Source organism: Asparagus officinalis, chromosome 3 (genome assembly GCF_001876935.1).
Source record: "Asparagus officinalis chromosome 3, Aspof.V1, whole genome shotgun sequence".
Classification (NCBI taxonomy): domain Eukaryota; kingdom Viridiplantae; phylum Streptophyta; class Magnoliopsida; order Asparagales; family Asparagaceae; genus Asparagus; species Asparagus officinalis.
Genome location: NC_033796.1, coordinates 25984356 through 26044142, shown reverse-complemented (window position 1 = coordinate 26044142; position 59787 = coordinate 25984356). Strand labels below are relative to the sequence as shown.

At 35.5% G+C, this 59787-nt stretch overlaps 2 protein-coding genes and 1 long non-coding RNA gene across 3 annotated transcripts in view; 2 read left to right on the top strand and 1 right to left on the bottom strand.

The window, feature by feature from the left end:
* Window positions 1-13270, top strand: part of LOC109833503 (NEDD8-activating enzyme E1 regulatory subunit AXR1-like) — a 14105-nt gene extending 835 nt beyond the window's left edge. The window contains exons 2-14 of the mRNA XM_020401193.1: window positions 1684-1856; window positions 1946-2109; window positions 2317-2427; window positions 2534-2613; window positions 2740-2890; window positions 2965-3058; window positions 8812-8900; window positions 9599-9672; window positions 9778-9940; window positions 11099-11184; window positions 12203-12286; window positions 12369-12549; window positions 13004-13270. Coding sequence (XP_020256782.1) covers window positions 1684-1856; window positions 1946-2109; window positions 2317-2427; window positions 2534-2613; window positions 2740-2890; window positions 2965-3058; window positions 8812-8900; window positions 9599-9672; window positions 9778-9940; window positions 11099-11184; window positions 12203-12286; window positions 12369-12549; window positions 13004-13087 — 1534 coding nt within the window. The 3' untranslated portion in view covers window positions 13088-13270. The remainder of the gene's footprint in view (window positions 1-1683; window positions 1857-1945; window positions 2110-2316; window positions 2428-2533; window positions 2614-2739; window positions 2891-2964; window positions 3059-8811; window positions 8901-9598; window positions 9673-9777; window positions 9941-11098; window positions 11185-12202; window positions 12287-12368; window positions 12550-13003) is intronic.
* LOC109833504 lies at window positions 13582-15325 on the bottom strand. The gene is made up of 2 exons (XR_002245228.1): window positions 15286-15325; window positions 13582-13958 (listed from the first exon to the last, which is right to left on the bottom strand). It is a non-coding gene; the product is annotated as an uncharacterized LOC109833504 (long non-coding RNA).
* Window positions 19806-47404, top strand: LOC109832164 (gibberellin 20 oxidase 1-A-like). The gene is made up of 4 exons (XM_020399600.1): window positions 19806-19828; window positions 41218-41678; window positions 43065-43383; window positions 47045-47404. The coding sequence occupies exons 1-4, from the start codon at window positions 19814-19816 to the stop codon at window positions 47324-47326; spliced, it is 1077 nt and encodes a 358-aa protein (XP_020255189.1). The 5' UTR covers window positions 19806-19813; the 3' UTR covers window positions 47327-47404.

The window sequence follows — 59787 nt, the reverse complement described above, 5'->3', positions numbered from 1 at the left end:
TTGATGACAAAATGGTTGAAATTTATTGAAATGGTGTGGACAATGTTATTGAAGGCGCACGCCTCACTGCGCCTCATGTGCCCTGTGATGCCGGACGGTGGCGAAGCACCTACATCTGATGCAGCAACGCCTTTTGCACCTCACAAGTGATTTGCGCTTCGCACTTGGCGCATGCAAGGCATAACCTCACACATATTTTTTCTTTAATATTTCTAGCAGGTCTATACCTGGTAACTCGTATACCAAAAAGCAAAATAAACCTGTTTGGCCTTTTTAGTAGCCCGATTGAGGACCCTTAATTTTTCTTCGATATTAGTCTTGATTTAACTTTTGATTTGAAAAAATATGAACTTTACTACTATGTTGGATGTGTTAGCATTAAGAATTAAGACCTTATTTTGTGACTTTGTTAAAGATATTATTTATATTGACATATTTTTTATGTGAAAATACATAAATATGTTATTTCATGCTTGATTATCTATCTTGAAAAATTATGTGTGCAACGTGCACCTTGCTTCACTTGGGCGCGCATTGCATTGCACCTTGCGCATGTAAGCAGAGGGACTTTGCGCCCTGCATTACACCTTGTGCGTTGGTAACATGGGGTGTGGAAGCAGTACTTTTTTTCTATCAATAATTAAGGATGGAATCCACAAAGGAGAACTATCTAGATGATAGCTGATAATTGGAGGAGCATTTTTCATTTATATGCAGGGAAGACCTTACATAACTTGAACGGAATGCTGCTGTCAAATAACAGATTAATAAAAGGTTCAGGGAGTTTTATGAAAATAACTTCAAATAGTTTTTGATGGTTGTTAGGGCTACAATATAACATTTTGGATTTTGGGTTTTCTCATGATCACACAACAAGATAGCTGTCTACATGTCTACATGTTTTTCATGATTCCTTGGCTTATACTTGATTGTAAGTGATGAGTCCTTGACCAGTACCTGCAACAATGTTAGACCAATTGTCCACATTTGACCCACTTGAATGCTTACTGCAATTACTCCATATTAGTCTTAAAAAATAGTTCCTTAAACTGCATTGCTTTCTTCTTCTCTGTACAACCATCTAGAAAAGATCTCACCAACAGCTAGGAATATATGAAATTACTAAAAATTTTTGCTAACTAGCTGTGAATGTCCTTCAACATTTCATTATTAAAACGAGCACAATGTTTTAATCCGATATGACGATCATCTTAGTCACTGAAAAAATCATACAAAACCTGATTTTTGCTGGTCAAACTGGCCACCTAAAAGATCGCCATCATTACTATCGGGGTTGATCGATGGTGAAATGAATTGTTAGACCTGCAGCCGGTAAGATTCTTGCACATAACAACTTTATGGTACTCGGTTCTTCAATCATAGATGGTATCAACTGTCTGTTCACTATGTCACTTGCTCTATATCCTTGTTTGCAACATGTTTTATTTAACCAACAAGAATTCATACTTTTTATTATTAAAACTTGCGTATTGTATTTATTTCATTCTTGTAGTTGTATTTTGTTCTTGTGCTTCCTTCACGTATCTCATTTTTTAACAAGTTTCTTCTTTATTGATGGTAGATGGGGGTTACTATTTTTCACTCATGTTGATATTTGAAGAACTATTTGTCTAGTATTTCAGCATTATTACTTATCGTCATACCAATTATTGCAAATTTCAGGATCTGGGGAGAACAAGGTCAAACAGCACTTGAGAAAGCAAGTATATGCCTGCTTAATTGTGGTCCAACTGGATCAGAAGCATTGAAAAATCTCGTTCTTGGAGGCATCGGGAGCATAACTGTTATTGATGGGTCTAAAGTTGAAATGCACGATCTTGGAAATAATTTTATGTGTACGCTTCACCTTATTGTACAGTTTTCTGAAACATAATTTTCTTGATCCATTTTGTTGTGTTCACTGATGTTTCTTGGATATGATCAGTGGATGAAAAAAGTCTGGGACAATCAAAAGCAAAATGTGTATGTGCTTTTCTCCAAGAGCTAAATGATGCTGTTAAGGCTAAGTTCGTTGAAGAGTCACCAGAAACCTTAATAGAATCAACACCTTCTTTCTTTTCACAGTTTACTTTAGTAATTGCCACGCAGGTAAGCCACATCATATCTTATTGGCAGATGTCTATGTGAAAGTTGAAAAGCATGTTACTCTGTTCACTTCCTTACATATACTCATTTGTCATTTACTATTTGAACCAAACACCATATCTACTGAAATAAACTATAAACTTTTACTCATGGTTTGATTATCTACTTATCCTTTAATGCTAATTTGTCATTATACCCTTGGCATGGCAGTTATTGGAAAATTCATTATTAAAGCTGGATAAGATCTGTAGGCAAGCAAATGTTATGCTGGTAGTTGCACGCTCATATGGTCTTACTGGGTTGGTTCGAATAAGTTTAAAGGTATTTCTTTCAGTATCCACAACGCTAGTATGAAACTTATAAGGTAAAAGCCGTCCAGAAGAAAAAGGAACAGAATTCTATACATGCAATTGTTGTTAACTTACAGGAGCATACTGTTGTGGAGTCAAAACCTGACCATTTTCTAGATGACCTGCGCCTTCACTGTCCGTGGCCTGAGCTTAAAGAGTAAGTAACACATTCCTTTTATACTGGATCTATGGATAATGACAATGATGTATGTGTCATGGTGCAATGTGAAGTGTGCATAGTTATGTTACTGTGGCATTATATGAATTTTCAGATTTTCTACAGGTTTGCTAACAACATTGACCTGAATGTGAAAGACCCTGTTGTACACAAGCATACACCATACATAGTCATTCTTATTAGGCTTGCAGAAAAATGGGCCCAAGCACATGGTGGCTGCTTACCATCAACCAGGCAGGAGAAAAAGGAGTTCAAGGTATGGCAATTTGCATACTCAAATCAACATGTTTCACAATGCCTATTGTCTAATTCTGTGCATATATTTAACAGGATGAAATAAAAGCTCACATGCTTAACTTAGATGAAGAAAACTATAAAGAAGCCATTGAAGCCTCATTTAAAGTCTCAGCAGCTCGGGGAATCAGTAAGTTGTTAAAGTAAATTCCATTTCTAACATTAGCATTTTGTGGGGTGGGTTTTTTCTTTTTATTGGGTTTCAACGATAGAGTGATAAATTTTGTTGTTTTATCTCCAGACCTACTTTTTTGTCTTTGTCGATGACTAGTTAGCCATGATTTTTCCGATTAATATTAGTTTCTTTCAAACGAGATGGAAAATGGTCCAGTCAGGGATAGTCCTGTGTAGCTAACCATGTAGCCTTTCTGTATATACAGTTACATTATCCTTCTAAATTTCTTATTTGATTTTGTAGAGAATAGAGAAAACCCTAATAGTTTATTGAGAATAACAAGAGAGATATATATAGCCATACAAATAGGGTTAATGTTAACGGGTAACAGCCCATTAACCCAATACCCAATATTTAACTTAACACTCCCCCTCAAGCTGGAGCATAGATGTCTACCATGCCCAGCTTGTCACATATAGTAGAGAACACCTTTGAAGAAGCTGCCTTGGTAAGAATATCAGCAAGTTGTTGTGAGGACGGAGTGAATATGAGAGATACTATCTTCTTCTCCCAAGCATCTCTGACAAAATTGCAGTCAACTTTAATATGTTTTGTCCTCTCATGAAACACAGGATTCTGTGCAATATAAATGGCAGACTGGTTATCACAATGCATTGGCATGGGTCAAGGCTGAACAAAATCAAGCTCTGTCATAAACTTTCTTAGCCACACCATCTCACAAGTAGTGTGAGCCATTGCTCTATATTCGGCCTCTGCACTAGATCGTGATACTACATCTTGTTTCTTGCTTCTCCAAGTCACAAGATTACCTCCAACAAAAGTACAAAATCCTGAGGTTGACTTCCGGTCTCCCATGTCTCCTGCGTAGCCAGCATCAGAGAAAGCCAAAATATGAGTATGCCTATGCTTCTTATATAACAATCCTTTGCCAGGGCAACTCTTGACATATGCTAAAATCTTCAGAGTTGCTGTCCAATGAACCTCTCTAGGTTTGTCCATAAACCTGCTCAATACACCTACTGCAAAAGTAATATCAGGTCTGGTAACTGTCAAATATATTAGCTTCTCAATTAGTCTCCTATATCGTCCAACATCATCTAGGAGAGAGGTATCATCACGTCACAAATCAATATTTACTTTCATTGGAGTGCTTGCGGGTTTGCATTCCAAGAAACCTGCTTCTTCTAGTAAATTTAGCACATACTTCCTTTGGGACAACAACAGACCATGTTTTTGATATGCAACTTCAATCCCAAGAAAATACTTTGGCTTTCCCATGTCCTTAGTGATAAAATGACGGTTTAGATACTCCTTAGTCTCAGTTAAGACAATAGAGTCACTCCCAGTCAGCAGAATATCATCAACATATACGGCTAAAATAACCAAACCAGTTGTTGTGCGTCGAAGAAAGACAGAGTGATCAGATTGACAACGTTGGAAACCAACATTAGAAATAACCTTGTTGAACTTATCAAACCAAGCTCGAGGACTCTGCTTTAACCCATAAATGGCCTTTCTCAGCCTGCAGATAATATTCTCCCCCTGAGCAACATACCCAGGAGGTTGCTCCATATAAACCTCCTCGTCCAAATCACCATAAAGGAAAGCATTCTTCACATCTAGTTGGTGCATCGCCCAATCCATATTAACAGCCAGAGAGAAAATAATTCTGATGGAGTTGAGACGAGCAACGGGAGAAAAGGTTTCAAAATAGTCGACGCCATATGTCTGGGTATAGCCTTTCGCAATCAGGCGAGCTTTATAACGGTCAACAGACCCATTGGGGCGATATTTTAGGATATACACCCATCTGCAACCAATCACAGTCGCTCTAGTAGGAAGAGAAACCAAGTCTCAAGTCCCTCTAAAAAGTAGTGCATTCATTTCCTCATCCATGGCTTGCTTCCAAGCTGGTACTAACATAGCTTCCTCATATGACCTAGGTATAGATACAGTGGACAAGGACAAGGCAAACTGACGAAAAGATGGGTTGAGACGGTCATAAGAGACAAAAAGAGATATAGGATATTTCGGGCAAGACCGTTTACCTTTTCGAAGAGCAATAGGGATATCCAAGTCAGAAGAAATAGAGGTCAGCAGTAGCAGATTCAGGGGCATGTACTTTTGGACGGCGAGAGTATGTCAGTAGAGGCTTCGGTGCAGGAGCGACAGGAGCAGGTAATGGAATAGTAGTAGGAGCAGAAGAAGGTAGTGGTACCTGTGGACAGCCAATAGTAATGGAACCAGACGAAAAATATGGGACATACTAAAAAAAGGTAACATCAGCAGACACAAAATATTTCCTGGTAGACAGATGATAACATCTATATCCTTTTTGAGTACGAGTATCCAACAAAAACACATTTGATGGATCTAGATGACAACTTATCCAAACCAGTAGTTAAATCCTGAACAAAACACGTAGAACCAAAGACACGGGGAATCACAGAGAATTGTTTTTTATCAGGATAAAGACAATTGAATGGTATTAAACCATCAAGGACAGAGGAAGGCATGTGATTAATCAAATAATTTGCAGTGAGAACAGCATCAGACCACAAATACTTTGGAATATTCATATGTATCATCAGTGTTCTAGCAACATCTAGAATATGTCTATGCTTCCTTTCAGCAACTCTATTTTATTGTGAAGTGTGAGAGCAAGAAGTCTGATGAATAATGCCATTAAGAGCACAAAATTTTGAAACATCACTTTTCATATATTCCAAAGCATTATCAGTACGAAGAATACGAACAGAAGTAGAGAATTGAGTTTTTATTTCATTATAAAAGAGTTCAATAACGCGCGAGACCTCTGACCTCTCTTTTAACAGATAAAGCCACGTCATGCGAGAGAAATCATCAACAAAGATAATAAAATATCGAAAACCTTGCATAGAGGGAACACGATAAGGACCCCAGACATCAGAATGAACCAACTCAAAAGCAAAACTACTACGTTTATCAACTCGACTCTGAAAAGTAGCACGATGATGCTTACCCAGTTCATACGACTCACAACCTAAAGAGGAAATAGATGGCTGAACAGAAACTACCGATCTAAGTTTTTGTAGTGAAGGATGACCCAGACGTCAGTGCCACAATAAAGTAGAGTCAGACTGTGATGCAATAAGACCAGCTTCTGGCACACTGTCGTCCAAATAGTACATACCTCCTTTCTCATGCCCCGAACCAATCTTTATCCCAGTTGCTAGGTCCTGAAAAACACAATAAGATGGAAAGAAGGTGACTTTACAATTATTTTGTTTTGTAAACTTGCTAATGGATAATAGGCTAACAGGGAATTTGGGAACATATAACACATCAGTTAGTTTTAAAGAGGAAGTAGCATGAACTACTCCATCACCACGAACTGGAGAAAGAGTACCATCAGCAATGCGGATAGAAGGAAACTTATCAGAAAGATGTAAAGATACAAAGTGATCCTTTATACCTGTCATATGAGATGAGGCTCCAGAATCTAGTACCCAGGGTTTGTGAGAAGAAGCTATATAAGCATCCATACCTGAAGAGGATGCATGAGTAGCAGAATGAATATTCTGAGAGAGTTCTAGCTGGAGCCTGGCGCAACCTCTCATAATCTGCCTGAGAAATCTGAACAGTAGGAGCAGTAACAGCTGGTCCACCAGAAGTAGTAGCAGAAATAGATGAGTTAGTCGATTCTGTATCAGCTACCTGAGCCCACTGAGGACGACCAAACTTCTCCCAGCACTTCTCAGAAATATGATTGGTTCTCCCACAATAACCACAATGTCGTGAGCCCTTATGAGATTCATCTTGCCTCCCACCAAAGGAACCACGTTCTCCCCCTGAATCACGGCCACGACCACGACCACGACCGCGACCTTTGCCTCGATTAGAGAACATGGCAGACTGATCCATCGTAGGTGGAGATGGTGTAGTAGTATCAGAAGTAACATCAGTAGAGACCTGCATGACTCTGGAGAATGTAGCAGTCAGTGAGGGAATTGTATCTCCACCCAATATCTGTCCTCTCACCTGGGACTGTAAATTAGAGTTCAATCCAGAAAGAAATTTGGATACTGCCAGATCACGACGATACCCTAATAGCGTCGCTGCATCAGCTACTGCAGGCTGATGCATCTCTAGTTCGTCTATCAGTCCCTTTAATTCACCAAAGAATTTCAGAACTGACTTATCTCCCTGTTTGAGCGCAAACAATCGTTCATAAATTTCAAATACGCGAGAAACATTCTTCTCGTTTCCGTACATAATCTTTAGGCTGTCCCACATCTCCTTCGCAGTGTTTAAAAACATAACGCTGCTACTGATCTGTGCTTTCATACTGTTGAGAAGCCAAGTCATAACACAATAATCAGATGAGAGCTATGAATTGTAGGTGGGATCTGAGGTTGGTGGTGGAGATGCAAGAAGATGTGGTAGTTTGCTCTGAGCGCCAATGAAGATGCGGAAAGCTTGTGCCCAGAGCAGATAGTTTGCACCATTCAATTTAATAGTAGTCCCCAAGACTACCTTAGGCGCAGAGGTCTCACCAGCAACAATAGAAGGAGTAGTAGAGGAGGAGATGTCCGACATCGAAGTAGTAGTCATTTTTATTTTTGAGCAACAATAGGAGACAAATAGTAGTCAAATAGGCAGATTAGTAGTAGAGATCCGTTTTCGAAACATGAACTAAGAGCAAATCAGGAGCAGGATTAGAGGCAGAGTCGTAGATAGTCATGCCCTCACGCTGCGTAGGCGAGATCACGTGAGGGAGAGAGCCCTGGCTTTTGTTTGCACAAAGGCTCAATTTCTATATTCTTGTTTCTCGAAGGAAACAAGAATAAAAGTAAAATATCTCAACAACGTGAGATAGACACTCTTCCTCTCATCAGTTCTATGACTGAAATGTCGAGGCTTCCTCTCATCAGTTCTATGACTGAAATGTCGAGGGATACAATTGTCCTCTCATCAGTTCGAAGACCGAGATGGCGAGGGAATAGGCAACACGATGTAGGGGGCATTGTAGTACGGCACTGTAGCAGCGGCGTCACTGTAGCAGCAGGCAGCAGGTGATGGTACTGTAGCAGCAGGCGATGTTACTGTAGCAGCGGGCGGCGGCGTTTTCATGCTCTGATATCATGTAGAGAATAGAGAAAACCCTAATAGTTTATTGAGAATAACAAGAGAGATATATATAGCCATACAAATAGGATTAAGGTTAACGGGTAACAGCCCATTAACCCAATACCCAATATTTAACTTAACAGATTTCAACCTTCAATGCTTGAATCTCTGGCTAATTCTGAAATTTCTGTTATGATAGTAAGTATTTTCTAGCTGCCTCACAGTGATCATCAGGCATAGGTATATGCTTAAATGAGTAGATGTATATAACAGAAATCCTTTTGAATTAAATCATGATCATATAATCATCAAAGCCTTGTATGCTATGCTATTCTGTACTGTGTCAATCCGATGTCCACGCACTGGGTTTTGGTGCCAAATGCTATCCAAGGAAACAATGCACATAGAAGGACTTGCCACTGCCAGTTTCCATTAAATCTAATTTGCTAGTTTGTTGTTAGAGAACTTACATTTATGCTGCCCATACCTTCATCTTGCATTTTCTGCCCTCAGAATCCTTTTGAATTAAGATGCTCGTCTGAATTAGATAATACATTGATTTGCCATTTTAGTTAACATTTATATACTTAGTTCATTGTTTTTTGTGGGGTTACATTAGGGTCGTTCTTGTATATCAGGTTCTCAGCTTCGTCAAGTAATTAATGATAGTGCAGCTGAGGTTGAGTTGACATCATCAGATTTTTGGGTTATGGTTGCAGCTTTGAAGGTAAACAAACTGTTATATATGATTAAAAAAATAACAGTGCTTTCATGTAAACAAATTATATTGGCTCTTACTATAACTTATGATAACTACAACACCATTTATTTATTTCTTTCCTGAACTTTTGAGCAGCTGGATTTCCTGTAACCGGAGGTTTACTTCTTCGGCTGATGGTTATGCACTGCTTTAGACACTGTTCAGTAATTGTCCATTGGTCTCCTGGTGAAAAAAGCCTGGTCTCTATTTTTTCCAGATATTGTTAAATAACACATATTTTTTTTTGAAGTTTCTCCTCCCGTTTGTTAGTTTTTGAGATTTTTCAGTGACCTATTAAAAAAAATTGTTTATGCTGATATAGTTTTCATCTCTTAATTATGTTTATACTGGTTACGTTTGTTTAAATTATAATATGAACAGTTAAATTACACTGAGTGACCACCCCGTCATCCTTTCCTTGACCCAATGCTTTTCCTCTGTAAAAGGAAGAAAAGAATTGTGTACATTTTGCTTACAATTAAAGCTTCTGGTATCTTCTGGTATCCCGTGCTCATCATGAAGCCTACATATTTATTGATCCTGCACTCTGCATTTTTTATTTGTCATCGTTTGTTTTTCCTTTTTTTTGTGGCAAAAATAGGTCCATTAAGTTACATGGCAATGGCTTTACAATCACATACTTTCTTTTTCATTTTTCTTTATAGGAATTTGTTGAAAATGAAGGCGACGGAGAGCCACCTCTTGAGGGATCAATACCTGACATGACATCCTTAACTGAGTGAGTGACTAACTTTAAAGTTGAGGAGGCTCGAAAATTTTATTTACTTATTTCCACTTCTGCTGTATTTCTGATCAAGATGTCTACCGTTTCTTTCTGTTAAAGATATTATGTCAGTCTTCAGAAGATCTACCAAGCTAAGGCGGAGTCCGATTGTCTTGCAGTAGAGCAACGTGTAAGGACTATATTGAAGAGAGTTGGTAGAGATCATTGTGCTATTTCAAAGGCAACTATTAGGAACTTCTGTAAAAATGCTAGAAAGCTTACCGTAAGTCACTAATTTGCCTTTTCATGTTAGTTTGTTCATGAGTTACATCATAGAGGAACCAGTTTTAACAATTCCTGTATGACTTTCTTTATATGCCCTATGCAGGTTGTGGTTTCTTCTTGAGTTTATTGCTATTTAATTCCTCTGTAGTTTATTAAGTTTATGTTATTGTATATTGCAGTAGTTTATTGTAGAAGATTTTTGACAGACATTAGAGTGCAAGTATTTCTCATACAAAATGTGTATTTTCGCTTTGTAGTATTCTCATTTATGACTCTCTCTCCTAAACCTATACAAACTGAGGCTTGTGTTCCAATGGAAGTTTTACAGAGTTTCTTTCTGATCTTTCTTCCTAGTTTCTCTTCTTGACATTGGATTAAAGTCATACCTTTGAGAATCCATACCTGTTTTAGATAATCTGCTGATACAAGTTTTAATGATCTATCCGATGTTATAGCCGTAGTAGCTGGTGGAATTTAGATCCTTTCTGATATTTCGCTGTTAACCAACCTCTGTCATGCACCAGGGGGGGTGCCGTATACTGCTACTTTGTCTTCAGCTGACTAGAGCAGTGCCACTTGAAAGTTGTTGGCCTTTTCTCTTTCCATGATTCGGTAGGTCTTCCACGGTAATATATGTGTACAGATTATTGATTGCTATGCACGTTGGTATTAATCTATGAGCAGTATAAGAACTGCTGCATAATCCCAGTCTCCTGATTGCATCTCGAAACATTTTATTGAAACATGTTCTGAAATATGATGGTCCCATTTTCCCTGGTCAATACCATATGGTGTTATTGTATTGTGGTCTCCCCATCAACTCCTCAGTCCCAAAATATTCTGTGAGGATAAAGCTGATCCATTGTTGTATTCTATACTAGTCTTCTGTCCTTTAGATTGAAAGAGTGGCAAAGTCCTCTTCTTTTACATCACACTCGGGTTCAGTCACAATATTCAAGTAGCTATAAATAATTAGATAATGACGAGGGAGTTTTTTTGGCAGAAATGTTAGACATAACTATTATGTGGTTTACTTGTTTATATCCTTTGTTTTCTGCTACTTTGATTATGTGCATTGTACATAAATGTAAATCAAATTGTTAACTGTCAAATATGACACAAAACTCTTTTAACATTTTATGATATGACAATACAGGTGCGTAGGTACCGCTGCATTGAGGATGAGTTTAAGTCTCCAATTCTTCCAGAACTACAGAAGTATTTGGCTGATGAAGATTCCAGGTGAGTGTCTTGTGTCTGTAATATGCAATTTGTGGTCGTCTCAGCAAGGTTTATATTATACCATGCAAGATATTTATTTTCTTGTTACATTATTCATTCATCACACCCCTTTCTTATTCAGGATTTTACTATTTTATCAAATCACTCCTTGTATTTGACTATAATGCAAAACTCATAGTTATATATTTATTTTCATATCATCAATTTGTTTCCTAGAAGGCTTGCATTGAACTCCTTCTGTTAGTTTGATTAACTGATATGGAAAGACGATCTTTACCGATTATTTCCCAAATCAACATAACTTGCGCAATTTAAATTCCAAAACTATCCTGCACAATGAATGCATAAAAATTGTTGTTGTTTTCCGTCTTATTTTCCTCCTCTTTCCATTTTTTTCCATCCACTTAACGTCAATAATGAGGAGAAACAACCATCTCTAACTACCTCTCAGGCAAAACATCTGAACATATGAATAAGTTTTATTGGTTCATTAACCGATTTAATAAAAAGGGACAGAATTCTCATCAATTTCCATAGATTCAACTTCTATGTCCTTATGAGACAGTTTTTTCTGTAGATTGTACTTGATAGCCTATGAATTTCCTTTGAACACGTAAAAACTTGATCTTCATATGTATTCAAATAATATTTAGGGAATTTATAAGTTCCTCCTTGAATTTAGTTAGATCTCCTTACCTGAGCCTTGAGCACATAGAGATGATGATTCTTATCAAAGAATCTTGAAGAGTATGTATCTGAAAGCAAGGAGGAAATCTTTAGGACTTTGTAATGCCTCTTTCATTTTCCATCATTGCTTTTGCAGGAGCTCTCTGTGATTCCTTTATGGTGTCAGGAGATTCTAGATGAGGAGAAAAATAGGAATTACCACATATATAAAGTGATGACATGAGGAGTAGCTTATAAGCAAAATAATATAGGCACTAAAGGCATATAGTTTCTGTGACATCAACAGTTTTAGCAAGAATGATGCCAGAGGCTTGCTGTTTGTATTTTTCAGTGTTGCTGTTGGCTTCTATATTCTTCTTCGAGCTGTTGATCGGTTTGCTGCTAATTACAATAGATTTCCGGGAGCATTTGATGGGTATAGATGAAAAAAAAAAACCTTTCACTTCTCTTTTGTGCATCTACATGACAATCATGCTAAAACTTTGTATATGGAACAGTGAAATAGATGAAGATGTAACAAGACTGAAGACCATTGCAATTGGCATATTAAGCGACTCGGGTTTCCATGGGCCCACATTGTCAGAGGATTTAATCAATGAGATGTGTAGATTTGGAGCTGCAGAGGTCCATGCTGTTGCTGCCTTTGTAGGGGGTGTTGCTTCTCAGGAAGTAATTAAGGTATATTGTTTAATTAACTTCTGAAAGTGACAAAGCTTTGACATAAGGTTTGCATAATTAACACAAAATTTCCATAAGGTTTCAATTGTGACAGTTAGACCCTTCTCCATTACAATTTCTAGAAAATTAACTTGCATACAAAAACTATGATCATAGGTCAATTGTGACAGTTCGACCCTCTCCATTACAATTTCTACAAAATTAACTCGGACACAAAAGCTATGATCATAGGATACGAGAATTATATGTACGTCCGTATAATCGTACGTACATAGTTATTATCTCGAAGATTGGTAATTACATAAAATGGGATGATTATTTTAGCTAGAAAATGAAAATCATTAGGGTAAGGGTTTTGTCTCATTCCTGTAAACTCTGTATTGTATTTTTAAAAGTTAAATTTATATTTTTCTTCTGAAACTTCCTGTCTAGATTCTCATGTTGTTTGTTTCAGCTCACCACGAAACAGTTTGTGCCTTTAGCCGGGACGTTCATATTCAACGGGATAGATCACAAGTCGCAAGTGTTGGCGCTGTAGTTGCTGAAAACTTGAGCTATGGAGATCAAGCTGATAACTCACCATTGTAGTTCCCCTTTTTGATGGTAAATTAAGAGATTAAATTATAGAGCTGCAATGTTTTTGAAGGCTTTCAGGCATATGGCACTATTTGGAGGTATTCTCCATTAATGAATGATGGAGATTATACGGATGTGGGTTATATGATTTGATGTGTAATGAGTGTGATGAGTAGTGGCCACGTTACTATCAATTAGGGGTGGCAAACGGGTCGACCCGACCCGACCCGACCCATATAAAATTTAACCCGACCCATATAAGTGTGACCCGACCCGACCCGTTTAATAAATGGGTCAATGTGATCCGACCCGATTATTAAACGGGTTACCCGACCCGACCCATATAACCCGAATAACCCATTTATCTAATACAAGACATATACTAACACATATAACTAATAAAATTTTTTATACAAGCACAAAAAAACACTTCTTGCAAGCTCTTTAGACAAAAACTATCACTACTCACAATATGGAGTTATTTCAAAGACATATTCAGTATTTAAATGTATTTCAACAAATTGCAAATATCGACAAACAAAAATACATCATTTGTTCAAGGCCCTGGACGGTCCCAAATCATGTCGCAAGGAAAAATGTCTTCACAAGGACCTGGAAATATTGGTCGAGGGGGTTTCCTACCGCAATAAGCAATGAAGATCAGTAAAGGAAAACATATGTAGACATTATACAATAATATAGCATGTAGTTATCCTTCTTTTCCGCATTTATTTTAGTTCCCTCTCTTCTTTAACTCTTTGCAGTATATTCATGTACTCTTTGCAGTCTGGTGCCAGGAACCCATAAGTCTTCATGAGGCAATCAAATGTGGCCTGCACACAGAAAAAAGCAACAGGATTTTAATAGATTGGTATTAGTCTCAATATTAATACCATAATATCACTTGTGAAAGAACAATTACCATAATTTGAATAGACTCCTGCCAAAATGCCAATTTGATAATTTAGCCCAAAAAAATTTACAATGTATCATGTACAAAACATCCGTACTAGAGAAACCCACCTCTTGAATCCAAAAGGTTAAAACCTCACCTTAAAAAACCTCACCTTTAAAAAAAACCAACATGAATGGAAATCCAATAGTCATACACATCAGATCAAAGATACTGATATTAATCCACAAAAGCAACATTACGAACACCCAACCTCACCTATTATCCGAATAAATAATCAAAAAAAGTTGAATTCGAGACATTACCAAATTATTTCTGCAGCCATGACATAGTGACAAGCACACTCATTAAATGAGTCCAACAAGGTTGTAACTTACCTGTTAATACTCTTGACTATATACGAAAGTTCGCTCACCTCTATTCAAAATTTCAAATCATGAAGATATTCAAAATCTAGATGCAAGTATGGGTAACAAATTAAATAAAAAAATGTATCTAGTAAATTTGACCTGACCTGAAAATCTAAATTGAGGAGCCAATGAAAACCTGAAAATTCTTATAAGAGTAAAGATTATACAATAACATGTAAAGGAATAAGTTACCCAGTTTAGTATATTTGTATTTGTAGTTTACTTATTATCTCGTATTTCGTACTATATATAGCGGTACTGCGTGATCTTTCTCTCAATAGATTCCTTAAAATATACATACCTTTCCCCCCAATAACTTAAATAAACACAAGTTCCATGAAAATTAATCTCTATTCCTAGGCTACATAGTGGATGACCTGCTGAGATATATACTAAGGAAATAACAAGCCTCTCTATGCATTATTAACACAGTCCACAAACATAGGGATCCCTTTGATCTCTCTCACTTTTTTGCTGTTCTCCTCTTTAATGAAAGAGAGTTGATTGGTGACTAGAGAAGCAAAAGATAATGTTGCTAGCTTTATAATCCCTAAAAAGATTGCCTTCTCTTTGTTAAACTTTCAGCCCCACTCCACAGTAGCAATCTTGTGTATCGTTTGATGGCCATATTTGGAGAAGGCAAGGTGTTTGTTGATTATTGGAATTATTTCATGACAATGATGTAAGCATCAATCAGCAAATGTTGCATTTTCAGATGAATGTTTTCTGTATTTGTCACAAAACTAGCATGATATATAAAATAAAGAGCAAAACCTCTCTTGATGCCCAAGTTAAAACGACATGCATTACAAGTTAAAACAGCTAGTAGGTTCTTACCTTCAGCTACCGCATCATAGTATGAGAGATTCATACTAGGTAATTGCAGTGAATTTTCTAAGTGCTACTAGGTAAGTTAGAGAAACTAAGTTAAGTAGTAGAAAAGAAGCTGACAAGAAACTATAAACGACTGTTCTCTTTACAAAGTCATAAAGCATTACAAATTATACATCTCACTATCAACCTAAGGGTAGAAAATTCATCATATAGATAGTTAATGCCTAAACACGAGGAATAAATTACCACATTCATCATAATCAGTTTGTATGTCAAATGAGAGAAAAATAAAAGGCATGGAATAGATAATCATTTATAACTGTAAAATGTTTACAAAAGACATCTACAGTATAAATTTGAACTAGTTCTGATCACTAGTACTGAAGATTATGGTGCAGCTTGATATGCAAAAGAGATTTATCGATAAGATGGTTGAAGCCAGGGAGGATTAGAGATGAAGCCAAGGTTCTGTTATTTGTTTATTGGAGTTAAAACTTGAAGAACAGGGAGAAGGGAGTTAAACTTGGCGAGCAAACTTGGGATGTTATTTTACATGGAAATCCTCATTTTTATAAAATACAAGGATATGCTATAAAATACATCAGAATCATGAAACCAAGTAATTTTGGGCGCATCTGTGATATTGGTAAATCATTCTCTATGTTGTTCTTCTGAGACCCCACATCCAACCAAACTTGCACTTAAAGTCAAGAATTTGAAATTGGTCAATGATTCTTGGTGGACAAGTATTCTAAGTGAGGTAGCTAGCAAGTGTACCACTGAATTGTGGCCTTAAAATACACACTGTGGCGGCTATGCTTAGTTCGGGATCATTACATAAATGATTTTTCTTCAACTGTGTTTCAATCATTGACTTTAAATATTAGAGTGAAAGATTACAATCACGAACCCTTACCACAATTTAAAGGTATCAGTGCAGCGGAATGAACCTTGGACCTGCTAATAAAGCAATCCAAATTGAAGTCTCACAGACCGGTAAATTTTTAAATTGCTTTTAAGGGATAAAAAAAATTGCTCTGTAAGTTCAGATTGTAATCCCATGAAAGGACCCTCAGCTTACAAGGATGAAAAAAAACCCCAAAATTGATAAAACGCAAGATCAAAAAGCCCTAGCTAAGAGTGTACCTCAAAATCCAGTGATTAGCTCGATTGAAGATCCGATTCTTCTGTTCAAGAGGAACTGAGTTCGATTGGAGAGAGGGAGGAGGAATCGATGGAGTGAGGAGAACTCGAGCGCCGTTAGCCGATCACTGCCGCTCGCCGTTTGCCGCCGCTCGCCGTTCGCTGCCGCTTGCCGCCGATCGCCGTTAGCCGCTCACCGCTCGAGCTTTTTGTTTTTGGGGAGGAGGAATCGATGGAGTGATGGAGTGAGAAGAACTAGGGCTTTCTTTCTCTCTGCGTTCTTTTTTTTTTCTTTCTCTGGAGCGGCGGAATAGAATGGGTAAATTTGGGTCGGGAATTTTGCTATACGGGTCAATAGGTCAACCCGAATTGACCCATTTAATAAATGGGTAAATTTGGGTTGACCCGTTTATGACCCGACCCATATAATTTGACCCGTACCCATTATAAATGGGTCGGGTCGGGTCGGGTTAACGGGTCGGGTCATAAATTGCCACCCCTACTATCAATGACCAAATTAATACCGAGCGTACTCATATTCCTCTTATATTGAAGTTCCATCATCGTACGCGTATGCGATAAAATCACTTGTCTTCTCTATTCAGATCAGAGAATCTTTTTATTTTTGTCTTTCTGAAAAAACCGTTCCGATTTCAAAGAAACCCTTTATTTATGCTTCTATAACGTATTTAATACCAAAAAAGAAAGAAAAACTGTGATTAACTATGGAATGATACAGAAACGAAAGTTAACTTTATATGCTTGCTTTAGCTCCTAAGATGATCTTTTACGCGTGGAACATTAAGGACTTGATGAGAAAGCCACTATAAAATGCCCTGCTTATCAAGTGCTTAACTAATTGATATTTTCATGTCGCATAAATTACCAGGTTTGTATATTTAGTTGTCACCTTTTACCCATAAGGTATATCTACCTGTAATAGTAAAAATGAGTTACTAAAACCTATTTAAAGTTGACATTAAGATGGCTTTTAGGTTTCAATTTGAAACTTTAGGGCTATTTTTTTTATCCTGCCTAACTCTTTGTCACATCATTATTTTAACCGTTTAAACCGAATTACATGCGAACACTTGTGACTTTGGCGCGTAAATCTGATCGACGAGAGATTTTATCTAAAATTGAATAAGTATTAATACCTTATTTGTTGCCGATGTAACTAAATATCTATGTTATTGGTAAATGGTGGCAATTAAATGTACCAATCCTGTAATTTATCCTTTTTTTTTTGTCTGCAGGTAAGAATTAAGAAAGTTAAGTAAGAAAGTAAGTCTAAAACTTGGGGAAAAATTGCATTTGTTTTATCACTAAATTTAGACTTTCTAGTGTTAGTAATTGTAATCGTATGATACCATAGCTTCTTATGAGAAATACAGCAATCAGCATAGAGTAATTCTGGTTCATATTTGTGATTAATCTGAGAAGTATTAAGAAAGAAAGATCAAAATTGTGATTAATCCGAGAAGTATTAAGAAAGAAAGATCAAATTTGATGCTTATCCATAAAATTTAGCAGCTTATCTTATAACCCTGTAAGAAATTTACCAGTAAGAAAATAATGACAAATACAAATATTTTTCTGAGTAAAAATCATATAAACAAGCATCTATATCAGCTCAAGATAAAATCTGAATGTGTACATATTAGCCAAAATCGTCAAAATTTACTAAAATACTAAACAGATAATGCTTATGGTTGAAAGTTAAAATTGACAAAAAATTCAGTACAATTAACATAGAAATTATCTCCTAGAATCTCTCATTCTCAACGAACTCTTTTTACTTTGTTCCGATTTTCTTTCAACTCATCAACTAACACTCAAAATAATCAGTCTGTGCCTCTTCTCTCTTCCCCTGAACCAGTGAGTCCTTTTCGACGAAGTTCATGTCAGTATATCTGAAGATATGAGAAAAGCAAATAAAAGGTATTAATTCCATATATTATATTATATTTACTGGTTATTAAACATTTTTAATGGTCTCCTATAGTGCTTGAGGGATTTGGGCAAAGATGGGGATGGAGTTTGCGTGTTAAAACGGTAAGAAGTGTTGGCTTATACACAAATCTTCATCCTTTTTCATGCCTTCTACATTGCGCATCTACATTTTTTTGCTATATTAATATTTAATGATGTGTAATATTGATGCTTATTTAGATTTTAAAGCTGCTTTGAGTCTGTACTTAAGATGAAGGTTAGTGTGGATATGATTATGAATAGTGCTAAATTAAGCGATATCTAAATAGATAAGCACAGATTTAAATACAGGTATTTATTTAAGTAAATTAAACATCTTTAGTATTATGTTTAACGTAAAGGACATTTTTAAAAATATCCAGATTAAGGAAAAATATATCTTTTTTGTGATTAATTGGATCGTAGGTCACTATATTTATCTCTTATTGGATGTTCATATATGTATTTTAAATGCTTGAATGACCGCTCATGTGATTAAATACTAGTGAGATCGTTAGTCACTTTGTAATGCTTTTTGTCACTTTGAGTTGTATATTTTTATTTGTTTTTAACCAATACAACTTATTCAACAAGTGACAAGTTAAATATTTCTATATAAAAAAAAAATCAAATGCAATATAATTACCCAATACAAGTGCCCGATATAGCAATTAAGTTTTATTTTCATAAGTGATCAAGATATTACAAACAAGAAGAAATTCAATCTGTCAAATGATCAAGACATTTTTATGTTACATCAGAGAAATATGTTATGTCAATTGATAGAAAAAAAATTAGAAGTGATTATCGAGCCAATTAGTATTTAATTATAGGACCAGCCATATGCGCAATTAAAGTATAGGTTTGAACATTCAATGAGTATCAATCCAAGTAACTCTTTTTAAGTGAAGAGCTCAATCTCTTCTTCTTGAATGCAGATTCTATTAGAACACCCCTATAAAATAGGGTGATCAATATCATTTACGGATGGTTAGGGGTTAGTTTGAAAATTTTCTCTCTCATATCTATGGTACAAACTATCCCAATCCTATCGGAGTGGTTCTATAGGATACTTATTCTTCTTCTAATTAATGATAGAAATTAGGATTTAAACATAAGGGACATGCTTTTGAAATTAATTTTGAATTGGTGAAAGAAGGTGACATCCCTCAAACCTTGATTGGGTATAAAAAATGAAGGCATCAAGAAAATTGCATCTTTACCACTACTTTTTATAAGTGTATTTGATAGTCTCGTTTCTTGGCCTAAAAATACTTTAAATCTCCAATAAATACTATTTGATACAATTCCTACTTTTGTCTACTATTTGATACAATTCCTACTTTTTGTCTGACTTACTGTTTTTTATTTCTTATGTTTGTGTGCAAGGAAATAGTTAACAAGGGAGATAGAAGAAATGAAAAAAGAACAGGTTTGTTAAACCCTCTTTGTATCTGTACGCATTCTTCATTCTTCAAATTTGCTTTTCTCTAATATAATTAGATGATCATGTTTTTAAAAGGATAAATTGCACTAAATCCACAAGAACTTTTAGTGTTTTTCAGTAAACCCCCAATAACTTTTAAACTCGTACTAAAACCCTAATAACTCTTATACTTTGTAGAGTAGGCCCAATAAGCTTCTGCATTTTACTGATAACCCCTATAAATTAGAGGAAAAAGCATTTTGAAAGTTATTGAGGGTTCATTGTAATTTATCCAAAAGATGTCGGGGTTTGTTTTGCAAAATTTATTGGGGGATTTAGTGTGATTTTGAAAGTTATTGGGGGTTTGCCCCAAAATGCTGAAAGTTATTGAGGGTTTAGTGTAATCAACACTTTTTAAAATATTAGTTTGGGTTTAGTGTAATCTACCCTTTTTAAAATATTAGTTTCAAATACTTGTAAGATGATCAATGTTTCAAACCAAAACAATTAACCCCGAATATATCCAATTTGTTTAACCAAATTAATACCATTAATAAATAGTGAAATTTCATTACTTTTAGGATGACAATAAAATTAATTAAAGCATAACTTCCATGCTTCATATTCCGTGTATCTACTCTTCTGTAGTTAATGGAGAATCCAAAGGATTACTATAGCATAAATAATAAATTAAATCTGCCCATTTATACTTAAAGTTACTATTCGCACTACAATAACTTATTGTATCATAAACAGTAAAACAAATAAAATGTATTAAAACTTGCATCATTCTTTAACTATAGAGGAGTATATATGATTTCTAAATCAAATGTATTAAAATTTGGATTCTTTTTTAAGTATAGAGGAGTAGATATGATTCTAATTTTAAGCATACAATAATTAAATCAAATGTATTAAAACTTAGAGGAAGGCAAATTTAAAATACAGTGTTTAAAAATATAGGGGGCCGTGCTTTGCACGAGGTGCGCACTAGTATATATCTATATTAGAACCATTTCTAAAATATTTTTTTGTTTGGACTAAGGTAGATGGCCATCTGATCATTAAAGCGAAGATGAGAGAGATCCTTTAAAACTATGTACAATTGCCTTAGCAATATGCTTATATATGGATATTCCAAAAAACCCGTCTCCTCTTAATCATCCCTAACCTGAAACCCTCGAAAATTAATATTTTTGATCACCCAACCCAAAACTGACGGATACCTATTACCATTTTGTCAAGGTTGAAGGTTCTCCGTATTATCGAATCTGTTACCAGAAGAATAATTCAAATTATTACTTATTACTAATTATTATTTCAATGGTACTATTTTCTTCCAAAGTTATCATAGGTCATGGAGGACGATGCCTATGTGTACGTTTGAATTTTCATGGCCAACAGATGCTAGGAATATAGACATGGGGATACATATGTATAACCATTAATATTCACTTCAATACTTGTTAATTTTGTGATCAATTTCAAGTACAATGTATAATCATTTACACAACTAGTACTTCCATTAATTGAATACATCGATACTTTTGTGCAATGCCATACCCGAATACACTACGTATCATCTGTACAACTAAATCACCATGTATGAGTCTTTAGTCCTAGTACTATTTTCATATCTAATCAATCTAATGCTAGATATATAGAAGACACTACAGAGAAAATACTCGCTCATAACAGTGTTATAACCGTCCATTAAACAATAGTACACACATACGAAAAATACATATATAAGACGAGCTCATATCTTACACACTAGTATGTGTTTTTGAGAGCTAGTGAATCTAATGTTGAAATAAATGAATCTTAGAGGGTTTTTATTGAAAGATATCATTTAATGATTGGATTCCATAGATGAAAATTAAAATGTGTTTAATAAGTAGTATGTGAGTTTTAGTCTCACATTGGCTAATTGAATGCATTTTAGTTGGTTTAAATTAACACGCGTGTTATATATAGTATAACAAATGTGTTAGTATTATACACTTGTGTTGATGTATAAGTTGTTGGTTATAAATCAAATATTAAGCTCATAGCATATAAATTAACAAATAAATTCGAATGTAAAAAAGCATCAGAAAATCTGGCCTGATCGGGAGCAGTCGTGTAAACATTGCCCTAGAAGATAAAGGACCCGCCTATCGCCCTGGCACAGATGATCCCCTTTCCTCTAGCGGTAAAACCCCCGGAATCGACCGACCTCTGTATTCGGGCGAGAGAACAGAGTTTCAGCTCAGATGAAGAAGATTGCCCAATAAAGCAAAACTGAAAACCTTTTAGAGAGGGGAAAGACAAAAGTTTTTTTCTGTCAAAGAGATGAGAAGAGGTTTTTTTTCTGTGTCTATTCTGAGCTCACCCCACGGCTATATATAGTGTTCATAACCCATAACCGTTGAGTAAACTCCGCGTAACGTACGCAAAAAACACGCGTAAAGTTTGATCGTTACGCATAAATCTCACAGCAGTTACGCACACAAAAAACGTGCAAAAGAAGTTTGACAAAACAAAAATGCGTAAGCATGCGGTGCGGCGTTACGCGCGCGCTCGTGTGATACGCAAAGTTCAAACAATACAAAACCTAAAATACTATTCAAAGCCCAATAAGAGGAGATGCAATTTCAACCATAAGCTATTCATTTTATTTTCCAATGTAGGACCATTCACAATGGCAAAATTGTCTTTTCTCAATAACATAGCCAAATCCCCCCCCCTCCACCCCAAACTAATATTTGGCTGAAAACATAAAAATTAATAAATAAATCAATAAATCACAAAACAAATATAGGTTGGGCAACCTTTCGTATCGTGAATTCGGGAGAGGTAGCTTTCAGCCTTGAACCTTTCCTTAATGAGTTCATCGACACCTGAGGGACATAATGGACTAGGCTTTGAATTAGGCCTATTGTACCATGTATTGATGAAAACACACACAATACGTCTTTCTCTATTGAGCATAACGAGTTGAGCGTTAAATTTCATGCTCACAATAAACTGACTCATGAAAGTTTCTTGGGGTTAGCCCAACCACCCCCTAACCACGGCCATCACGATTTCTCTCATGTAGGTAAGTACTCTAAGGCTACTATAGCTAGATATCATACCCTCCGCAATACACGCGTTGGACTTATTAAGAGTAAAACTTAGCCTAACCACCTGTATCATAAGAGCATCGTCACCATACAGAAGGAAAAGTAGCAGATGCTACCATAATGATATATAAATATATGTAGGTCGATGCTCCACACGAGTGTCACTAGTCCAGCTTGTTACTACCATATTAAACCTACGTTAGGACTGCGTCTTCAAATAAAGATTGGATTACCGCTGTCAGTGACCTCATTTATGGGCTTAACCCCATCTCCCTCGATGAATCTAGAACCACACTCCTGGATAAACCCTTAGTCAAAGGGTCAGCAAGATTCTTCTCGGACTTTACAAAGTCTAAGATCACAACTTTGCCTACCAGACGTTGTATGAATTTATATTTTATTTGAATATATCTACTTAGTTTTTTTATTAACATGTACTTGCTTCAGAAGCTCTATGGTAGATCTAGAATCAGAGTGAATGAAAATTGGAGGAGAGGGTTTAAGGGACCAAAGAAAGTTCAAAGAGTAGATCTTTTAACCATTCTGCTTCAATACAAGTGGTATCAAGAGCAATCAATTTAGATTCCATGGTGTTCCTGATAATTACTGTTTGCTTACATGATTTCCAGGATACAACAACACCACTAAAAAGAAAAACATATCCATATGTAAACTTTACATCGTTAGAACCCGTGATCTAGTTAGCGTCACTATACCCTTCTATAGCATCAGGGTACCCAGTGTAAGTGAAGCAATAGTCAACTGTGCCTTTCAATTATTTGAATATTCTCTCTAAGGCAATCCGGTGATCTTAGCTAGGGTTACTGGTATACTGGCTCAGTCTCCCTACAACATAAGCTATATCGGGTCTGGTCTGGTTAGATATGTATAGAAGAGATCCAATCAGCTGAGTATACTCTAGCTGGGAGACATGTTCACCTTCATTCTTCTTCAAAGATATAAAATAATCATAAGGTGTGGGGAAGGGTTTAGAGTTACGAAAATTAAATTTGATTAGCATTTTCTCAATTCTATGAGAAAGATTTAAAGATATTCCTCTAGTATCTCTAGTGATTTTTATTCCAAGTATCATGTTGGCAAGATCTAAGTCTTTCATATCAAAGTTCTTGAAGAGATAATCCTTAACTTTTAAGATTAATTCAAGAGTTGCTCCAAGATAAGGATATCATCAACATAGAGACAGAGGATGACGTAGTCATTGTTTATCACTTTAGAATAAACACATTTATCATTTTCACTCACAGTGAAGCCATATTGTGCAATAACTCTGTCAAATTTTTGGTGCTATTGTTTAGGAGCTTGTTTAATACCATACAGAGATTTAATGAGTTTGTAGACTTTGTTTTCCTGACCTTTGATAATAAAGTCTTCAGGTTGATGCATATAGATTTTTTCATCTGAATCACCATTCAGGAAAATAGAATTGACATCCATCTGATGTATGATCAGCTTATGAATAGCAGCAAAGGCTAATAATACTCGGATAGTTAAGATTCGGGCTATAGGAGAATAGGTATCAAAGTAATTGATGCATTTTTGCTGAGTATAGCTTTTAGCTACTAATCTAGCTTTATATTTATCAATGGAACTATTAACTCTAAGTTTCTTCTTGACTATCCACTTATAGCCAACATGTTTATAACTTGGAGGTAAGTCGGTGAGTATCTAAGTATGGTTTTTCATGATATATTTTATCTCATTATCAATGGCTTCTTTCCAGAAAGAAGATTCAGGTGAATCCATTGCTTTCTTAAAAGAGCTTGGACCACCTTCAATAAGAAAGGTAAAGAAGTCTTCTCCAAAATCTTTTTGAATTCTATCTGTTTTACTTCTTCAAGGTTCAAAATCTAAAGGCTGAGAAGAACTAGAAGATGATAGATCAGAAGGAAGAGATGAACTAGGATTTTCTGAGACTTTGGATTTGAAAGGAAAGATGTTTTTTAAAGTAGACTGCATCTTGCTTCAATGATAGTGTTATCGGATATGTCACTAATTTTAGAGTTAATGAAAAAGAAATCTGTTAACATTACTATCTAGTGCATATACAATAAAAGCAGCGTCAACAGTCTTAGAACCAATTTTCATCTTCTTAGATTCGAGAATAGCTAGCTACCTTAGCCAAGCAACCCCAAACCTGAAAGAAGTTTAACCTAGGAGTTCTCCCCTTTTAATATTCATAAGGAGTTATATCAGAAGATTTGTGGGGAATTCTATTAAGAATGAAGCAGGTAGAAAGAAGAGCTTCACCCTAGAGATTTTCAGATGATCCTGAACTGAGTAACATAGAGTTTACCATGTCCATTAGGATTCTGTTCTTTCGTTCAGCTACCCTGTTAGACTGTGCTGTATAGGAAGCAGTTACCTCATGAATAATATCGTGTTCTTGGCAATATCCAGTCATATCATTTGAGGTATACTTCCCCCATGATCAAATCTTAGAATCTTGATCTTTCTGCCAAGTTGGTTCTTAGATTCAGTTTTATACCCCTTAAACCTATCTAAAACTGTATCTTTAGTTTTGAGAAGATATGTATAACAATATCTGGAGTGATCGTCTATAAATGTCACAAAATATCTCTTACCCCTCGGGTGAGAACTGGGTTCGAGTCACACACATCACCATGAATTAATTCAAGGGGTTCAGAGTTTTTAGTTATAGACTTAAAGGGTTTTCTAGTGTATTTCCTTTGAACACAAATCTCACACTTAGACGAGAGATCATGAGAAGATTTAGGAATAAGGTTCAATTTAATCATTCTCCGCAAGGTTTAGAAAATTGACAAGTCCAAGTCATCATTGCCAAACATCACAAGACTCAACAATTTGTGCAACAGAAGACTCATGAATTTTATTAGAACTGGAATTGATTACATTGAGCTTGAAAAGATCATTACAAGTAAAACCTTTTCCTATGAATACATTGTTCTTTGAAATCACAAATTTATTAGATTCTTTTACAATCCTATAGCCAGCTCTAAGAAGAAGAGATTCACTATTAAGGTTCCGATGGAGAGAAGGAACATGATGAACACTTGTAGATTTAGAGCTTTCCCAAAAGTTATAGTGAACTCTATATGTCCACTTCCCATTATTTGTTTAGTGGAGTCATTTGCTAAGCTTATGCTTCCTCCACATGATTCCTGGTAAGTTAAAAACTAAGGGCGATCATTTCAAACATGAATATTAGCTCTGGAATCCAAATACTAATTAGTGGAAGAAGTAAGAGGATTTACAAGATAGGAAGAAGAGGCTAACCTGAAGGAATTTGGATTTCCTTCTGTTGATGCTCGTGAATAAATAGTCGATGAGGGTTTCCCACTGTCAGATGCAGTTTTGATCCTGGCGACGGTGGAGAAGAAGGAGAGGATGAATGTTAGAGCTGACTCCTCCTCCGATTTTATGCTCGATCCTGAGTGCGCGAGGTGGACTGATAGCTTGCACATGCAAGAATCGTAGGAATACGAGGCTAGTTTCCCCCGTGGTACCTCCGACGATCAAGTCGGTTGGTAAACTTGGAGAGGATTTTTTGAGAGGCCCCTGGACCATTGAGATCCTTGTAGGGGGTTTTCTCTTGAGAGTTATAAAAATGCTTTTGATGTAAAAAGAAGATCCCAAAGGGGAGTAAAGCTCGAGTGTAAAAAGAAGCAGAGAGACCTCTCTCTCACTTACCCTTCCTACCTCCTTTATATAGTCCATATCCTCTGAGACTTTTGACTTTTTCTCTTGCACAAGAGGGCAGTTGCAGGGTAGGCAGATAGACTGCTGAGTTATCCTTCTCCTTCCAGATATCGGCTGATGATTGGAAGGGAAGTCATTCGAATACAAGAGACGATTGTCCTCTCAGTACCCTGGGTTTGTCAGAAGAGGCAGGGTGTAGGATAGGTCGGCTGCGTGGCCGTCCTTCTCTCTCCAGATGTCGGCTGGCGATTGGAGGAGAAATCATTCGTGCACAGAGAAGCATCATGGCAATCTTCTGGGAAATGACTTGTAAGCCGAATAAGTGGCTGGGGCACGAGGGTTGTTAGAATAGATATCTTGATGGGACTAATCAATACTGTTATGTCGATTGATATCTAAAATGATCCTGGTGGGCTCTTATCCCTTTAGCCGAGGCGGGTTGATCTGCGAGCCACCATTATGATTTGGTGACCTGATAGTCGAGTGGGCTTCGGATCGGGTATATAGTTGAGTTGTCTACTCGAGGAGTCGTCTTAATTACGATGGGGCGACTGATCCCGCACTTCGAGTCGGTCATGATGACCCGTTGATCAAAATATGGCTTGTCTGCTTGTCTGGTCGAGGGACTTAGCTCTGACTGGGCTTTTGAGCCTCTAAGTTGATTTGGACCATAGCTCTCTTGGGCTTATGCAGACATTCTCCCGATATTTCTATTTTAGTATGATGACCTACCATAACACCTTCAATCATGTTTACTTTGTTTGATCCATTTTCTTTAGGGTCAGGTTTGACCGGTTCCTTCTTCCGATAAGAACAGTTGGGAGCCAGGTGGTTGGTTCTACCACAAACATAGCAAAACTTTCCATCAGACTTATGGCTGGAAGGATTGGGATTATATTTGGTTTTGTTGAAGGATTGTTGGTTTTTCTTGAATTTTTTCCCTTTCAGTTTGAAATTCCTAGATTTAGGCTTATCCTCTACCAAGTTTAGTTTAGCTTTTATTTTAGATTTGGTTTTGGAATTTTGCCTATACTGGTCTTCAATTCAAATAGCCTTAAGGGCTTCAGTTAGTGTTAGATCTTCTTACTTGTGTCGGAGATCTCTAGCAAATCTAGACCAGGAAGGAGGGAGTTCGTCAATCAGACAGTAAACTTTATAGTCATTAGTAAAGTTTTTTCATTTTGATTGAAAATGACGAAGGAAATCTTGGAATTCATGAATTTATTCATTTATGGGTTTGTCATCAACCATCATAAACTTATTGAAGGAAGAGGAGGTGAAACGCAGAATTTCAGCATCATCATAGTCATATTATGCTTCAAGAGTATTCCATAGGTCTTTAGCACTTTTGAACTCATAATATATGTCATAAAGGTTGTCCGCAAGTGCACTAAGAATCCTATGACAACAATGATAGTTGATTTCTTCTGGTTTCATAGAGCTAGAAAAGGCGCTAGCACTAGAATCAGAAGTGGAAGAAGTAGGTTCAGGTTGAGGACCATACACAGGAGAGTTGGAGAGTTGAGATCCACTAGATGAAGACTCAGAAATGTCTATGGCAGATAGGAGACATAGGATGGTGAGCCAGTATCTCATCTGATTAGCCCACATTTATAATTAACATCGATGAACTTAGGTTTGATACTCTTGGAATGATCATGATTAGTCATAAGTTCGATTTAAGTTAACTAGTCTAGGTATTTTGGAATCTAAAGGAATAAAAGGGTTTTGTTAATACCACTGGACTAGTTACTTAGGAAATCATGACTTTAAAGAATAAGATGCAATATGAACAACACAATATAAACAAAATAATTTAATTGAAACAATCTAAGCAATAATTGCAAGAATCGAGTGTAAAAAGAAGCAGAGAGACCTCTCTCTCACTTACCCTTCCTACCTCCTTTATATAGTCCATATCCTCTGAGACTTTTGACTTTTTCTCTTGCACAAGAGGGCAGTTGCAGGGTAGGCAGATAGACTGCTGAGTTATCCTTCTCCTTCCAGATATCGGCTGATGATTGGAAGGGAAGTCATTCGAATACAAGAGACGATTGTCCTCTCAGTACCCTGGGTTTGTCAGAAGAGGCAGGGTGTAGGATAGGTCGGTTGCGTGGCCGTCCTTCTTGGCGATTGGAGGAGAAATCATTCGTGCACAGAGAAGCATCATGGCAATCTTCTGGGAAATGACTTGTAAGCCGAATAAGTGGCTGGGGCACGAGGGTTGTTAGAATAGATATCTTGATGGGACTAATCAATACTGTTATGTCGATTGATATCTAAAATGATCCTGGTGGGCTCTTATCCCTTTAGCCGAGGCGGGTTGATCTGCGAGCCACCATTATGATTTGGTGACCTGATAGTCGAGTGGGCTTCGGATCGGGTATATAGTTGAGTTGTCTACTCGAGGAGTCGTCTTAATTACGATGGGGCGACTGATCCCGCACTTCGAGTCGGTCATGATGACCCGTTGATCAAAATATGGCTTTTTTTTTTTTTTTGTTGAGGGACTTAGCTCTGACTGGGCTTTTGAGCCTCTAAGTTGATTTGGACCATAGCTCTCTTGGGCTTATGCAGACATTCTCCCGATATTTCTATTTTAGTATGATGACCTACCATAACACCTTCAATCATGTTTACTTTGTTTGATCCATTTTCTTTAGGGTCAGGTTTGACCGGTTCCTTCTTCCGATAAGAACAGTTGGGAGCCAGGTGGTTGGTTCTACCACAAACATAGCAAAACTTTCCATCAGACTTATGGCTGGAAGGATTGGGATTATATTTGGTTTTGTTGAAGGATTGTTGGTTTTTCTTGAATTTTTTCCCTTTCAGTTTGAAATTCCTAGATTTAGGCTTATCCTCTACCAAGTTTAGTTTAGCTTTTATTTTAGATTTGGTTTTGGAATTTTGCCTATACTGGTCTTCAATTCAAATAGCCTTAAGGGCTTCAGTTAGTGTTAGATCTTCTTACTTGTGTCGGAGATCTCTAGCAAATCTAGACCAGGAAGGAGGGAGTTCGTCAATCAGACAGTAAACTTTATAGTCATTAGTAAAGTTTTTTCATTTTGATTGAAAATGACGAAGGAAATCTTGGAATTCATGAATTTATTCATTTATGGGTTTGTCATCAACCATCATAAACTTATTGAAGGAAGAGGAGGTGAAACGCAGAATTTCAGCATCATCATAGTCATATTATGCTTCAAGAGTATTCCATAGGTCTTTAGCACTTTTGAACTCATAATATATGTCATAAAGGTTGTCCGCAAGTGCACTAAGAAACTCATAATATATGTCATAAAGGTTGTCCGCAAGTGCACTAAGAATCCTATGACAACAATGATAGTTGATTTCTTCCAAGTGCACTAAGAATCCTATGACAACAATGATAGTTGATTTCTTCTGGTTTCATAGAGCTAGAAAAGGCGCTAGCACTAGAATCAGAAGTGGAAGAAGTAGGTTCAGGTTGAGGACCATACACAGGAGAGTTGGAGAGTTGAGATCCACTAGATGAAGACTCAGAAATGTCTATGGCAGATAGGAGACATAGGATGGTGAGCCAGTATCTCATCTGATTAGCCCACATTTATAATTAACATCGATGAACTTAGGTTTGATACTCTTGGAATGATCATGATTAGTCATAAGTTCGATTTAAGTTAACTAGTCTAGGTATTTTGGAATCTAAAGGAATAAAAGGGTTTTGTTAATACCACTGGACTAGTTACTTAGGAAATCATGACTTTAAAGAATAAGATGCAATATGAACAACACAATATAAACAAAATAATTTAATTGAAACAATCTAAGCAATAATTGCAAGAATATATATATATATATATATATATATAATTTCCTAACAGAAAATCAAGTAATTTTATTTCAAAAAATATTTATAACAAGGTAACAATTAATTTCCTAACAGAAAATCAAGTAATTTTATTTCAAAAAATATTTATAACAAGGTAACAATTAATTATGAATAAGACAATTAACTGTAATTATTTAAGCAATAATTATCAACAATAATTAACAACTAATCACTACAATTATAAATTCGGATAAACAGTAAATTTTATTATTTTTATGAACAATAACTTTTTAGAATAAAATTTTGGATTTAAAAACAAAAGCTATAAACTGTTTTATCTTCTAGATTGTTGGTTATAAATCAAATATTAAGCTTATAACATGCAAATTAACAAATAAATCCGAATGTAAAAAGAATTAAAAAATTTGGTTTGATCGGGAGTAGTCATGTAAATACTACCCTAGAAGATAAAAGACCCGCCTATCGTCCTGGCGCAGATGATCCCCTTTTCTCTAGCGATAAAACCCCCTAGAATTAGATAGTCTCTATACTCGGGTGAGAGAATAGAGCTTCATCAGCTCAGATGAAGAAGATTGCCCAATAAAATAAAACTAAAAATATTTTAGAGAGGAGAATGACAAATGTTTTTTTCTTTCAAAGAGATGAGAAGAGGTTTTTGTTTTCTGTGTCTATTCTGAGCTCACCCCACGACTATATATAGTGTTCATAACCCATAACCGTTGAGTGAACTCCACGTAATGTACACAAAAAACACGCATAACGTTCGACCGTTACACATAAATCTTGAAGCCGTTACGCACACAAAAAATATGCAAAAGAAGTTTGACAAAACAAAAATGTGTGCGCGTAGGGTACGACGCGTTGCGGCGTAGCGAGGCGTGGCGCGTGTGCGTGATATGCAAAGCCCAAACAATACAAAACCCAAAACACTATTCCAAGCTCAATAAGAGGAGATGCAATTTAAACCACCAACTATTCATTTTATTTTCCAATGTGGGACTATTCACAAAGACAAAATTACCTTTTCTCAATAACATAGCCACATAAGCGAGCGGGACACACACGATTCATGCGAACGGGCTCGTGCGCGCGTGTCTGAGCATGTGCTCTTTTTTGCATGTGTTGTTTTTAAACGAGTTTAAACGTTTTGCATGTTCTTATTTAAAACCAGCAAAATGTTTCGTACATTACAGATGTTACAAGGATTGAATAGGTTTTATTACAGACGTTACAAACATTATAATAACTAGAATTCAAAATTTTGTCTCCCATGAAGCTTATAAAGGGCTTCTTCTGATCATTTGAAAAACACAGATAAAAAAATCTCCTGTCTTCTTTTTCTTTTAATAATTCTATAAGCTATTAAGTATTGGAGGTTCAGGCGAACTGAAAAAATAGTCGTGGTGTTCATAAAAAGAGAGCGCTTCTTTGGATTGCAGCCGTCTCATCCTTAGAAGTATTGTGCAGACCCAACGCTATCGTGGGTGGAGCATAGTTTCTTCAAGGAAAGTCCTCTGTTAAGAGGGTGATTCAGTACTTCTGTAAAGTATTTCAAACTTAAAGTATATTTAATATAATATTTCTAACTTTCTGCTATTTTCCTTCTTTCCTGTATGGTTTATTCTGCACTATTTTGGATCTATTTTTATGCTTATTTTTTACAACATCTAACACTCGATATAAAAAATACACATATACTCACTCAAATCAGATCATAACCGTCAACTAAATAATAAATCCTAGTTTTCTAGACACAACTACTCAGTCAAATCAGATCAAAACCATCTACTAAATAGTAAATCACACTTCACAAGACACAACTACTACGTATATACATCCATACAACAATACCTAAGACTTAAGAGGAGTTCACTTCCATATATTCAACCATACCATGCACTTAATTACTAGTAGAAAAACGAACAACCTAGACATAAATTTTTGTCTAGGTTGATCCAAAGTCCCATCTAGGTTGGTTCACCTAGACGGAATTCCATCTAGTTAGTTCCGTTTATTTTGAATCCGTCTACATTGGCTCAAACTAGACGTAATTTCATCTAGAGTGATCAACCTAGACGGTAGTCAACCTAGACGGAAGTATAAAATCCGTCTAGGTGGCCAACCTAGACGAAAATCCATCTAGGTGGCCAACCTAGACATATTTCCGTCTAGGTTGATATTTTTTTAGCAAAAAAATATATTTATAATTTGTATTTCCCTGTACAATTATAGTAATATATTAATACATCCAATAAATACTATACACATGAATACATCCAACCATCTAAATATAATCAAAATTCATTACAATTCCATTCAAAACCAAATATAATCAAATCCGACACAACGCACAAATCCAACCATCCAATCCAAAATATACATTAACCAATTCCGTCTAATATATACATCCAATAACATATATACTAACAATGTACATGAATAAGATAGGATACACGATATGAATAAATATAGTGTTATAACAAATAAAACTGTTTATTGTAAAACCTCATCTATCATCGTTGTCGACAATATATCTATCTCGATTATGAGAATGGATGCTACTCCCTCCAATATCTCTACTCTGAATGTTCAATTGAATAATCATTATGTGGTGTTTGATAACATATTAAATAAAAATGAATTTATAAATATAAGAAAAAATAAGGTACATGAGCGCTGCTATGTCTAGCGCCAGAATTATCGTCAATCGGACTTATGATCCGTATGATACCACCATACGCGCTATAAGAAATCGCACAGCCTAAATATTGTATAACATACCCCATAAGATCGTCCATCGAGTTCTCCGTCTGTGCAACTCTAGTCATCTCATTAGTCACCTAAATATGCAGCTCCGGGTCAATCTTGTCAATCAAATACGCAGAGATACGTGCGACAAATAGCATAGCCTAGAAACTGCTTGGGGCTACTCTCATTGATGTAGATGGCATGGAGGATGTTGTGGATGATCTCATGCTTATACCGGGTGAAGCTCCAACACCATACAGAGGATATCTTCCTCTCCTATTATTAGGGAGAAATAAATATTAAATTTTGCTCTCGAATTCAATAATGTTGGATATCTTCCTCTCCTATTATTAGGGAGAAATAAATATTAAATTTTGCTCTCGAATTCAATAATGTTAAACAAATATAAAAAATATTAAATTTTGCTCTCGAATTCAATAATGTTAAACAAATATAAATAGGAACGTAGTATTCAAATTGATTCGAATTTTTACCATCCATACCTATTATGACCCATCAGATTATGTGAGAGAGTAATGTTCTCCTCTATAGAAAGCGTGTGAGGTTCTGGCTCGGTTTGTTCCTCCTCCTGCGAAATGTACACAAATGCAGTCACCTTAGATGCAGCCTCAAATCCCTCCTAAAGCACAAATATATAGTTAATTCAAGGTAAAGAGCATATTATTTGTGTTCTCCTTTCCTCATAATATTAACAACAAAATAGAGTTAATAATACTACTCAAGGTATGTATATGTCTCATCACTAACTCGAGATTTGCCTTGATCTTATCCCGATTATTCTCATCACCCCTATATATCTATCACGGAAAGTACCATACGTCGTTTTCCCCCTCAAGTGCATCAGTATTAATGTTTTTCTCTGTCATATTATAAATTATGAGATTTCATAATCATACTAAACATTAAGATCATTTAAAGCTTTAAATGATATATACCGTATCCTGACAATAAACATCCTCCAGATTGGCATAGGAGTATGAGCCCAAGTGGTGGTCATGCAGCTTCTTTCTTCTATTTTCTTTCCCATTCGTAGATTTATTCTTAAAAAACCAGTAAATATGCAATGAAATAATATCTTAAAATTATAAAGTAATTTTCATGAAACTAATCTTAGCGGCATCACTGTCCAAATACATGAGGAGAGCCGTGAAATAAATCTCGTCAACTCGATCATCGAGGTTTAAAAACCTCTGTCAGTCCTCCTCATACCTGTCATAGGTTTTATGTTTAATCTCATGCCTCCATTGTTTGAGGACTGCTTCAACCTTGACAATAAACACATAATTCCAAGCCCCCTCAAAGTCCTCAAGGCAGAAGCGATCCTGTAGATTTACATACATATTTAGTAAGGATAATTTAATATTAATTATTAATTATTAATTATTAATTATTAATAAATGAAAAGCTAAAGTAATATGCAGTTACCATAAGCTCAGTTCATATAGCCTCGTATGCGGTCCATGGTAGTTCTCGGAAATAAAAATAAGGGTTGATAATGTTTGCTCTACTCACGGGAACCCCAATATATGCATTCAATCAGGTCGACCAAGAACCAACGGGCAAATTAGAACTATTCCACCAAATTATCGCCCTCATTCCTCTTGGCAGTTGTTTAGATTCAGGCTTACCTCTGCCACGTCTGTTTTCTATACGATCTGGCTTAGCACCTACAATAATAGCATGATAATATATCATATAATATATAAATATAAAAATTAAAAGTATTTATACAATTTACCATTTACTATCTCTCTTTCTTTTGCTGCGAGTGCAACGGCTTTCCTAGTCTCCAACATAGGAAGCATTTCCTCTAACTTTCTTGCAGCATGTGAGTGATATTTCCTTGAGTCAACCATGGACTTATGAGAGTCCGGAGGTAAGAGTAAGCTGAGATAGTCCTGTGTCTTCGGCCGCAAGTCAGTATGAAATGTATAGGATGGATATGTAGGGGTCCAAGAAGCACCTACATAAGAAAGGAGAATCATTAATATGAATTTTTAATTGATCATTATTAATTATTAAATATTGAATACTTGCATCGGGGGATGGTTCTGGTGTTGCATCAGAGGGGCCGAGTGATGAATAACCCACATCTGCAACAAATAAACACTACGAGCTAGATAACAAATAATTTATAAACTATTAATTAAATTTTATACATGCATCTGGAGATGATAGTGTATCATCAGCACTAGTACCTGGGGTGATGCTCCGTGATCGATCACCCTTCGGGCCAAAGAGCCTCCTTGCCCTCCTCATCTGCAAATTTAATTATTAACATAGTTAAGAAAAAAAATGTATACATGCTCATGAGATATATTATTATGAAATGCATTATTGTTTTTATTATGATAAGCTGAAAATCGGTAATGCAGTGTAATATATATAGTTCATACCTACATCAAGCACCACATTCTGTGTGTAAGAGAATTCTTGCCAAACATTATCAGATGATCCAATTGCTTCACTATAATTATCTTCACTTTCTTTAATAATATTTTTTTCATTGTTATTAGGAAGAACAACAGATCTTGGCTCCTTATACAAAATCACCCAATCAAACACGATGTTCGGATCTTTCACGAAGAAACACTGATCAACTTGTTCTGCGAAAATAAATTTTTCATCCATATATAATTTTCGCTGGAGATTGACTAGTGAAATCCATAATGATCCTTTTATTTTTTTGTAGGACACCACCGAACCTTGAACATCGTGTAACTATATTGTTTTGGTTTACCAAACCCATAAATTACCTCAATAATATCTTCTAATTGGCCATAATATAGTATGTCATCTAGAATTAGGTTCTGATCTCTTATACTTAAAAAACATTCTTGAGCAAACAAACCCATGATCCCACTGTTCTGAGTTACCCTCCGATCATCGGTCTCTAGCGTTTAAAATTTATATCCATTAACCAAATGCTCATTATAATATCCCACTTCATGATAAGGACGTTGTGCATAGATAATAATTTCATCTGGTAACATTGTACCATCAAGAAGTGATTTTTCAACCTAAGCCAAACAATTTGAGAATATTTAGGTGATGTTATATTATGAATGTTCAATAATTAGTTTTAAAATACTTACATTAATTCTTAACCAATCAGAAAATTCTTTCTTATGTCTTTTCTGAATATCATGCGCTGCATTCCTACCGGTTGTTTCATTCTTAAGCTTCTCCAGATGCCGCCTATATAAATAATATATAAGTTTGTATTGGTAAACTATATGTAAAATAAATATTTCTCATCTATATTACTGATTTTATTTGTTACCTTCGATAGTTTGCGAACATATTAAGGTTTTCCAACACATATGCATGAATTTGATCTAAGAGAGATCTCGAATATTTTTCACGCTTCCTCTCCTTATCAGGTACTTGAGATGTGGTTTTTTTTCTTGCACATGTAACATGATGCAAACACAAAGCATTTGTTAGCCACGTATCCTTCAGCTATCGAGCCCACAGGACGAGCTCGATTGCGAACATTGTGTTTTATGGAGCTCAAGTATCTTAGAATCATAAGAAGAATTAATTATTAGCACGATAATTTTAAAGAGCATATACAATTAATGAATGTAACAAAAATCGTAAATTACCTTTCAATTGGATACATCCAACGATAAGTAACAGGACCGATGATTCTAGCCTCTTTTACAAGATGTTGGGTAAGATGGACCATAATTGTAAAAATTAAAGGAGGGAACATTACTTCCATATTGCATAGAGTAACTCGGACCTCGGCTTAAAGTTTTTTAAATTCATCTACATCTATGACTTTAGAGCATAATTTTTTAAAGAATCCACAATACTTAATAATAATCTTTGACGCTTCTTTCTTCATATTATTACGGATTACAACATAGAGTAATTGATGGAGAAGAACGTGATAATCATGAGTCTTTAGACCTAAGAGTTTTCTCTCTTGCACCTGGACATTATTTGAAATGTTAGCAGAGTAATTGTCCAACAACTTTACTGATTTGAGAATTTCACAAAATCGTTGTATCAACTCATTTGATATTATAACACGAGACGGAGGCAACTTTAATTTTTTAAGGCCAACATCTTGAGCTTGCAAATCATTTCAGATATTCAAAGCAGTCAGAACTTGGCGCGCCCGTAGGTCATCCTTCGACTTGTTTACATCTTGTAGGAGAGTTGATACTATATTATCACATATACTTTTCTCAATATGCATGACATCTAAGTTATGTCAGATTTTAAGATTTTTCCAGTAAGGTAGCTGAAAGAAGATACTAAATTTAGTTCATCCTCTAGGTAATTTTTTAGCTTCGTCCTCAACTTGCATTTTTCGGACCTTTCACTTACGGTTCAATAGATTTTTTGATTTTAAGTAATCTCTTATTCCGAACAGGTTAAATTTAGAATAACAATTTTTTCCAAACACAAGTTTTGGAAACCCCTCAAGTAATTTTACGATCTCATTACCTGTCAGCTGACGCGACTTCATTCTCTTCTCAACTGTGCCATCAAATATAGCTGATAATTTGCTGTACTTATGACTTAAGGGTAACCACCTTCGATTAAACCAATAACAACTCTTTCGACTATGTGATAATTGAAGAGCTTTAAATTCCGGACCACATACAGGACAAGTAGACTTACCCTTCTTAGGGTACCTGGACAGATTAGCATAAGCTGAAAAATCATTAACCGACCATAATAGAATAGCACATAATCTAAACGACTCTTTTAAATGTTTATCATATGCTAAAATACCCTCAGACATAATTGTTTTAGCTTATCAATTAGAGGCTCTAAGTAGACATCAATATCAGTGCATGTTTACCGAGTATCAGTAATGAAAGTATCATAAACGGCTGTTTCATACAAAGCAATGGAGGTAAATTATATGGTATTAATAAAACTGGCCATGTAGACCAGCTAGAGTTCATTACCCTAAATGGATTGAATCCGTCACTTGATAGACCCAGTCTTACATTTCTACAATCTTCAACAAAACAAGGATAAATTTTATTAACATGCTTCCAAGCTAAAGCATTAGCAGGATGTCTTAATTTACCATCATCTACTTGATCTTCCTTATGCCACCTTATATTCTTTGTCGTTTCCTTGTTCATGTACAATCTCCGCAATCTAGGAGCCAATGGAAAATGTTGAAGCACCTTGGCTGGAATTTTCTTCTGTGTTATCCCTGTCTCCGTTGTAATCATTGTTGAAGAATTTATGCGTTGCTTCCACCTAGAAACTCCACATGTCGGACACTCTTGAAGGTATTTATTAGCTTTGTGGTACACAATATAATCATTCGGATATGCATCAATCTTATTATAATCAAGACCCAGAGTGGAGATAATCTTCTCAGCTTGATAAGTTGTTTGAGTATGCTATTCTCTCCTCCAGGAATTACAGTCTGAAGCAAATCAAGAAACATTTCAAAATAATTATCTGATATACCACTAAGTGTCTTAATTTGTAGGAGTTTTAGCATAAATGAAAATCTGGAGTACTCGGTACGTCCCTCATATAAGTTATTTTTACTATCTTCTAGTAGCTCCATTATTCGTTTTATTTCTGCGAAGGAATACATATTATCAATATTTTCAGTACTTTCGACATCTTCTACCTCTTCAGCTTCAACTTCGATATCATCTTCACTTTTATTTTCGATATCATCCTCGACATTATCATCAACATTATATTCTTTAGGTCGAGGAAAAATATCATTCAAAATTGTTTCTGTGTCATCTATTCGTTGGCCACCGGACGTACCAACACACATATTTGGATCCTCATCTTCAGTGATACCTTCCCCATGTCAGTTTCAATATTTATATTTTTCATCAAAACCTGATTTCATTAGGTAGATCCATATATCATTTCTATTCAGCAGCTTTATATTCCTACACCTACAACAAGAACAATACACATCACCACTTCTTAAATTTCTCGAATTTATTTCAGCATAACGCATGAAGGCGTCACATCCCTCCTTGTATCGTGTGTCACGAAATCTATGAAGCCATGTGATATCTATCTATGATTTGTCAGGAATTATCCTCATCTGTAAATTATATATAATTATTAACTATGATTAATCTCACAACTACTAGTACATCCATGAATCTTATACATTCAACACACATCAAACTTACGTTCATATATTATTTAACAATATGAATATTTATCTACATAATATATACTAATCTAGCGGATGTCATAGGAAGGCTTCCATCCATTAAGAATATAGTAGTGCTTACATCCAACTTTGTATACTTTATATATTTTCATTTCTTAAAAATTTTGACAGCACCTACCTGCTGTTCTCCTTGTACACTGTACGGATGTTATTATGCATATTAGCAATAGCTCAAAACGCAGAACAACGTATGCTTATTGTACACGGAGAATAATGAATACGTGTTGCCAAAACTTTCAAGAATGAAAATATACAAAATTAGATGTATGCACTACTATATTCCTAACCCGTCCGAGAAGGATAGATCCAATAATTATGAATTTTAATACTAATTCTTTATTCATATAATATAAAATAAATGCTCATTTCTAGGAGAAAACTTCATCTCATACCCAAATCTGAGTCGTATATCATATATTATAAGTCCAAAGAATTGGACGTAATTATTGGACAGAAGTCTAGGGATAACGTTATTTTTCCGTTCACCTAAATTGGATTATTACACATTATGAAAAATTATAATGTGTTATATATCACTCTATTTTTATTTTTTTTTATTTCACATATTTTCACATCATAAACTTAAATAATCACACCCACTTATAGCACGAATGAAACTTAATTGGGTTAGGATTTATAAGTGTTTAATTAAATTTATGATTACTAGTGTTGTTCAAATGAATTGACATGTAGTTGAGTTAGGGTTAATTCATAACTAATATTTTTTAATTAGGGTTTTAAGAATTGAACTCGTTTATTTTTATCATAAATTAGGGGTTTTAAACTAAATTCAATAATAAATAATAATAAAATTAAAAATTTTAAAGCTCAGTAGAAAAATCATACCTTTTAAGCATATTAAACAACGGACGCGCCGGTGGTCACGGTTGGACTGCTGGAAAGCTAGGATTTTTTTTAATTAAAGTGAAGGGGGCGGCTAGGGAACGGGGACGGATGAGGGGGTGAGGTTGTTTAGCGGCAGGTGAAGTGAGGGAAGGGGAAGGGAAGGTAAGGGGGTGGTCGAGGGGTTCCGCGGAGGGAAGAGGTTGACGGGCGGACGGGGGTGGGACAAATGAGCGGGAGAGGAGAGGCGGCCAAGGAGCGGGACGGGCAGGCTGGGGATGGGAGGGCGAGGCTGGGGTGCGGTGACGGGCTAACGGTGAGAGGGTGGGAGAAGGGGGTAAGGAGGGGCGGCTAGATGAGGGGGGAGGAGGGGAGGGTGTCTAAGGAGGGGGGAGGCATGAGGGAAGGGATAGGGGGAGCGCTAGGTGGGGGGCGAGGGGAGTGAGCTGGAAGGGGTGGGAGGTCAGAGGAGGGAGTGAGAGGAGAGGAGAGGGGAGCATTTGAGGACTGTGAGAGATTGACCGCGTGGTGGCGACGGTTCGGGCGAGGGGGTGGGTTTTAGGATGTTCCTTAGGGCCGTACGCTGTGAGAGCGGGAATTCGCGTCGTATATTTGATTTTAAGCACAACCTAGACGGAATTCCGTCTAGGTTGACATTTTCATCTAGTTTGTCAAACTAGACGGAACAACCTAGACGGAAAATTTCCGTTTAGTTTGATTCAACTTAGACAGAATTTTTTTCCGTCTAGGTTGTTCCGTCTAAATTAATGGTTTTTCTACTAGTGAAGCTTCCAAGATTCGCTCTCTCCCCTCTATATAACCCAAGATTCACTCTCCCACCTCTATTTAACCCTCATTCTTCTTCACATCTCTTCACACACACACAAAAAAAAGAAATCATTGCTCTCTCTCCCAGTCTCATTGTTTACTAATGGAAACTCAAACAATGCAGCCATTTGTGTTTGACGCGGCCATCCTCAGCCGCAAGCATGACATCCCCGCCGATCTCATCTGGTCCGAGGAGGACCGACCGACCACCGACTCCGTCGACGAGCTCGACCTCCCTGTAACCGATCTCGCCTGTTTTTTTTCCGGAAATGCCGAAACTGCCCTTGAGATCGCCAAGCAAGTTGGAGAAGCGTGCTCCAAGCACGGGTTCTTCCAGGTTACCAACCATGGGATTGATAAGGGTTTGTTGGAAGAGGCTCAGAGAAGGACGGAGGAGTTCTTTACGATGAGTTTGGAGGAGAAGGAGAGGGCTAAAAGAAATGTTGGAGAGATATTTGGGTATGCGAGTAGTCTTACTGGGAGGTTTACTTCTAATTTGCCGTGGAAGGAGACGTTGACGATCCCTACTAATGCCGCTGAGGAGTATATGGTCAAGACTTTGGGTGATGGCTTCCAACAGTATGGGTATGTATTCTATGTATTAAATACTTTTGGGTAATTTTGTTTTTAGTATAAATTTTATCAGAACATATACTTAGTATACGAAATATTACCACGACTCACATTAATTTTTTATTCATGGGGCAAGAAAAATGACCAGATTTATGTTTGTAGTAGGACATAAGTACTTTTTTCTAGTGAAATTGGAATCTCTCCATTACAAAAAAGTAGTGGAGAGGCCGTTACTTTATATACTAACCTTCGATTATTTTGTGAATTTTATTCTAAATTTAACACTCAACATAACGGATTTGGATCATCTCCACTACAAAAAAGTAGTGGAGAGACCACTACTTTTAATCTCAAACGTTGATTATTTAGTAGGCGGTTATGATACAATCTAAATCTAACATTTACCACACCCCCGTGTATTGCACTCATTCCTAATTTGCACTAAAAGAAAAAATCATAACCATCAACTAGTGTATTGCACTCATTCCTAATTTGCACTAAAAGAAAAAATCATAACCATCAACTAGATAATCAATGACTGTGATTATAATTTGCACTAAAAGAAAAAATCATAACCATCAACTAGATAATCAATGACTGTGATTATGTAGTGGTCCATCCACTATTTTTTTATAGTCGAGAGGATCCGAATCCCAACATAACCCAATGTACTGCACAGTCTGCACTCATACCTTATTTACTCTCAAAGACAAATCATAACCATCAATTAAGCAATTAATAATTCTAATAAAGTAGTGGTCTTTCCGCTACTTTTTTTTATAGTAGAAAGGATCCAAATCCAGTTTTGATAGAATAAACTTTCTAATTTGGTGTTTTTATTGCCGCTAAAATTCGGTGTCAATATCTTAATGCCGCATGAGAAATTAAAAAAACAAATTGAAAAGTGTGTGTCCTATTAAAATTACCAATTCGATAATTTAAACCATGCAAAAATGTTTCAAAAGGATTTGGAATTTTTTGTTTTTGATTCAGGGTTTCTCACAAATTAACTCGATACAAAACGCTTTAAATTTGGATCATTTTCACTATAAAAAATAATGGAGAGACTGCTACTTTTAGTCTCAATCGTTGATTATCTAACGGGTGATTATGATACACTCTAAATCTAACACCCACTATACCGTCATGTATTGCGTCTATTCCTAATTTGCATTAGAAATATCAATGGAAAATAGTGGTCTAACTCAAATTTTCCTAAAAGTAAGTCATTCGTGTCCATATGAACTATTGTTTTTTCCCCCTAACGAAACTACAATATTATAAGTTTATCTAATTTGATGAAATTATAGCAGACAACACAAACTGTCCTAAAATTTAAAATTCATGGTATTTATTTGAAACTAATATGATTCTAATTTCTCTAGGGTTCTCATGCAGGAATGTGTTGCAGAACTATTTGGACGCAATGAATAAGCTTGTTTTGGAGATATTGGAGGTATTGGGGTTGAGCCTTGGTGTTGGTCGCTGGTTCAGGGACTTTTATTCTGACAATGACTCCATCTTTAGGGTTAATTACTACCCATCTTGCCCAAAGCCAGACCTCACTCTTGGAACCGGGCCCCACTATGATCCGACCTCAATCACCATTTTGCACCAAGATGAGATCACTGGACTTCAAGTTCATGTTGATGGCAAGTGGTACACCGTCAGCCCTAAGCCTGACACCTTTGTCATCAACATAGGAGACACGTTCATGGTAAGCCTCATTCGTTTTATTTTTTTGCCCGTTACGTTCATATATGGTTAGATGTTTAGAGAGATTACATTCTAACAGTTGACGCGCGCCGCCGCATATTACCTAGCGACATCAGAGGATACTTTAATTTATACATTTGTTTATTTATTTTTCTTATATTTACTGCTTAGGGCACCACTACAAATAGGACAAGACACCTAGAAAATGGATAAATCTATAAACTTGCCAATATAGATTCAAGTACAATCATGATAAATTGTATAAGAACGGGACAATATCATTGCTCTGCCACTTCATTCTCATGTTATGTCCATCTGTAATTTAATGGGTAATCGTCTTGGATAAAAAATAGATGAGACTAATCAATAAACAAGATGTTATGTTAATTATATCATACTCCTTTTAAAAGTACGAGTTCGGAAAAATCTTTTCATGGTCAATATTACCCTTCACTATTTTGAATATTTCATATATATCTTAATATATCCTAATTATAATTTTCATGGTCAATATTACCCTTCACTATTTTGAATATTTCATATATATCTTAATATATCCTAATTATAATTATATCATATCCTAATTCTACGTGAACTATCTATAGCTCAACAATTTAAAAAATAATATTAAAAAAATATATAAAACATCTTTACGGTATTAGTTTGTTAAGATAAAGAAATTGTATGTAGCTAATATACTATAATATATGAAGTATTATAGAAAAATCTAAAAAGTTTTAAAATTGCACAAAGTACCCTGAAAAGTTTAAAACTATAAAAAACATCCTGACGTTTCAAAACTTAAAACAACAAATATTAATCAAGAAATTAATAGTAATCTATGAAGAAATTAAAATTTTTGGTTAACACTTGAATGTCTCAAAAATTATAGAAAAACATTCAAAATTTTAAATTACAAATAAGCACACTGAAATTCTAAATTTTAAAACTTTCAAACAACATAAATGAATTCAAGGGATTACCATGATACCCCTGAAAATTTTAACATTTCAAACTTAGAACAACAAACATAAAATTAAGAAATTAATAGCAGCCTCTGAAGAATTTAAAATTTTCAGTTAACACCTTCAATGTCTCAAAAATTATAGAAATACTCTCAAAAGTTTAAATTATAAAAAACCACCATAAAATTCTAAACTTTTAAAATTTGCAAACAACAAAAGATAAATTCAAGAGATTACCTTTATGCACCAAAAAATTTAAAATTTACTAAAATTAACCTTAAAATTACAAAAATTACAACAAAAGACTTGTTCAAAATTTAAAAATTGTAAAAAAATTCTAAAATTTATGACAAGTGCACATTAAATCTAGAAATTATTGGCAGACCGTTGATATTTGAGTTTTTAAAAATTAATGTACAATTTTAATAATTACAAAAAGAACCCTTAAATTTTTAGAGTTGTAAGAAATATTTTAACATTTAAAAATTATCACCGATACATGAAACATAGAAGTTATAACTGCCAAATTAAAAGTATTTTTTTTAATAATACTCCTAAAGTTTTAAAAATTACAAACCACCCTTAAAGTTTAAAACCACAAAAAGGCTTAAATTTTAAAACTTGTCAAATATATATATATAATTTGAAATTTAGGGTTTACTATCCATTTTTAGCATCTAAAAGTAGTTTAAATTAATGTTGGTAAAAAAAAGCAAGAGCTAATCAAAAATATTCGGTTAAGGAATAATAATTTAAAAATATATGATAGCTTTAAAATTATTTTTACTATATAAATCAAAGTAATTGTATGTAATTTTACTAATAAGTTGGAGCAGTAAAAATACATTAGTAATATTAATTGATAGATGTTTAAATCCATAAAAAAGATAAAAGACTATAATATAATAGCTTAGCATCGATTGATTATAATTTAGAAACATTAATCTCTGATATTAATAATATTTATAGGGTAATGCAAGGAATTATATATGTAGAAACTATCAGAATGTTGAGAGATATCATTTAAAAGAATCAAGCTATTTCTATTGCAGATGAGAAAGTTACAGAAATTAATAAAAAAAAACACCGATTGAGTTCCATTGAAGAATAATTTAATAACTTTATCTCAATCAAAGAAGAATTCTCCATAAAAGATATAAGAAAATTAGTAAGTATTCATAAATTTCATACTTTGTTATTCAAATACTATTAAAATTAAATATTAATATTATAATCTAAGGCAAATTGGTAATAAAAAATTAATGTATTTAGTTTAGATTTTTGTAAAAAATGACGAGATAGAGCAAAGGTAACATTATCGGTATAATAGAAACTCTTTTTGGATGCACATTAGAAGAATTCATTGTAGAGGAAAAAGAGGTAGTTCCTAATCTTATTATAGATGATGAAGATACTATTCTAAAATTGCCCAGGAAAAAGATAAAGGTGAATAAGGATTGATCTTAGCTCAAAAAAAAAAAAAAAAGAAGAAGGAATAAAAAACAATATTTTTTGTATGTTTTATAGAATAATTTAATTGTTTTGAGTTAAAGTAGAAATCTTTAGAATGGAGTTTGATGAACCCTTTTCAATACTTTTATATGCTTATGTGGATGCGTTTATCATATAAAAGTATACTAGAGTTAGCATTAATATTTAGTTTATAATTTTTATGAAGTCTATTAATGATTAAGAATAAATTTTATATTTTCTTTTGTATCGTTTTAACATACTTTTAATCAATCATATTGCCTTATTAGTTTTAGATATTCACCTTTCTTGTATAATATTATTCCAATATTTTTTCTTTTGCAACACTGTACTTTCTCAAGTAAAGCATGGTTTTATGTCAGTCCAAATAATATGAAAATTTAAATTAGCTTCAGATTATATCTATTTCTATCAATTCAAATATCAACATGAAAATTTAAATTAGCTATAACTCATTTAAACAAACATCAAAGAAAATTAATAATCGCAATGTTAAAGTTCAGAGACAAAAGTGAGCATAAACTATTAAAGTGGACCCGAGAAATAAATTTTAGCTAAGAAATAAGCCAAAAATAATTAATCATGATATCTAACCACGTGCATTGCACGTGTATAAATCCTAGTTTTAAAAAATCATAACCATTTAAATGTTATCTGCTATCGTGATTTGAGGAAGTAATTTCTCTAGTGGTAAAATAATAGCGGGTAAAAATTTAAATTAGACAACTTCCCTTCTGTTATCAGGTTTTTGATATCAAACTATCCTTATTCGAGAACGCTCATGTTTTGATATCAAATTATTCTTATCGAGTTGACGCTTTAGATTTATTGAATTTGAGAGAAATACGTGATATTAAATAATATAATAAATAATATTTTTAAAAACTAATGTAAAATAATATTGATAGTTTTTTGTTAAATCCAATGGAGCATTAGATAAAAAAAAATGGAGCATTAGTTTGTTTTATAATCTTTATTGTGCAACCAGATAAATGTGTTTTGTATTTATGCCCTTTTCATTGTCGCGAAACAATCTTCTTCAAAAGCAACTATTAATTATTTAATAAACTTTATGATTCATCTGTAGTGAAAAAAAATAGGAAATAAGATAAAATATAGATTTGGAATATATACTTTATTATGTGATCTTGAAGTTTTAAGTTGATGGCTAATGGATACTACGTATATAAACGATTCGTAAAACAGGCACTGACGAACAAGATGTACAAGAGCTGCTTGCACAGAGCCGTGGTGAACAACATGTCAGCAAGAAAGTCGCTGGTGTTCTTTCTGTGCCCGAAGAAGGATAAGATCGTGCGGCCACCAGAGTCACTCATTGACGCTGAGCACCCGAGAGCTTACCCTGACTTCACATGGGCGGCGATGGAGGAATTCACTCAGAAACATCACAGAGCTGATACCCAGACTGCTAATGTCTTTGCTCAGTGGCTTCAGAAGACCAAAGAGAAGGGGCTCACTATTGATTGAGATTGATTTATGATGATAAGTGTGTTTGAGAGATGGTCTCTTTTTATGTGAAATCCAAAGGAATAAATGATTTTTGAATGCGGGAAAAAACTTAATTTACTTGAAATGTTAATCCCCCCCCACCCCCCCTTCTTGTTAGGCAGGCTAAATCTAATTTCTTGTTTGCTGCAAGTGCAGGGACTACAGCTGCTTAGGTGTACACAATTGGGACATTTTGAGTAATTTATAATTAAAGAGTACAAATTGAGATTACAAATCACTCGAAGGAACAAACTAATCTCACCAACAAGCTCTTAATCTCTCCAAACAAAACCCTAAACAAATAGCTCAGAAAATACCTCTTTTCTGTGCTCCAAATATCCCCAATTTTTCTTCTCTACCAATTTTCTCTTCCAATTGTTCTATATATATAGAAATCCTAAAATCATAAACATACTAGGAATTCTAAACCAAAACCAAATCAAATTAGGAATCCTAATAACCTATTACCAAAATAGATTAGGAATTCCCTATCCAACAATTCTCCACCTCGGCGAAGTTTTCCCAAAACTAAGCCGACACCGACCAAACCAAATGCCTCACTTGTTGCGTCCAGTACGAAGTAAAACGATCCACAATAACGGACTCAATCCATAACAAGTCGAGACCCAAACGGGAGTGCGAACACTCACCCAAACGTCGGTATCTACTCACCAAATCGGCTGCATCAAAACTGACTGCCTACGTATCCTCTTGCCCAAGGAATCAAGCCTTCACGTAGTTCACCCAAATAGCCTCCAAAGGCCTCAATTCACTAGAAGAGTTCGCAACCCTTCTCCAATATCACGATCAAGTCTGCGGCTGATAGCACCTCCAATGGCTCCAAACTGAAATAATCCAAACATCTCCACCTGAGATGAACCAATGGCCATATCCAGACTATATCCATCAGCTGTACTCGAATCAATCAACCTATCATCTGCATCCAAATCAACACGATTCCCAATCTATATCACATCAGCTGGAATCCCAAATGATGCAGTATGATCTGGAGTTTTCTCCCAATGTGGAGTAGCATCACTCTCCACCCGCTACGATGTCCCAAAGATCTGATCATCACTCTCCACCTACCGAGAGTCAAACGTGACATACCTGCTCAGAACAAAGTCAGAAGCCAATACCTGATAATCAAACACGCCTCTGAATCTCAAATGTGCTATCGGATCAAATCTCACATCCACGATGTGACCGAGTGCTGGGTAGCCAAACATCCGACGTAACCCAAAATCTAAAGCAGCTCCACCAGATCCCATATCTATACATGCAGCAGTTGGCAACCTGTACATGAGACGGCCCAAACATGTCGTAGCCTGCACACCAATGCTAATGCTCGACATCAAACGCCGATCCTCCTCCAGAAAGGAACAGCTACCCAAATCTGCCATCTCGCCTTGTCGCCTCAAAGTTTCCACACCAATGAAGTATCTCAAACTGCCATGAGCTCGGCACAAATACAGTAGGTCCCTCTTGTACCTCCTTTTACAACCAGAATGAAGTACATTCACCTTACTCCCAATACACTTCTTCAACTGTTGTTGACTACTAGGACTTCAAAACCAACGGGATTTGGTTACAACCGATAAATGCCTAGTATAATCCCTAACATAGGAAACCAAAATACCAATTTACCTTCCAATGATGCCTCATTGGAAGGCCCCCGAATGCCTGAATGAACACCAAATAGAAGACCCCTGAATCATCAAATAGAAGTGTCAAACTCCACATCGGTCTCCTTGCTCATACCAATGTGCTCAAAATAACTTCAATATGCAGGTCAATGGCACTTCTCAATAATCCAATGCACCGTATCAACAAACAAATAACCTAGCCTCAAATCATTCTATCTCGGCCAACTATCTCAAAGCACCAACAAATGAAGAATAGATCCAAACTGATAAATGAGAGAATTTTACCTCTAAATGAAACCCTAACAAGAGTCTCCAAACGATCTCACCCCGCACGACGGCAACGGGATCCACAAATAGGAAAAATCTCACCTTTATCTCCAAACGAAGCCCTCGACGAGCCTCCAAAGCGATCTACTCCTCCAAATAGCCCAAGCGCCAACAAACCAATGCGGAACAAACAAAGAATAGATCCAAACTAAAAAAGATAGAGTCTTTACCAAAAAGATCTCACCTTTCTCACCAAACGAAGCCCTAGTCGAACTTCCAAATTGATCTACTCCTCCAAATAGCCCAAGCGTAGCCCGAGCTCTGATACCAATTGTTGTGCACGACGCGGAAGCGGTCGAATCACACAATCCAAACAAGAGAGATCACAATCAAATAAACAAGCACAATCACCAATTAACACAAGAGATTTACGTGGTTCGGTAATTGCCTACGTCCACGGGACAAGAAGGGGATGTGGTTTTCACTAATAGAGAAAGAGTACAAACTGAGATTACAAATCACTCGAAGGAACAAACTAATCTCACCAACAAGCTCTTAATCTCTCCAAACAAAACCCTAAACAAATAGCTCAGAAAATACCTCTTTTCTATGCTCCAAATATCCCCAATTTTTCTTCTCCACTAATTCTCTCTTCTAATTGTTCCATATATATAGAAATCCTAAAATCATAAACATACTAGGAATTCTAAACCAAAACTAAATCAAATTAGGAATCCTAATAACCTATTACCGAAATAGATTAGGAATTCCCTATCCAACAGTAACTAATAAATGGTTGCAACTATTTCAGCAATACGACATTCATATGCACATTTGTTTGCGTTCTTAGTTTATGAAAATTTGAAATAAGTCAAAATTGCAACTATTTTGAGCTTAAAATTATAGGCTGTCTAAAAATCACAATAGATAGCTGATTCCCCATTAAACACCGATGATGGAAGTTACAATCTGACGACTTCCAGAAAGCTACAATTTGAAGACTTTCACGTAGATCGATGAAGGTTACAATCTGACGACCTTTGCAATAATTGATGAAAGCTCTAATCAACAGCCTCCACAATCAACATCGGGAGTTACAATCTGACGACTCTCACCTCACGGTTCAATCAGAATCTGTGATTTGGTGGTCCACGAGTCAAAGCGCTCCCGGCACAGGCAAAGATCCCACGCAAGCAGCGATCCAAACAACGATCCTGCGTTTGTTTCTAAAAAGTTGTAATTTTTCTTTTGTTGTGTAAAAGAAGTCTTATAAAAAGGCTATTTCTTTTGAATTTGTTGTAATCGACCGAAGATATAATGAATTCCATAACAAAACCAACTTTTGACGCAAACAGAAATCCCAAACAGACCCAAACTGGAAACCACAGAAATCAGCCATCAGTCGACTCAGGGTCGACCGAACCCATCAATCGACTCGCGGTCGACCGAACAGGCTACATTTCTGCCTGTGCATGATTTGCAAATTTGCAAAACTCAACCTCAAAACCTGATGCATATATACATTCACATAAACTCAAAACACTAGTTATCATGCACAACCATGACATAAAGACATTTATCATAAATAAACATTATTTTTCACTAATAATCACATATATAAATTATCAAAATGTATCATAAATAAACATTATTTTTCACTAATAATCACATATATAAATTATCAAAATGTACAGGGTTTTACAAAAGTATCATAAGTTTTTCGCCGTTAGTCAAGATGGTACCTTCTGTAAGTCACACCTGGAAATATTCCAAAGGATAATCTCATGTGGTTCTCACATGACACATTTAAGTTACACTTAATCTCATTTATTTGTCTATTTGCTATTCCTACGTACCCCTCCTCTCTTTAAAAATTCTCCGATTAAAATTTCAATTCTGTAACCACCAAATTCACAATCCATCATTCTAATTTAATTACAGGACCATAAAATCGAGCCCTAGGATGTTAAGTACTGCTTCAACCTATGGTTTGGGTAAATAGAAGGAGACTAGAATTTGTTGTTACAAGGCGATTTTTAGCATGGAGATGACTTGGACAATGAAGAACTATGGGAAATATTTTCCATTGTCCAAACTATCACACGGTAGGAAAGTGCAAAAATTTTAGTGGCAAGATAAGTCGTTTTCCCCCGAGCTCAAGTGGTGATTAAAAAGTTGTTATGTGAATATGATGTATCTAATGAACGGATGATCAATGTTGGTAGAGAGAGATTGATAGATTTAGAAGAGAAATTGAGAGATAAGAAGATGAAATTGAAGGAGGGAGGCGGAGAAAGAGGGAATAAATTCCTTGATAATGAAAGAAACAATAAGAATAGGTGAAGAGTAATTTAGAAAATAGAGGCTCATTTGCGGGAGAAGGTAGAAGATCTCAAGGGGCAAAAATCATGGCAGTTCCATGAACTTGAAGCTTGTGTTGGTTGCTCTTATTGTAATATTTTTTTATGCTTGAGTGTTGAGGGGAATGGAGTTAGATTATATATGTGATTTGTGCCTTTAAAGTATGCTGTATTTATAGTTTCCTTTTTTAATGCGAGCAATTTAAGAAGAAATGAGTTATGCTTGGGATTAAATGAGGGCTTTAGGGATTTTCTATTGTTGAGTAGAATTTAATACGAGGAGGGATATATTTGTCATTGCGCTAAAAATTTGACGGCGTCAGCAATTTTCTAACAGCAAACTAATTGCGGTCATTTTTACTGAAAAAATAATTTATGATAATTAAGTGATGTTGTAATCTTGTTATTATATCTACATACATCATATATCATAAGTAAGAATCGAACATGAAATGTAAATGTAAATAGACAAGAGAAGAGATAGGGAGAAAGTGATCATCTCATTTTATTCATCTTCATTTCTTCATACATTTTGTCTTCCATGGATTATATTATATAGATGTGGAAGAGAATACTAAAAGTCACAAGTAGGTGAAGAGACTTCTTCTAGTAATGTCCACATTCATTGTATTTATATTTACAACACTCCCCCTTAGACATTACTACATGATGTCAATGCCTCGTTAAAAACCTCGCTAGAAAAACCCAGTGGGATAAAAACTAGTTAAAACTAGTCGAGGAAAAGAGTACACAACATTAGTAGATCCTTGTTGCATTAGTTGCCTCATTAAAAACCTTTAACTAAGAAAACCCTGTGGGACAAAACTTAGTAAAGGGAAAAAGAGTACAACTATAGATCTTCGGGATCCAAACTTGTGTTGCATTAGTTGCCTTATTAAAAATCTTTAGCTAAGAAAACCCTGTGGGATAAAACTTAGCAAAAGAAAAAAAGAGTACAACTATAGTCCTTCAAGGCACAATCTTCGAGATTGCGTTGAAAATTCGCTCCCCCTGATGATGACAATCTTCTGAGTCTATGCTAAGAAAAACCCAGTGGGACAAAACTTAGCGAAAAGGGGCAAATTATGATAATAGACCTTCAGGGCCCAATCTTCAGGATTGTTCTTTAAGAATTTGCTCCCCCTGAAGAAGATAGTCTTCCAAGTCTATGCATATTGTGAACATATTTCTCATAAGTTGATGTAGGCAGAGACTTAGTGAACAAATCTGCAAGATTGTCACTTGAGCGAACTTTTTCGATGGTGATTTCGCCATTCTTTTGGAGCTCATGTGGATAAAAGAATTTTGACGCAATATGTTTTCTCATGGTTCCATTTACATATCCACTGCTCATTTGTACAACACAAGCTGCATTGTCCTCATAAAGGACATTGGGGGGAATATCATCTTTCGCTAGACCACACGAGCCACAAATATGTCGTATCAACGATCTTAATCATACACATTCTCGTGAGGCCTCATATAAAGCGATAATCTCTGAGTGGTTATAAGAAGTAGTCACCATAGTCTGCTTAACAGACCTCTAAGAAACGACAGTACCACCACAGAGAAAAAACATAACCAGTCTGGGATCTGACGTTATGGGGATCATATATGTAGCCAGCGTTCTAATAGCCCATCAATGTCATATCTTGGTTTCTTTTATAGAATAGTCCAAGATCTTTGTACCTTGAAGATAGCGAAGGAAATGTTTAACGACATTCCATTGCCTCATTGTAGGATAAGCACTATACCTTGCTAGCAAGTTCACCGCAAAATGTAATATCAGGCCTGGTGCAATTTGCTAAATAAAGAAGTGCTCAATGGTGCTCAGATAGGGAACTTCTGGCCCTAACATTTCTTCATTATCTTCTTTGTGTCTAAATGGGTCTTTATCCACTTTGAGGGATCTGACGACCATTGGTGTGCTAAGTGGATGAGATTTATCCATATAAAATCTTTCCAAAACCTTTTTCACATAGGTTGACTGGTGTAGAAAAATTCCTTCTGGGAAAATGCTCGATCTGCAGGCCGAGACAAAACTTGGTTTTTCCCAAGTCTCTCATTTCAAACTCCGTCTTTAGGCATGAGCTAGCTTCTGTAAGCTCCTTGTACGTTCCAATAACATTTATATCATTAATATAGACTGATATAATACAGAAGCCATTTTTGAATTTCTTTATAAACACACAAGGGCATGCATCATTATTTGCATATCTCCTCTTCAGGAGGAACTTACTCAGTCGGTTATACCACATTCTACCCGACTGTTTCAAGTCGTATAACGACCTTTATAATTTAATGTTATACATGTTGCGATTCTTGTTTTCTCTTAATTCAGGAATTTTAAGTCCATCAGGGACTTTCATATAAAAATATTAGCGTCTAATGACTCATATTAAAATGTGGTCATGACGTACATATACTGCATATATAAATTCATAGTTTCTGCCATATGTATTAACTTGCGGAACGTAATACAATCACTAATAGGAGAATATTTTACATCTAAATCGATGTCGGGTCTCTGCGTGAACCCATTTAGCTATGAATCTCGCTTTATATCTCACCACCTTACAATTTCATTTATTTTTCTTACGAAGACCCATATATATATCCTGCAGGGATATATGAACTACAAGTTCAAAATACTTTAGCGAGTTCAGCTCAGCCTCAATTGTCACTTTCCATCTCACCTAGTCCGAATGCTTCAAGCACTCTACTACTGACTTAGGTTATGGATCCAGATTATTTTCGGAGATAGTAAGAGCAACTGTATAGGCAACTATGTTGTCGACAGCTTTTATATTGATATTATATATTTCTCATTTTTCACAAATTCGTGGCCACTTTAATTCTTATTTTATGTCAACCAAATCCTCGTCATTTCCCTTAACATTGAATTTGGCCATTCCGCATCTCTAATATTATGATTATCAAGTGCACGTGGGAGTGACTGTCTTTCTATATATAATTTAGTTTGTCGCGGACTTTTATCTTTTACACTAACATGTTTTATATGCTTCTGGCACAATATGCTTCTGGCATACCAAATCATCAATGATATATTCAACATGAATATAGGACTTAGTCACTCTTTTCTTAGCAGATTATCATGTGAACTTCTGGTTCAGTTTGACTAGTACGTGGATATAAATATTGAAGATCTTTTTTTTACCAACAGAATTTCTTGACATTATTTTATATTTTGGGCACTAATCTCCCCCTAATGTCGAGAATTGATCTTCAATGAAAATGCAGTCAGCGTACCAAATTATAAATTGATCTCCTAACATGGGCCATAGGTACTAAATTATTGACAGAGTTTCATAAATAATGTATGTACCTTCACCGAGGTCCCATAGAGGTACGCTATGGTGGTGATATAGAAACATGGATTGCAAATAAAGAATACGCAGATGGGAAATGTTTTGCTTCTTTACCACGTATTAGATAAAGAGGGAAAAATTGTGATATGCAGTTGGTCGGATTTGGTTTGAATGCCCTATTTAATTTAAGGAAATCCGACAAATCATATTTTGCCCAAGATGACCCAATCGTTCATGCCAGAATTTAAAAGAATTTGGGTCCCTAAATCTCAAACTCATCGCAACATGTTGTATTTTAGGTCAGACAAATTCTAAAATATACACATATGAATAAAAACCACATAGGTTTATAAGAGTTTAAAGCAAAAATCAAGATAAATTAAAATTGTCTGACAAATGCATATAATCCAAATATAGAAAAAACAAATAGTTTACCTTGACCACCTCAATAAGATCTACTACCTCCCCCTCGTCCGAGCTTATGAATATTAATTTGAATTATGACATGTGCTTCAGGCACTACGACTGAACCAATTAAACTTGCATTATGGTTTCTCACAACAGCTGGTTGTGTTTTTAACAACTACTAATGCAAGGATTAGTTCATAATGCTTTTAGTTGTACTATTGTAAGAGTACAAGGTTACTTGTTGAATTGTATTCAGTCGAGGGTTTAAAATCCAAAAATAGCTACAAGATAAGATCTCCTACTATGTTCATAGCCTCCCCCTTGTCCACACGTATAAGTAATTTTCTGAATTATAGCATGTGCTACAAACACAACTCGTAAGCCAACTAGTCTGACATTATGATTTCTAATCATCAATTGATTGTGCTTATCTACGACTACTAATCAATTCAGAATGCTCAGTGCAATTCTTGGTCATGTACTGCTGCTGGAGTACAATATTATTTACGTGGAATAGGGAAAAGAATTTTTTGATCAAATTATTGGCTTCCATAGATCAAAGCGATCCTTCAGGGATTGCCCAGAAAAGTGAATACTTTTTCACCGAGGTATTAATTTTTCACGTTTTTAGAAAATTTTAAAGTGTTTATCTTCTGGACAAAGATACTTAAAGAATCAAGAGATATAATCATGTAAAAATCACAAGGGTGTCCAGTAAAAATAAACATTCGAGGCCAAAGACAAGTAATAATTACTATCATATATCACAGTGCACTAATCATGAGGATGAAAGATTAGTGCATGAGAAATTAGAAATATTCACATTTTAATAAGATCACACATAATCACCAAAATCAAGTATGAAAAAGTCAAACATGAAATACATCATAAATGTTTTCGGATGTGCAGTTTATGTTCCAATATCACCATCCAAAGATTAGAAACATTATACAAGCATGGCATTTTATGCTGAACAATGGAAGATATAGGTGTCGATATAAATAAGAGAAGAATAGATAGAGTTCCTAATATAATTATGCACATTGTAATTAATTGTAACCATTACATCACAGAAAGAGGGAATGCATGAATATTTTTCATCTTTCAGGGTCATGTTTGCTTCAGGCAAACTGGCATGATGTTTTTCACCTTGTTTTGCCTTAATTAAAATGTGAAAGAGGTTCCCTTTCAATATTATATCCATAAGTAGTAATTGTTTGGAAGTATTCAAACGTTAAATAGATACTCTCAAGTTTCCAAAAAGTAAGCTAAGCAAGCATCTAAGACCTAGGCTCTAGCCATGCATCAATGGTTTAGAAATTTAAAGTTAATGACATAAGAAAATGTGAAATGAAGGAAATTCAGTAACTCATTGAAATAATGAGGCACAAGTCACAATGAAATATAATAAGATGCATAAACTTCTGGGCTATGGTATAGTAGGCTACATAAACTTCTAGGCTACAATCTAGCCCTAGACCACCTTTTGTGGTGTTGGAAGTGAATATAACATAGCTAGGGACACAAGGGAATAATACTTAACAGAATAATACACTTCACAGTTTGTGAGTCGCTCCTGACATGTATTCATTAGCAATAATTCCTGATGAGCAGTTTATTTATAGGATGATTTCATGTGTAATAAACTACTGACTAATGTCTTTCCATAAGTAACAAATAATCATATTTTGAAAAACATCTCTTGAGTCCCGATCCCAAAACGAGATTAATTCTCAATTAACAGGAATAAAAATATAATCATTTATATGTACAAAATCTTGAAATAGATGACAGCGAAACAAACTGCCTTCTTTCACAAACTAGTGTTATTCTTAATAACATATCCAATGATAATAAGATTCAAATTGTTCAATTATTCAAATTGTTCAATTATTCTCAACTAACTTTGGAAAAACCAAGTCTTTCATTTTGTCGAGATAAAAGTTAGAAGGGCACAGATTCAACTTAGTGCAAAGTTAGCTTCATAATTATAGGTGCGAAACGACAGACTACATGTATTGAAAATAATGCGCTCAATATACCAAAGCAATTGTTTCAACTACTATGTTAAAGGCATTATTGTGGGACAAGAATACATTAAACTTCCCTTTTCTCCAAGTCACCAGTAAAACCAATTTGCTTGTGACCTGCATATGTTTTTGTTTCAATTTTTCTAGAGTGAAACACAACATTTTCAGCATGTCACCTATCTACCACTGTCCAAAAACATGCCTGTGTATGCATCAGTATATGCATGCATGCGTAAATTGAAATTGACGAACAAGACAATCCACTGTGTTAATTTTCACAAAGTTAACTGGAGAAGCTTAAATTCTGAAATATAATCATAATCATTCGACGGAAAGCTTGATACTATGTAAATAGACAAAGGCCGAATGTATTATTACCTTGCAGAAGGTGTATACCTAAAAATCTATTACTACGAACCGATGATCACGAACCGGTTAGAGCCACTCGTGCTGATAAAGTGTTGTAATCTTGTTGTTATATCTACATACATCACATATCATAAGTAAGAATCGAACATGAAATGTAAATGTAAATAGACAAGAGAAGAGATAGGGAGAAAGTGATCATCTCATTTTATTCATCTTCATTTCTCCATACATTTTGTCTTCCATGGATTACATTATATAGATGTGGAAGAGAATACTAAAAGTCACAAGTAGGTGAAGAGACTTCTTCTAGTAATGTCCACATTCATTGTATTTATATTTACAACAGAAACAAACACCTACATTACAATTGCAGTCATAAATTGTTAAAATTTGAAATTGAAGCTAACAACTGTAACTACAACTGTATCAATCTTTTAAATCTCGTCCTGATTCATAAAAACTTTAAAATTAAGATTTCGAAGGAGCATTTTTCATTACGACTTAAATTAGTTTCATTCTGCAGTTGTCCATTCTAACTCATGTGCACAGAAGCAAAAGAATTATAATTTTAGGAGATTAGCCTTTCGGTATTTTTTGCAAAACAGGATATTTGCGCGTATACTTGCGAAAACCTAGGCTGTCCCATTGTTATGGACCCTTAATGGGCCTTTTTAGCTCGTGCCCCGCAATAAGGCATCGGTATAGGATTATATCTTGATTTTTGCAGTAGAAATTTAAAAATAATAACAGTCCACGAATATATTTCCGCAAACATGCAGATGTATTTTGCATGGTATGTGTCTCTAATGACGGAATATCTATGTACTACTGTATTTCGGATGAACAAGACATTATCCGGACATGGATTTGGAACATTTTCGTGTACTCAAGCTGTGAGTCGTGTAGATTACTTTGATGGAAGATATTACGAATATTACTTTGTAGAAATTTAACATTTTTTGTTTTATAATCACCTCTATGGAATATACGTGTTTCATGTTCATGATGTGATATGTTTAGATTAAACAAATAACGTCTCTCATTGTGTTTGTGGCTCCCTCGGTACAAATCCAAAGAGGTAGTATAATGTGGCAATATATGATTATGTTCTCACTATTTTCCATGAGGAATATTACCATAGAATGTGCTTACAACTGAAAGATCTTTGTATATAGATGTAGCCATAGTTAAATTTCACAGCTGTCATGATTATAGCATTTTTACAAACTTGGAGCATTAATCTTTTTATTACGTGTTAGGGATCATGACAATTTTATCCTCGCATCCAAGGATTAAGTTAAATTCTACAGTTGTGTTATTCACTTTTGATTTCTCTTTTCTTTTTTTTGGGTGGTTGTTAATAATGCAAAATTTGATTGAGACGATGTCTCAATGTTTAAGAAGTGGTGCTCGCGCTTAATCTCGTCTTATGGACAACATAACCTTTAAAAACACATTGAGGAAAATATTAGGTTGATGTAAGTAGGGGTGTCCATTTGAGCATAAGGCCCAGGCTCGGCCCGATGTCCGAACCAGACCTACCGGGCCCTCGCGCAGATGGCCCGCCTACGACTCGCCTATACCCGCTAAGCCCAAAAGACCGGGCCGGGGTAGCCCTGGGTCCGCGGCATGCTTCGATCCGCCCTGCGACTCAGCGGGAAAATGGGCCGGGCCGGATGGCCTGGCCGCGGTGGTCCCAACGGCTCACCCCGTTTTGGCCGGCTTGGCAGCCCGCAGGCCCAGGCCCGGCCCGGCTTGGGTCCTAGAAGTGCCATAGCAGCCATTTTAAGGCTTTTGACGCAAAATATCCACCAAAAACAATCAAATACGGTCAAGATTGAATTGTATTTGGTCAGTTTGGTTAGGCGGGCTGGCCTCCATAATAGACGAGAGTTTTTATTTTCTCATCCAAAACTCATCATTTCTCTCTAATACTCTCAAACTTTCCTATTCTCGCTTTACTCTCCTAATTCTTCAATCAATGGATTTCCTCATCAGAATAAAGGGACAAATCCCAACTCGCCGATGTTG

Excerpts from the sequence above, each read along its gene's own strand:
- LOC109832164 (XM_020399600.1), top strand. Across the intron at positions 41,679-43,064 it reads GATGGCTTCCAACAGTATGG|GAATGTGTTGCAGAACTATT; the intron begins GTATGTATTCTA and ends GTTCTCATGCAG. Across the intron at positions 43,384-47,044 it reads ACATAGGAGACACGTTCATG|GCACTGACGAACAAGATGTA; the intron begins GTAAGCCTCATT and ends TTCGTAAAACAG.